This window comes from Bidens hawaiensis, unplaced genomic scaffold (assembly GCF_021521415.1).
Source record: "Bidens hawaiensis isolate Kalapana, Puna unplaced genomic scaffold, B.hawaiensis_p1.1 tig00021378_1, whole genome shotgun sequence".
Classification (NCBI taxonomy): domain Eukaryota; kingdom Viridiplantae; phylum Streptophyta; class Magnoliopsida; order Asterales; family Asteraceae; genus Bidens; species Bidens hawaiensis.
In genome coordinates this window covers 162,252-220,145 of record NW_027493320.1, presented here as the reverse complement: position 1 = coordinate 220,145, position 57,894 = coordinate 162,252, and the positions used below count along the sequence as shown (strand labels likewise).

General features: G+C 36.6%; 3 protein-coding genes across 5 annotated transcripts; 1 reads left to right on the top strand and 2 right to left on the bottom strand.

The window, feature by feature from the left end:
- The first annotated feature begins 18,909 nt into the window (after nt 1-18,909).
- On the top strand, nt 18,910-22,101 carry LOC143563407 (CBBY-like protein). Its single transcript, XM_077050952.1, has 7 exons — nt 18,910-19,254; nt 19,838-19,908; nt 20,009-20,167; nt 20,239-20,305; nt 20,720-20,934; nt 21,224-21,304; nt 21,856-22,101. Exons 1-7 carry the CDS (start codon nt 18,946-18,948, stop codon nt 21,974-21,976), a joined length of 1,023 nt encoding a protein of 340 aa, XP_076907067.1. The 5' UTR covers nt 18,910-18,945; the 3' UTR covers nt 21,977-22,101.
- LOC143563406 (MA3 DOMAIN-CONTAINING TRANSLATION REGULATORY FACTOR 1-like) lies at nt 21,842-27,458 on the bottom strand. Of its 2 annotated transcripts, none has more exons than XM_077050950.1 (5): nt 26,751-27,458; nt 25,217-25,454; nt 24,010-24,104; nt 22,113-23,899; nt 21,842-21,980 (listed from the first exon to the last, which is right to left on the bottom strand). In XM_077050950.1, the coding sequence occupies exons 2-4, from the start codon at nt 25,437-25,439 to the stop codon at nt 22,130-22,132; spliced, it is 2,088 nt and encodes a 695-aa protein (XP_076907065.1). In that variant the 5' UTR covers nt 25,440-25,454; nt 26,751-27,458; the 3' UTR covers nt 21,842-21,980; nt 22,113-22,129. The 2 variants fall into 2 exon arrangements, with proteins under 2 accessions (XP_076907065.1, XP_076907066.1); XM_077050951.1 differs by lacking the exon at nt 26,751-27,458 and adding an exon at nt 25,894-25,937.
- Nucleotides 27,459-30,337: 2,879 nt separating this feature from the next.
- On the bottom strand, nt 30,338-35,786 carry LOC143563405 (putative Ufm1-specific protease). Of its 2 annotated transcripts, none has more exons than XM_077050947.1 (13): nt 35,556-35,786; nt 34,234-34,575; nt 33,804-34,030; nt 33,558-33,645; nt 33,215-33,390; nt 33,051-33,141; nt 32,304-32,429; nt 32,159-32,206; nt 31,983-32,059; nt 31,818-31,906; nt 31,624-31,735; nt 31,406-31,508; nt 30,338-30,638 (listed from the first exon to the last, which is right to left on the bottom strand). In XM_077050947.1, exons 1-13 carry the CDS (start codon nt 35,737-35,739, stop codon nt 30,409-30,411), a joined length of 1,893 nt encoding a protein of 630 aa, XP_076907062.1. In that variant the 5' UTR covers nt 35,740-35,786; the 3' UTR covers nt 30,338-30,408. The 2 variants fall into 2 exon arrangements, with proteins under 2 accessions (XP_076907062.1, XP_076907063.1); XM_077050948.1 differs by having other exon boundaries at nt 33,215-33,384.
- Between the last annotated feature and the right edge of the window lie 22,108 nt (nt 35,787-57,894).

Genomic DNA, 57,894 nt, shown 5'->3' with positions numbered 1-57,894 from the left:
CGAAGGATTTAAACTCCCCGATGCAATAAGCTCAAAGCCTAAGGAAATGTATTCCATCAAGTTACAAAGATCCTTGTATGGACTGAAACAATCTGGAAGGATGTGGTACAATCGTTTGAGTGATTATTTGATAAGCAAAGGATACACAAATAATCTTATTTGTCCATGTGTCTTCATCAAGAAGACAACATCAGGATATGTGATCATAGCTGTGTATGTTGACGATCTAAATTTAATTGGGACACAAAAGGAAATTAATGAAGCAATTGCTCTTTTAAAGAAAGAATTCGAAATGAAAGATCTTGGAAAAACCAAATATTGTCTTGGTTTACAAATTGAGCATATGCATAATGGGATACTTGTGCATCAGTCAACTTATACTGAGAAACTCTTAAAACGTTTCAATATGGACAAAGCAAATCCTTTAAGCACACCGATGGTTGTTAGATCACTCAATGTTGAAAATGATCCATTTCGTCCTTGCGAAGATAATGAAGAGATTCTTGGTCCCGAAGTACCATACCTCAGTGCAATTGGAGCACTTATGTATCTTACTAACTGTACAAGACCTGACATTTCTTTTGCAGTTAACTTATTAGCAAGATTCAGTTCATCCCCTACTAAAAGACATTGGAATGGCATTAAACATATTTTTCGGTATCTAAAAGGAACTGCTGATTTAGGTTTATTTTATCCTAACAATTCAAAAGAAGGGTTAGTTGGTTATGCAGATGCAGGTTATTTATCTGATCCCCATAAAGCAAAATCTCAAACTGGATACATATTTAAGAATGGAGGAACTGCGATTTCATGGCGTTCTCAGAAACAAACACTTATTGCAACATCTTCAAATCATGCTGAAGTCATTGCATTGCATGAAGCTTCAAGAGAATGTGTATGGTTAAGATCTATGTCACGACACATATTGATTTCTTGTGGACTAGAGAAAGATTGAATTCCAACTCCTATCTATGAAGATAATGCAGCTTGTGTCTCGCAAATGAAGGAAGGGTATATCAAAAGTGACAGAACAAAGCATATACCACCAAGATACTTTGAGTATACTCGAGACCTTATTAAAGACAATCAGGTTGAAATGAGATATGTCCAGTCCAGCAACAACTCAGCTGATCTTTTCACAAAAGCACTTCCCACAGTAACATTCAGGAAACATGTTCATGATATTGGCATGCGCCATGTACGAACAATGTAACGACCTGCAATTTGAGGGGGAGCTATATACTGCACTCTTTTTCCCTTAGCTAAAGTTTTTTCTCATTGGGTTTTCCTTTAGCAAGGTTTTTAATGAGGCAGTACTTCAAGACCCCGAAGTTTTGAAAAGGTGTCATCCAAGGGGGAGTATTATGAATCCACCGACGTTTTTTTGGATGACCACTTTTTCAAAGGTGAATCCACCGACGATTTTTGATGACCATTTCTTTCAAAGCAATAATGCATGTTTGTCCCCCCTAAATAGTATTCACAAACAGTATTCTAACATTATAAATAGAGTGTATGTATAACGAGTACTGGCATCCCAAAAGATATTACATTCTCACTTTTCTTATCCCCTGTCTCTTTATCAATTAAATAATCTTGTTGTAATTAAGAGTAATATCATAACAGTTTTTACTTCTATTTCCATTTTTCTTTTCACTTCTTTTTCTTTCAATTTCCTTCAAATTCCTTTTAATTTAAACAAATCTCTCATTTTACCAGTGTTTTAAAAATCGGTTTAAACCGGCCGGTTAAACTGATTAAATCGGATTTCACACAGCATGTCGGTATTTTGAGTCCGGTATTTTTCACCGGTTTGCATGAACATCGTACCGGCAGTTTTTGTCTCAAATACCGGTTTTTACCGGCAAACCGGTTTTAAGTTTGAGAAATTTTTATTTTTGCGGCCCATATTTTTTCAAAATTACTTTTAACTCAACAATTAACATTTAAACGTGTAAACTTTATGACTATATTTTAAAAATTAAGTGCTTTTGCATAATTTTTTTAATATGGATTAACTTTTGAATTATCTTTTGTTATGGAATCATTTAGTTTTGGGTTATCTTTGGATTTGAGTTACATTTATAGAAAATTATAAGGTAAACTATTCAACTGGTTAAACCTCCCGGTATAACCCGGTTCAACCAGTTGTACTATTTTTTAGCCCAATCCGGTAAAAGTAAAATACCGGTTTTTAAAACATTGCATTTTACTCTTTAATTTCTCTCCGTTCTTTTTTATTTCCTTTAATAATACTCGTGAATTTTTTTTCTTCTTTCTTCAATGAAACTTGAGTACACAAAAGAACATGCTCATGAATACTTTTCTTTTTTATCTTTCTTTTCACTTCTTTCTTTTATTTCCTTAAATGAAACTCGGGGCACACAAGTATACATCAGAAGGACATTACATTAAATTCATACCTAATAACATCACATAATTGCAAACATCACATATTTTCTTTATTTCATGATTTGTCTTTGTTATGAGTTTTCAATTCTTTTGAAAGATCATACACAAAAAAGATCATAAAAATGGCTTCATGTGATGGAAGAGCACAAAGTGTAAGGCTTGTGAGAAGACTGTGTACTTGGTGGCTGAACTCACTGTTGATAATAAGGTTTATCACAGGGCTTGTTTCAGATGCCATCATTGCTTAAGGTTTTCTTTCATATCTTTTGTTTATTTTTGTTATGAACCATCTTTGAGTAGATTTATGCTTCTGGGTATATGTCAGATGTTGGTTTCTTGATATGATTCTTGATGCTTAAAAATTCTTTATGTTATGATGTTTTTAATCTGGGTTTTGTGTAATTGTTAATTTGAAGTCAGCATATTTCTTTTTGTTGTTTTTTTATTTAGTAATTAAATTTTTTCTTGGGTTTATCATATTTTTAGTAGGGTGTTGTTATTAAGTTGTTATTGTTAATATATTTTTATTATTATTAATCCTGTAAATTATATATCTACTTCTTTTGTTTTTAATAGTATCAGTATTAGTATTACACAAACACAATATAATAATGTATCAACACTGATAATAATAAATATTACTGTTATGACCAATAACACACAAAAAAGAGAAAAACAAAAAGTAAATAAAAATCAAACTTATAGTTTTTTATTTGATATTTTAAAAGAAGAACGTAAGTTGAAAAAATGTTAGATGGGGATGATATGTCAAAAAAAATTTTAAAGCGGTTAAAAATATAAGGAATGGATATCACAAGTAAGGGAGATTACATTTAGCCTAACTCTTTTGACTATTGTTGACCATGGTTATGTAACTATTGATTTGTTTGGTGTTGATGTGATTATAAAATACTATATTTTTACTACACTGAATTCATAAAATACTCCATCGAAGTACCAATTGATTTTTCATGATTAGTGGTTGTTAAAAAATTTAGACATTGAGATACTAATAATATTACGTCAATACAGGATTTAAGAAAATGAGGTGGAGCTCTGATGGAATTATCCTATTATGGGGAAATTAATGGTTGAAAGGGTCATCTTAAGATTATTATGGTAGGTGCTCTTTCTCGAGATGGTTGAAATATTCCCTCCTAATTGTTACCTATGTGGTAACTTTTTGAGAAATAGTACTACCATAATAATCTCAATATGGCCCTTTCAACCCTCCTAGCTCCTCACTACCAACTCGAGGAGCGGATATTTCAGCAAGTCCACCAGCATAGGCGGCAACAGGGTCCATGTTTTCGCTCTTTGTCGAGGAGACGTGGACACTAATCCCTGTAGAAGTTGTGTGCATCACGCTATTAGCAGTGTAACAAAGGTATGTCCCAACCAAAAGGGGCGATAATATACTATGATGACTATTGGTTGAGTTAGTTCAACAAATACATTCACATCAATCTTCATATGTTTCTCCTAGGGAGCGGAAGTGCACCAGATCCTTACAATTTTAAATTAATTATACCTATATAAAAATTAATTAGTAAATAATAAATGAGCCGAGCTCGAGCTTTAAAAATAGATATCGAAATAAGCCGAGCTTGAGCTCTGTGTAAGTTAAAGGAGTCGAGCTCGGGCTGGGCTATTTTGCTTTGTGCCTTTTCTTATAGGTGGATGGCCAAGAAGTTTGCATTGGGATCTTCGCTTGGGGGCACTAAGAAGATACACATTTACCATGTACTACATATTATTCAAAATGTCACTTTGACACTTATTTATGTCTTTAATTTGGTTAACTTACACTAGTATTTTTTTTATGCAGGGCGAAGTGACATTTTATTACAACTTTGAAGTTTAATTAGCTGTACTTTGGATTCGATCTTATTGTTGCTGACTGATGACGGGGGTAGCCCAAGGAAATAATAAAATGGCTGAAACACATTAACGCTAAAAGGGTTAAAAGGTTAAAGGCTTCATTTCCCGCCAAAACTTATGTAAACAAGTACACACGTGCTACAGTACGATGTCAAATCACTGTTCACATCCTTGTCCCCTCTGAGCAAAGGACATACTCAGATAAAGTATTATTATTTTAACTATGGACCAACGGTCCAAAGCTTCCCGCCCATAACGGTCAACCCTCTAAGCGAACTGGAGGTCAGTTAGTTTGTACACTGGATAAAGAGCTTGGTCTCTCCTTCTATAAAAGGAAGACTTAAGCCATAAGCATGGAACATCAGATCTGGAGTTAATACATACTCCCCGATATTCTCTTCTTCCTTGAGAAATATGCTCTTAGCTTATTTCTTTCTTACTTCAATAGCTTCATAGCTTCACCAAGAACATCATTCAAGAACCGATTCCAAACATCACGGTTCTTGATCCTCGGTGAACTATAGCAATCAACAACAAACTAGTGAACCTCCTTCTACGTTTTGCAAACGTAGAGGGACACCACGACCTGCGTTAGGTTAACCTGAACCCTTGAAGCTTGTTAGCCTAACCAGTCCATTCACTATCATTGGTCTTATCTTTGTTGTAGCAACAAGTTGGCGCCCACCGTGGGGCTATGCCGCTTACTTTATCTTAAAGACCAGTAGTGTAGCTCCATTCTCATCAGAATCTTCATGACAGAAGGTGAATCTCCCGATGAAGTCGACCAAGTGTCGAGAACACTGACACCAAGTGCCGGCCAAGAAACTCCGGCCGCCACCATATCTTTTTCCACCCCGGGAGGAACTCCAACGGAACCTTTGTTCCTCGAGTTTTCACCTTTCCGAACTCCAACCCCTTCACGATCCGGAGTTCCCTCTCCTCATGCAGGAGTCACGAACACTCCGGAGCGTGTTGACTTGACAATGGAAGGAGTGTCACGGCATTTCTTGCAACTAAGACACCTCCTTAATCAACACGTGAGCCAAGAAAGAGAAAAGGGGGTAAGAATAAGGCTGGAGTATGACGAATCAGAGCCCTCATTATCGCTTGGACGACCACCTTCCCCTCTGACCAGCTCACGACCGGCTGCTTCTCTTTTAGAAGCTGGTCCAAGTGTAACCTGCCAACCCTTTAACCCATCTCTTTATACCTATGCAAGGCCAAGCCCAACGGCTTTCCCTTTGTACACTTCACAACCCCTTGGGCACGAGACCACTCTCGACCATATATGGCAGTCACCAGCTTCAAGTGTTCCTCCTACAACCACTACATGGGAGCAGGCCATGTCGGTCTTGCCCTTGGCTCGAAGTGCAGCAATGAGCATTCCCATGGGAACAAACCAAACAGCAGCCATTCCTGAAAGCCTTCAAGGCTTTAACCTCATGCCTCAAATTATGGCACACCTCCCTTGGACCCAGCTCATCAACCAAGCACTGGGTACTCACCAAGGAACAACGAGTCATAATACAAGGGTAGATGAAGACCTTGCGAAACCTTACAAGCCCGACAACCTTTCTTGTTTCTCTCAACAAATTACCGATTATGACTCTCAAACAAAGATCAAAATGCCAACCCATATAAAAACATATGATGGGACCGAGGATCCCGAAGACCACCTCCAGGTATTTACCGGTGCTGCCAGAATTGAAAAGTGATCCCATGCTGAATGTTGTTTAATGTTCATGCAACACTTATCGGATCAGCCAGAATATGGTTCAACGACCTTCCTGCTCAAAGCGTTCGAAGCTTCGATGATCTGAGCAAGGAATTTTTGGCCCACTTTTCACAACAAAGGAGGTATGTCAAGGATGCCACGGTCATTTTCCAGATAAAGCAGAAAGATGATGAAAGCCTTCGAGACTTTATCGAAAGGTATAAAAAAGAAGGGTTATAATATGTGGGGGGTGACGAAAAAATGAGGGTGGCAGGCTTCATGAACGCCATCACCTCCAAGTACCTCACAAGGGATTTCAACAAGTGCCTACCTAAAATCCTTGAAGAAGCTCTCGAACGAGCTGAAGCTCATATCCGAGGCGAGGAGGCCGTTGATTTCAAAGAACAAAGGAAGAGAGCTCCTAGTTGGCGAGGCAACAGCCCCAGCCGAAAGAAAGGGAACTACAAACCCTATGACAAATACCCCAGGAGCTCAGATCAACGAAGGCCTGAAGGCCGGAACCCTCCAAGCAGGGAAAAGACCGTGAACTTCACAGCCTTAACCAAAACACCTCAGGAGATCCTTGCCACTGAAGAGGTGAAACACAACTTCCGACCTCCTCGACCTGTCACACCCTGACCAAAGGCGACGGAACATGCTGGGGTGCAACGATTGCTCATAAGCGCATGACACTATTTAAAGCGACAATATTTAACAAACTCATTTCATTTCACAACATCGAAATGTCACATAACCAAATATTCATAACTCAAATACAACAAAATATAACAAAATATAGCAAATCAAATATTGTTCATTTTTGCTAATATCCTAACGGTATTTGTGACGTTTTCTTCACCGAATTCCATAATCAACCTAGATGCAAACCTGTAACATTTCATAAAATAAAGTTTATCAACACAAAGGTTGGTGAGCAATTCATAAGTTTGAACAATAGATATATAGTATGAAAAGCCACAAAACTAGTATACAAAACCATAAATAATAGCTATAAACTTGGATAAATAGTTATCGCTAACAAGTTAGCGACACCCAACTATAAGGGGTTGCCAAATAGTTTAGGATTTTATAGTTATCGTTAATTGCATTACGTTAACGACACCTTGCCATGAGGGGTTGCCAAATGGTCTAGGATTTATAGTTCCACCATCCAAAAGCGATAAACACATAGTCAAATAAGCATAGAACACCAAATCGAGCAATTATTCAAGTAAGGTATACAACAACGTTTGTGGTTTAAGACCCAACTATAAAACATTTAGTTTAGATAAGTTGAAATGTCACCCCCAAAATAAAAGATATAAAACGGGGTATGAAGTTACTCACGTTCAAGTAATAAACTTGAAAGATTGATTATTTGGAGATTTGCCGGAACGACGAGTTTAACGTATGAAGCCTAAATAAAAGAAAGTCTTGGATTTAGAAAGGTTGTCTTGAAGATCTTTAAATAAAATAATTGTTGCAAAAACTAATCAATTAAAGTTCAAGGTTTAAAATGTAACTATTTAAGAATTTATAATTATAACCCTTTTAAAAAATGTAAGTTTGCTCAAAACCGGGTTAAAGTATCTAACCTTAATATTTACTTAACCAATGTTAAGTAATAAGGTGGGGAAAATGCTAAAATGCAAGTTCCATTAGGCTAAAGATACTAAAACGGGTTTTTAACGAGTGTTCGGGTTGTCGGTTCGGGTCTTCACAAATGGTCAAACCCAAAGTCAACTTTCCAAAATATTAATTGTTATGAGATAACTCATTAAAACATACTAACACTTAACCAAGTATGTAGATCTATTGTTTAGAACTAACAACGCACGTTAAGCGAGTGTTCGGTTTTGTCGGTCCAAACTATGTTATGAGATCAAGTTGGATCCAACTATTCCAAGTACTTAAGAAAATAATTAAAATCAGTTTGTAAACTATTTTTTAAAGAAATATACAAGTCTTGATAGCTAAAAACACACTTGTGTGTCTTAAGCGAGTAAAAGTCGGTATAGTTCGGTTTGGTTCGGTCTCCATCTCACAAATAGTTCATAGATGGTTTCTACATGCCCAAATATCATAGAACTTGTATATTGGTTTATAAATGAAGAAAACTTAAATTTTACAACAAAAAAAAGTTAACTACAAGTCTTTTAAGAAAAAGTTTCGGTTTAGTTCGGTTTCCATCTCCCAACGAGTTCATAGATGGATTCCATATGCTTAATATCAAAGAACTTGTAAAAATGATTTTTGAAACTCAAATCTAGCAACAAACATGTTTAAACAACTATTTTAACAAAACTAGTAAACAAAAGTTCGGTTTCCGGTTTGGACTAGTTTCGGTTAAACCGAGGTTAGTCTTATACAAACCCACACCATGGAACTTGTAAATAAGATGAACAAACTAAAGGGTTAGAAGTTAGTCATAAGTGATATGTATAATAAGTTATGTGTGTGTAAATATATATCAAGAACACGAAGTCCTCCATGAAGCCTTGCCTTATGACATTCGAAACTTAACCAACCAGAGTCGGTGAAGTAACAAATAAAGGAAACAAGGGGTGTGTATTATATATATGTTGTACCACCATATTCAAGAGTTAGTAATGTTAGATGAACAAGTTAGAATGAAAGACTATAGTTAGTTTGACTTGAGAAGTCAAAACTTCAAGAATACATAAGAAATAACAACCTTGAATCAATGGAGTTTTGAGAGAGTTTTTGGAGATGTAGCAAGAGTAAAATGAAGAAGATGGGTGTGTATATGTAGGGAAGGAGTGAAGGGTTGGGTATAAAGATTCTTTTATGGTTTGCATAAAAATGGGTATGTTTAAATGGTCAAACAATGCATAATATAAAAAAAACCAATATTTTATATATTTTAAATAACAAGATCCAATATTTTATATATTTTAAATGTTCGGGTTACAAACGGGTCGGGTTTACATAACAAAAGTGACCCGAAATTGACGAATGTCACACGACCCTTGCCCAAGAGCAAGAAAAACGAAAGCTCCGCCCAGTTCTGTGATTTTCACGAAGAAAAAGGTCACCACACCAACGATCGCTTTCAACTCAAGAGAAGAATTGAGGAAGCCGTTAAGTCCGGAGAATTTGCTCATTTGGTGAAAGGGGTCAAGGACAAGATGGCCGAAAGAAAAGGCAAAGAGGTGAATATGGTGAATATAGACGATGGTGTTTCCCACAAACGACAACGCTTGGAGGCTTGGAGCTTCAATGTGTCTGCTTCCCACCACCTCAAGGTGACTTACTCTCAAACCCTTTGGTGGTAGAAGCGAACATGGGAACACTCAAAACAAGCAAAGCCTACATCGACACAGGGGCGGCCACAGAGATTATGTATGAAAGGTTCTTCAATAAACTAAGCAAAGAAGAACGTTCAAGGCTTCAACCCTCCGGGTCTTCCATAAAAGGTATCACCGATGTACCCTTGAAGCCTTTTGGCCAACTAACCCTTGATGTCTGTTTTAGTGAAGGCAAGATGAAGAAAACCAAACCACTCACTTTTGTGGTTATCAACATACCTTCCAACTATGACGTGATCATAGGAAGGCCAGAGCAGTGCGCGTTCAACATGGCTGTCTCAGTTGGTCAAGGTGCTGTGAAGTTCCCAACTGACAGGGGAATTGCAACCCTTCAACCTACCCAAGAGGTTTACACGGTTGAAGGGGAAAGTCTAAAAAATGAAAACGAAGAACAAGGCCTGATCATAAACCCAAAATACCCTGAACAAAAGGTACGGGTAAACACAAGCCTTTCTAAAGAAACCCTCTCACACCTTGAGAAGCTGTTGATATGCTACAACGATGTCTTTTCTTGGTGCCCGGAAGACATGACCGGCATCCCTCGAAGCATTGCAGAGCATGAGCTAAAAATACCACCTGATGTCAAGCCTGTTGTCCAAAAGAAACGGAGCTTGGCTCCTGAACGAAGCTTGGAAGCCTGCCAAGAGGTTGAAAAGCTTGTCCTAGCAGGGATCCTACGTGAAGTTAAATATCAATCTTGGGTGGCTAATCCAGTCATGGTTCGAAATCCTGACAAGTCTTGGAGGATGTGCATCGACTTCAAGGACTTGAACAAAGCATGCCCAAAGGATTGCTACCCATTACCCGAGATGGACATCAAGGTTGACTCCTTAACAGGCCATCCATTCAAATGTTTTCTTGATGCCTACAAGGGTTACCATCAAATCCTCATGAAGGTGGAAGATGAAGAAAAAACCGCGTTTCACACAGACAAGGGCATTTTCTGTTATCAAAAGATGACTTTTGGCCTACGAAATGCCGGTGCAACCTACCAATGTCTGATCGACAAAGCATTCGCTAGCCAAATTAGCAGAAACCTGGAAGCTTATGTCGATGACCTGGTAATCAAAAGCAAAACCGAGCATCAAATGCTTGAAGACATAGAAGAAACCTTCCAAAATTGAGGAAGATCAATATGAAGCTCAACCCTGGAAAATGCTCATTTGGGTTCGAAGAAGGCAAGTTTTTGGGACATATTGTGGGGAAACAAAGCATAAGAGCCAATCCCAACAAAGTCAGGGCTGTTCTTGAAATTAAATCTCCACAAAGCAAAAATGAAGTAGAAAGCCTGAACGGAAGGCTTGCAGCCTTGAAGCGTTTTACCTCCAAGCCTGCTGAGAAATCCCTACCCTTTTTCAAAACGTTAAAGGGTTGCACCAACAAGAAAGATTTCAGGTGGACGGAAGAAGCAGAAGAAGCCTTCAACCAAATGAAGCAACACTTGGCTTCACTTCCAACAATTGCATTTCTGAAACAGGAGAACTGATCTCTGTCTATCTCTCAGTGGCTGAAGAAGCATTAAGCGCGGTTCTAACCATCGAACGAGACAAAGTTCAGGTACCCATTTATTTCTTTAGTAAAACGCTAAAACTGGCAGAGATCAAATATTCTCCATTGGAAAAACTTGCTCTGGCCTTAATTCAAACGGCCAGAAGGCTTCGAAGGTACTTCCAAGCACACCCTAACAAGTGGTCACTGACCAACCCATCAAGAGTGTGCTTGAAAAACCAGAAAATTCAGGCCGATTGGCCAAATGGGTTGTAGAACTAGGTGAACACAACATCACCTATGTACCAAGAAAAGCTATCAAAGCCCAAGTCTTGGCAGATTTCATTGTAGAAATCCCGAAGCAAGTCACTCCTGAAATACACACAACTGCCACTGAACCTTCTGACCCCGAAGCCTGGAAGCTTTTCACCGATGGAGCTTCCAGCATCGAAGGGTCAGGAGCTGGGCTCGTTTTAATCAACCCTGAAGGGTTAGAATTTACATATGCTCTGCGACTTGAATTTCAGACCACCAACAATGAAGCTGAGTACGAAGCATTGATCGTTGGTCTGAAGATTGCCAAAGAGATGAAAATCCAAAAGCTACAAGTCTTCACAGACTCGTTGCTTGTTTCAAGTCAAGTCAATGATAGCTACGTAGCAAAAGAGCCCAACATAAAGAAGTATCGTGAAAAGCCAAAAGGGTTGATAACCACATTACAAGAGTGCACTATCAAGCAAGTCCCAAGATCACAAAACAAGAGAGCCGATGCCCTGAGCAAGCTAGCATCCCTCACATTTGCACATCTCACCAAGAAAGTATTGGTGGAAGTGTTGAAAACTCCTTCAATTCAAGAATTGGAGGTTCAAGATGTAATCACTAAAGAAGGTCTCAATTGGATGACTCCCATAGAAAAGTTCCTCAAAAATGGTGAGTTACCTTTGGACCAGACAGAGGCTGAAAGGGTTCGAATCAAGTCCCGACAGTACGTGTTGCAAGGAGAAACCCTTTATAAAAAGGCTTACCTTGCACCGCTACTAAGATGTGTGGGCCCTGAACAAAGCTAATATCTTATCAAAGAGGTTCATGAGGGAATATGTGGAGCTCATTTTGGGCCAAGAACGGTGGTTGCAAAATTGATGAACCTCGGATACTTCTGGCCCACCATGCACCGAGATACAACGGAACAACTCAAAAAGTGTGAAGCCTGCCAAATTCATGCACCGGTTCCCAAAATCCCTAAACACGATCTAGTTTCCATATCTTCGGCTTGGCCATTCCACAAGTGGGGAATGGATATTGTTGGTCCATTCCCACAAGCCAAGTGTGGGGTAAAATTTTTATTAGTAGCCGTGGACTATTTCACCAAGTGGCCTGAAGTCAAACCACCTGCAAAAATAATGGGCAAACAAGTCATCGACTTTGTATGGGAAAGCATCATCTGCCGTTATGGGCTGCCAGGAGTATTGGTCACGGATAATGGGAAGCAATTTGCCGAGAAGCCTTTTAGCACATGGTGCAAAGAATTCAGAATCACCCAAGTGTTCAGCTCGGTTGCTTACCCACAATCCAACGGCCAAGTTGAAAGAACAAACAGAACCATTGTAGAAGGAATCAAAACAAGGCTGGGAAGGCACAACAACAATTGGCTTGAACAACTCCCAAACATTCTATGGGCAATAAGAACAACCGAAAAAACAAGCCACAAACGAACACCTTACAGCCTAGTGTTTGGATCAGAAGCTGTAATTCCAGCCGAAGTTGGAGTTGTGACTCAAAGAACACTCAACATGGATTTCGAATCAAACAACAATGAGACCATGTTGAATTTGCAACTCCTTGAAGAAGTTCGTGATCAAGCCACAATGCAAGAGGCTAAGTACAAGCAGAAAATGGAAGCTTATTACAATGCAAGAGTGAAACATGAACGTTTCAAGCATGTAGACCTTGTACTTCGAAACAATGAGGCCAGCAAGAAATAAAACCAAGGAAAGCTTGGCCCAAAGTGGTAAGGGCCATACACAATCCTTGAAGCTCACAAGGGTGGATCCTACAAGCTGGCCGACATAGAAGGCAAAAAGCTTCCAAGACACTAGAACGGCAAAACCCTTAAAAGGTTCCATGCCTAGTCAAAGTCTTACAATGTATTTCAAGAGATGTATAATTCCCCTTTTTGTGAACAACAACCTCTTGAATGAATGATAAAGTTTTTGTCATAACTTGTCTTTACTATCCTATAATCAGGTTGAGAACCTAGCAAGAAACTCCATGGCAAGGGCTATGCAAGGGGATGAGCTCCCAGGCCACATCGCTCAATAGGTTCAAGGGTTAAATGGACCTATATAAGGGGTGAGTTCCTATGTCAATACAACTCCATGAGACTTAGAAAAATTTTCAACTAAAAACTTGTCTCATAGACGGGTCTGAACAGCCTACATCAAATCGTTCCTTAAGCTTTGAAAAAGTTTACGAAACAAAAACATACACTAAGTAGTGATACAAAGGATAGTCAACATGTGCTTTTTACCTAATGAAGCCTTGAAGCTAAAAAGTGACTGCAGCACTAAAACTTCTTAAGGAAAGTTAGCTAAAAACATATCAAAATAACAAGACAAGCAACCAAAACACAGATACATAAACATCACAGTCCATAAACAAAGGCCATTGCAAGGCCATAACTAATAAGCATTCATAATATGCCAATTGAGGCTAAAAAAGGAAATCACAAGGATTTCCAAGAAAATGTTCAAAGGGCCAAAAGGCCAAACACAACCACAAGGCAGAAACTTTAAGAGTTTCATGCCAAACCTACATTGTTTAAGATTACATAACATTGTTTAACAATGCTAAGAAAGCTACAAATCACGTGTTTAAACATCAGAAACAGGCTTTGAAGTACTAGCCTTAACACTTTTACCCTTCTTGGACTTCTTGACTTGCGGGCCAACATCAGCAACAGTCGAGCCTTCGAGGCTTGCCACATGAGATCCGTCGCTTTCCCCAGATAAAGTCTCTTCACTATCGCTAGAGCGGGAGCGTTTCTTCGATAAGGACTCAAGCACCTCTTTAGCAACCTTCTCATCAAGGACGGCTGGTCTCAAACCCTGCAATACAGAAAGGGGCTTGCCAAAGCATGATGACACTTCACCCACATAGGGGTAGGTGAGCCTTTCCATTGAACGAACTGAATCCATGAAAAGCTTGTAAGGTTCACAGTTGAACAGGGGTGACTTCTCCATAGGCTGGCAGACTCATGATGACTAAAGCCTGCAACGAAGCCCAAATGCTTACCATGGGCCAACAACTTCGTATACACACCACCCAACACCGAGTTGAACTCACTGGAATGAAGCAAGTAAGTCACAACCTTTTGAAACCCATCCTCAATCAACCACTTGTTGTCACTAGAAGTCTGTACAACCGAAGCTTTCAAGCCTTCCTTCTCCATCTCGAAGGCTCTCCTCTGCACCTCAAAGGCTTCCCGGTCAGCATCCAATTTAACCCTGTCAGCTTCCATGGCTTTCTTCAAACCTGCCATCTCAATCTCATGGCCACGAGACAACTCGTCAATCCTCTTCACATACACCTTTTCCTTCTCTTCAACCTCCTTCTTCATGGCCGCCATAGAGGCCTTCATCTTTTCCTTCGTCTTCGTAAACTCCTCATACTCCTGCATCCCTTTGCGAAACCGAGTGACACCCTCTGCCAAAAAGGCAGAAACGTTAACAGAGTTCAAGATCAACCTTGATAGCAGAGAATCACCTTCCATCCCGGAGATAACATCACGAACTCCCGGAGGAGCAAAATTGGCTAACACATCAGCACAAACTTCGGGATCTTTGAAGCTATCCCCAATCTTGACACTCCACTCTGGCACATAAACAGCATCACCATCCAACCCTTGAACCACAGACATCACAGACTTCTTCCCAGCCGATTTCCTCTTCTTGGAAACCACCAAACCCTACTCCTTCTCACTCTCCACAGTTGGACCTTGGTCTTCGACAACTTGAATGTCATCACTAACCTCAACCGGTTCGTGAGAAGATGAGGGGCCAACCGACTTCAGTAAACGTCGTGTGGAACGACGAGTAGAAGACTTCGGAGCAGCGGTCTTGGTGAACCCTTTAACGTTTGCAACCCCAACATATTCAGAATCCTAAAATCGACCATCCTTACCCCGAGCCACCGAGTCTTCCCCAACAACAGCCGCAACATCAGAAAAACCAACAACAAAGGTATCATCGCTCTTTAAGAAGACCAATGCCAACATGACTACATATACAAAAGAAACCCATTAACAAACATATCAACAAGTTAAAGCAAATACGGGATAAACAAATGCATACCCTTATCATCCCTCGTAAGCACGGGATCCCGATTAGGCTTATCCCATAGTTTGCTAATTCCTAATAACACGAGAAGATGTTTGGGAAAAGGACGAAGACGCGATGGACATTTCCTAATTGATTTCAAAAAGGCTTCATTTAACTCGGATTTAGCCGGCTCCTGTTCATTTAAAACAGCCTCGGGTTGTCGCCAAACAGGTTTAAATGGAAGGATAGAGTCGGAAACAAATAAAAATCGGTCCTTCCAAGTACCGAGGGTTGTAACCGCCGAGGAAACCAAACACGTATCGACCTTAGTGTGTTCAAACGTGTACCAATCACCGTTTTTCGCTAAGCGAAAGAAACGGAGAAAACTCAACAATGAAGGGTTATAACCTAGGGCTTTACATAAAACTTCAAAATGTAAAACTCTAGCAAGCCCTAAAGGATGGATTTGACCGAACGATACACGGTAATACTCCAAAACATTCAAAACAAAAACCGAAAAAGGGTACCGGAGATTAGAAAATTCAAAATGACGGCAATATAGAGCAATGAAGCCTGCCGGACAATGATCAATCGAAGAATCGACCGGCGGAGCAATCGGCTTATACTTTAACCCTATTCCCCACTCAACACAAAACGATTCGACCTCTTCTTGGGTCAATCGAGAAAAACTGACCGAAAGATCCTTTTTGGCAACCATAATTTTGAAGGAAAGATGAAAAATTGAAACTAACCTGATAAGAAGATCGAAAGGAACTTGAATGTGTTTATGATAATAACTTTATAAGAAATCTGGAAGAAAGTGAATAGTTATCCCATTGATAACTATTAATGAAAAGACAGTTATTGGGAACTGCAATATGGTAGTTACCATCAAATCAACTGTCACATCAATAATTCAAAAAATAACAAAATCCGAACAAAGCCTAGAAGCTTACAAGCCTCGAAACCTTTAAGCAATAAACAAAATGTGTGAAAAAGTCAGAAGCCCTTGAGCTTACCTCTCAAACACCTCTGACTTGGGGGGCTGATGACGGGGGTAGCCCAAGGAAATAATAAAATGGCTGAAACAAATTAACGCTAAAAGGGTTAAAAGGTTAAAGGCTTCATTTCCCGCCCAAACTTATGTAAACAAGTACACACGTGCTACAGTACGATGTCAAATCACTGTTCACATCCTTGTCCCCTCTGAGCAAAGGACATACTCAGATAAAGTATTATTATTTTAACTATGGACCATCGGTCCAAAGCTTCCCGCCCATAACGGTCAACCCTCTAAGCGAACTGGAGGTCAATTAGTTTGTACACTGGATAAAGAGCTTGGTCTCTCATTCTATAAAAGGAAGACTTAAGCCATAAACATGGAACATCAGTTCTGGAGTTAATACATACTCCCTGATATTCTCTTCTTCCTTGAGAAATATGCTCTTAGCTTATTTCTTTCTTACTTCAATAGCTTCATAGCTTCACCAAGAACATCATTCAAGAACCGATTCCAAACATCACGGTTCTTGATCCTCGGTGAACTATAGCAATCAACAACGAACTAGTGAACCTCCTTCTACGTTTTGCAAACGTAGAGGGACACCACGACCTGCGTTAGGTTAACCTGAACCCTTGAAGCTTGTTAGCCTAACCAGACTATTCACTATCATTGGTCTTATCTTTGTTGTAGCAACACTGACTATAATTAAAGATTCAAGAAAGCGTATGAATTATGACTTATTGATTATGGTTAATGTTTCTAAAGTATGGACTAGGGTCAAAAGCCAAGGCAATTTGTACCGGGTTAAATTCATATCGTGTTCCAATTGTTGTCGCCGTAGCATCGGATACGGACCCACGGCTTCTAGTCTTAAGATCAACTTGTATTTCTGATCTTAAGTGTTCTTCGTATATTTGTTGCTGAATCTGTATAAACAATTGGGGGTTTAATATTATTTTATTATTATTATTATTTTTTTTTTAATATAACATTATATTGATATTAAAAATAAAAGGATCCAATTACAATAAAGAGGCAGGTAAGCGGACAACAAGCTGCGCCGCCACCCCCTTTTGAATCTGTATAAACAATGGTTTGGGTATGTCGTGTGCAAATCCATAGTTTCCGACAATGTTCATATGCATTAACAAGAACGTGAATGATAATGGCATCTAAGGATTTAAGAGTTCATCAGCTATGTGTCACACGAGATACTATTAACATCACTTGATCAAACCTTAGGCCAGTTTAACACGCGGGTTGGTTACTCACAAAGTGAAAACAATTTCTCGTTCATTCATTGTTAGTGATGTTCAAAATCCATTGAAATCAACTGAGCTAGATCAACAAGTTCATTCGTGTTTAGAGTTTCACCACTATATATACAGCTTAGAATTGTCCGGTCCGGGTAAACGAACCGGCCGAGATAATTACAAAAATAGTTTTTTTTAGTTACATAACTTCAACAAAATTAAAATAATATTAAAAATTAAATATTTTTTAACATATTATGATACCAATTTCGTTCTCAATTTTTTGCACTTTCTTTTTTTTAATAATCGCTATATACTAGAAAAGTAAAACATTATATACTTTTTATAATCATTTCACTCAAAATTTAAAGTTTTAGTAATACGATCTTGTTCTAAGGGAAACTTTCTAAAATAACTCATTTATAGAGTGTGATTCCAAATTTGTCCCTCTAATTCAAGTTTTCAACTTTGTCTTTTTGGTATCTCATTTCCAACGGCATGATAGTGAACACCGACAATGTGTTAGTAAACAAACCGGATAACGACACGTGGCCGGGAACAAGACTTATACCAAGACGCACTGTGACAACCTTATGATATTGAGTGAACGATGACTTAGGTTAGGATAGAATAATAAATATTCAATTTTTTTTGGGATATTGGTTTTTAATACTTTCAATTTTCATTCATTGGATAATAACACTCCCAACTAATGATTTGTCTCCCACCACTCCCAACTTGTAACTTGTTTTCTTTTGTTACTCCTGAATTTAATGGATCTTAACTCTGTTAGTTTTTTTGCTAGCGTGACATGTTATTGCTGATGTGACATGCCATATGAAAAGTACCTTATTAAAAAAAAAGAAAAACCTAATATATATACACCACCACATATGCCACCACCATTCCATCACCACCATCTCCACCACCACTATTGTAAGCAGCCACATCACCAGTCTAGGCCAAACCAAGTTATTTTGCTAAAATTCAATCTTCTTGCTTAGAGTCTGAGTACATTAGCATAAGGCTTTTGATCGGAATAAAGAAACAAGTAGAACACAATGAAGAGGTAGTTGTTGGAAAAAACGTGGTAGCGGAAACCTCATTTGAGTTTGAGATTTTATCTAACAACTACCTCTTCATTATTTTATTTTATATAATGCCTATTTTTAATATCCATATCTTGGGTATTGGATACTTCGGAGATGGGCCCGCCGATTCGGTTAAGTTTCTTGGAAACCGTGATCACCGGTTCCTTTCCATCAAAACTGACTAAAACCGAACCGCTCGACCCGGCCCATATAAAAACTATTTATATAAACTTAATAACCCGACCCGCTTCAATTGTGGTGTATTCGGCCCCACAGGATAACGACCATATGTAACAACCAGATGCATCGAGTATGTGTATGTGGTTGTTATACAAATGCAAATCATGAACTTGTGAGCCACAAATTCACAATAACGATAAAATCATCAACAAATACTAAAATTTAATCCATCAATAATAATAATAATAATAATAATAATAATAATAATAATAATAATAATGGCGTCAATTGTTATACCTTCATCATCATGTTCAACCTCCTCTGTTCTTCGTCCGAAGAACAACAGTAAGCAATCTGTTGTTCATCTTCTTCAATTTAGATCCTCATTGCTTCCAGGCACTTTGGTTCGGTCTTCGGGTTCGAAATGCTTCAGTCCGGTGAGTGGAAGAAGACTGAGGAGTGGCTTTAAATGCGCTGCTGGAGATGCTTCGGTTCTGCCGTCGGCTTTGTTGTTTGATTGTGATGGTGTGCTTGTTGATACCGAGAAGGACGGGCATCGCGTGTCGTTTAATGATACATTCACTGAAGTATGAGTTTGTTATGATTCTGTTTGATATTTAATATGTTCTAGTTGTAATATGTTGTATATTTGATCAATGCTTAACTTTTTTTTAAACTAAAACATTGAAATTATTAAACTGAAAAGTAATTATTACATCGAAACAGAAGACGAGAGTAACTATGAATTACTTTGATTTTAACTTCAGAAGTCAAACTGTTATACAATGTGATCTATGCTTTCATAGTGTATACTAGCAGTGGAGCTTGTTGCCTGTTTGCATTCTATTTCGATTTTTTTAAAAAATATATATATAGACATAAGTGAATGCCATAATATATAACTGTTGCAAAATTTCGTCACTGCTTTCGTACTATGAAGATTTTATGCTAATTTGTGCTATACAATTTCATTAGTGCTTCCAAATTTGATAATTTTATGCTAATTTACACTGTAAATTACTCTTATTTGAACCTTAAAAGTCAAAATGTTATACAATTTCATGAATACTTTCAAAATGTCCAAATTTCATGCCAATTTACACGGTTAATTACTCTGATTTGACCTCAAAAGTCAAATTAATTAGCGGATACTTGGTTTTGATTATACAGAAAGAATTGGGAGTGACATGGAATGTAGACTTGTATGGTGAATTACTTAAAATTGGTGGTGGAAAAGAAAGGTAAACATAATGTGACTGATATATTCTTTTAATTATTTTGTAAAATGTTTAACAAGGTCGTGCATCCTAACAACCGTGATGGTTTCTTTGTGATTAAAAGAATGACAGCATACTTCAACGAAACGGGTTGGCCTGAAAACGCTCCAAAAGGCGAACAAGAAAGGAAGGACTTTATAGCTTCCCTTCACAAGCGAAAAACGGAGTTGTTTATGGTTCTTATTGAGAAGAAGTTGTTGCCTTTACGTCCCGGAGTAGCAAAGTAAGCAACTTTATATAGTTTTTTTTATCAACAGATGACTCGAGTAAAATTATGTATTTTGGGTGTTACAGGTTGATAGATCAAGCTTTTGCCAAAGGTGTCAAGGTTGCAGTGTGCAGTACTTCTAATGAAAAGGCGGTAATGTATTATTTGACAAAAAGGCCAAAGTAACTTATACGCTAATTCGTTACATTTGTATAACATAATTAGTTTAAATATGATCGTTAAAGTTTAGATTTTATTGAACGTTAAAGAGATGAACACCACGCATTTAATACCCATGTCCCTAAACAAGACTTGAAACCAGAACTTCTTGGTTGTTAGGCCACAAAAAACTTGTCACAAGGTTTTATGCATTTTAAATAGTTTTAAGAATTTTGCACCTTTTTTTAACTAATAGTTTCTATTTACATGTATAGCAATTTAGTATCATTTTATCATTTAGATGACTTATGAGTTATGACATTTTATATTAGAATACGCTTTACATGAATTTCAGCTTGTGATCAAGTTTCCTTTAATACTAATTTCTTTTTTTAATCGTCAACACAGGTTTCTGCTATAGTCTCGTTTCTTTTGGGACCTGAACGAACGAAAATCCAAATATTTGCTGGAGATGTGGTTCCACGTAAAAAGCCTGATCCGGTAACCAAACCTTTACTAGATTTTTCGTTGCAAACTACATTATTCGGTTCCTGTATATTCATAAAGATAATACCTTTTTCAGGCAATCTACAACTTAGCACTTTGGGTGTCGAACCATCAAGGTATTCAATTATCTTATTTGTTTTCAGTCAGTACATGTTTCAACCTTACACCCTTCACTGACTAATTTATCACTTACAATGATGACCGATGGCCTGCCCCGTCTTTTCGAAGGGGCATTTTAGACACTTGGCTACATGTCTAGCCAAATGGCCCCGTGTTTTCGAAGGGGCATTTTAGACACTTGGCTACATGTCTAGCCAAATGTTCTGACATGATAGAAACAAAAAGTGAGCATTTTCCCTTGCAAGTAAGTTAAGGTCATACGTTTCGTCATTTTGGTGTATGCAGATGTGTGGTGGTAGAAGACAGTGGCATAGGCCTTGCCGCCGCAAAAGCAGCTGGAATGACATGCATCGTCACAAAGAGCGGGTAAGTTTCCATTTTCACTTCTTTTATCTATAATGCAATGACCTCTTGGAAGAATGTTCACCGTCCAATTCAGCGTGTTTTAAACCAAAAATTATCAACCCTAAATATTATCGACTGGACTGTTAGCCACAGTTTAAAATCAACCAAACCAACAAAGCTAGGTGGATCAGTAAGACCAACCAGTTTCAACAATTCGACTGTTTGAACCATTTTGCTTTTCAAAATCGCTTGATATTTAAAGTTCAAAATTGATAAAAAGAGGATTCATGAATATATGTAAAAAGGTTCTGAACCACCTGCCGGGCTGTAAAACCGCCAAAACCCAACCACACGAAATTCAAAGCGATGACTTGCCTTGATTTTGGAAGGTTCGATTGGTTTCGATTTTTAACGGTTTACAAATAAACCTAATTCAGTAAACCAAACCTAATTCTTATAAGTAAAAAATAAAACACAACCTGATTAAAACCCTGAATTCCTGCTGGTATAAATAAATCCCTTCAAGTTCAATTTACAAAGGTTTTTTAATAACTATTTTATTTGGAGTACAGTTACACTGCAGATGAAGACTTTGAGAACGCAGCCGCTGTTTTCGATTGCATTGGTGACCCCCCTGAAGAAAGGTTCGATCTCGACTTCTGCACCAAGCTTCTTCAAAAACAGTATGTCTAGCCGCCTACAAGTTTGTAACAATTTTCATCTCATTTTGTATCGTGTCATATGTAATTTAACAATAAACCGAAGAGAATGAATTCAATTGACAAATTGTAAAAACCGATGTTTGGATTTGGATTTCATTCATGTTTACCTTATGATGCACCGCAGTTAAACAGGAACCAGCCAGCCTCTAACCACAGCATGCTCATAGTAAACCTTGAACTTCTCAACAGCATCAGGAATATCGAGTGCCAGGTCATCAAGCGCGTCCTTAACCCTACCAAACCCTTTAGTCATCTGATTAGTAGTAATCAACCCTTCACTGAAAGACTCATTCAACAAATCCAGTATCCTGTCATTCTTCTTCTCCATAGCCATCACCAACGCCTTTTTAACCACCTCGTGGTTAAAAAAGGGCATCCCAAGATCACGAATACATTCACACGCCTCACCGACAACACCCCCGGTTTCATACTCTTCAAGTAATTTGGCAATCTTGTCCTTGGCATCCTCCACTGCCCACCCGGACCCACCGCCCCAGCACCTCAACAACCTCTCACCTGCGTGACGAGCATTAATAAGTGACTGAGCCACATGAACCGTCTCACTCCCACTGCAGTTTGGTGCTAACCGGTTCCCTATTTCCTCCAGATTTAACGGAACCAGGACGTCGTCAATAACCGCGCGTGCGAGGAAAAGTGCGAGCTCGTTTGATGCATCGAGTATGTCTAGAGCTGTGTCTTCTGCAGATTCTAGAAGAAGGGTAAAACCATCAACGATGTCTTGAGTTGAAAAGATTTCTATGTGAAGTGCAGAGAGTAAAACCGATGCCATTTCCTTCTCACGGTTTTTTCTATCCATAGCAAGAGTTATCAACTTTTTTAGAAAAATCGGGTTGTATTCAGGTAACCCGAGATCCTCAAGACTCCTAATAAGTTCAGGAATATCATCTGAAAGAAAATACTCGTGAATTATCGTCACGATTTCTTTTTTGTAACGCCTTAATTTCTCATCTTCAACCTCCGTAGCTGGCCCGTCTCCTTGTGAGTTCACAAATGACGGATCAAGCCAGCTGTCAGCAACTGCAAGCTGGACTAACGACTCAAACAATAACTTTGCAGATGGGATGTCAAGTGCCAGGTCATCAAGGCTATCGTGCAAACGTGCAAAGCCTTTGACCATTTGGCTCAAACTTATCAAACCTTCTTCTGATGCTTCTTTCAGTAGCTTTGATATAAGTGGTTCGGCAGCACGATTCTCCATGGCTAAAACCAAGGCCCGTTTGACAACTTCGTGATGAAAGAATGCAACGCCTAGCTGGCGGATACACCTACAAGCCTCAGAAGTATCACCACTTTCCACATATTCTCTCAACAGATCAGAAATTCTTTTCTTGACTTCCTCCACCGTGATGTGGGTGGTGCCACCCCATCGCCGCTCAACGAGCTCTGCATGATGTGGTGCTGAAAGATAACTCTTTTCTGCAGTCTGAAGAGCTTGAAACCCTTTTGATGACTCTGATAATGACTTTTTGGCTCGAGTGACAAATGATGGAGGAAGGATATCATCAACCACAGCACGAGCAATAAACAAAGCAAGAATCTCGACTGCATTGAGTATGTCAACAGCCAGGTCATCAGCAGACTCGAGAAGCATAAAAAACCCATGCTTAATGTGTGTAGAACTGATGACATCAGAATAAAGAGCCGAAAGGAGAACCGAAGCCATTTCTTTCTCCTTATCATGTCTATCCATAGCCATTGATACAAGCCTCTTGATGAAATAAGGGTGGTAATCAGATGACCCGAGTTCTCTGAGTTCAGATGCTGCTAAATCCACATCGTCATTTGTGAAGTATTCATCAATGATGGATGCTACTTTCTTTTTGTATTCATCTAGCGGGTCGGAAACAGTGGACCCCACAAGTTGATATGGCTCCTAGATTTTAATAACAAAGAGACAGCCACAATATCACATGAGTATGCTAAAAAGGTTTTAAATCTAACTATTAACCAAATATAGAAAACACGTTAATAAATAATGACTACCTCGCCACTATCGTAATTAGGGTCATTGCGGTCAATATGAGCTTCGCCATCAACGTCAAGCAGTTTTCCCCAAGTACCCTTACCACCAGCGCCATCTGATTTCAGAGTTGGTTAGCAAAACAGTATAATTCAAACATTTAAAAGCTAAACAAAATAAACAGAAAGCTTGAGTGCTCGTACATACATCAGCTCTAATTTATAAAGATAAATATAAAACGAAGCAAAGAAAGGGTAAAAGTCATAAAACAAGGCCAGGAAATGCGCCTACTAAAAGTACGGAGTGAATGAGCATCTTAAAACATCAGATAGTCAATATTTAATTATCTATCAATCCAGATCTAAATGCACAGGTTCTAAAAGTACCAATCGAGATCTAAACATTTAAAAGCTAAACAAAAATAAACAGATAACTCAAACTTATAAAGATGAATATGAAACGAATCAAGGAAAGAGCAAACTTTAGATACAGTCATATAATAAATCCAGAAACGCGTCTACTCAAAAGTGTGAATATCAGAGTTGGTTAGCAAAACAGCATAAATCAAACATTTAAAAGCTAAAAAAATAAACAGAAAGCTAGAACACTCGTGCATACATCAGCTCTAATTTATAAAGATGAATATAAAACGAAGCAAAGAGAGAGTAAAAGTCATAAAACAAGGCCGTGACACACACGTACTAAAAAGTAAAAAGTAAATGAGCATCTTATAGCATCAGAGTGTCGATATCTAATTATCTACCAAACCAGATCTAAATTCACAGGTTCTAAAAGTATCAATCGAGATCTAACATTTAAAAGCGAAATAAAATAAACAGATAACTCAAATTTATAATGAAACGAAGCAAAGAAAGAGTAAACTTTAAATATAGTCATAAAATAAGGCCGGAAACGCGTCAACTCAAAAGTGTGAATGAGCATCTTATAACATCAAATAGTCAATATCTAATTATCTACCAATTCAGATCTAATTGCACAAGATCTAACGCTAACAAACACTCTTATAGTCTTATCAGAGGTTCCATGTATATTTGTTCAGCTATGTTCGGTTGTCTATTCCATATTAACTCAAAATTACGAGACACGGCAGAGAAATTTGAAGCAAAATAATGACAGATTCCCTAAGTATGCAATACTTCATTTATAATATTTCGCAAAGCAGCAAAACCTAAAACATATACTTTTAATAATACACAAAATTGCACGCACCTTTCTTCACTCTGACAAACTTTCCAGAATGCGAACGACGCACATGCCTCACAGCAATCCCCACGTTTGGCGCCCTATCTCCAGCCGGAGCTTTAATTGGACGCTCAGCCATCAACCACGACGGAGATTTTGGCGATGACGACAACATCTCTGTACTCTGAGTTGCTACTTTCAACACTTCCCTCTGTTCATCAGTCAGAAAACCTTCACGAGGTGACGTCATCTCCTCTCGCAAATCCTACAGTAATAATTTAACAAAACCTAATCTCAGCATCAATGAAACTTCACTGACAACATAATATACAAATTCAAATCGGTTGATTGAATCATAAGTTCATAACACAATAGATCTATCGATTAGGACTGTTTATTCCAGAGAGGATATATATGATTCAACAGAGAATGCACTAAATTTAACCTAATCTCAGCATCAATGAAGCATAACTAAAAATACAATAACCTGTTCTAATATCAAATTCACGTTCAAATCAGTTGATTAAATCATAACACAACAGATCTGTAAACAACAACTCGTAACATACAGAGAGCATAGATGTGACTCAACAGCGAATGCGATTAAACTTAACTAAAAACACAATAACTTGTTTCAAATTCAACTTCAAATCCGTGATTAAATCATAATACGGCAGATCAGTAAATTACAACTCGTAACCTACAGAGAGGATAGATACTATCCAACAGCGAATGCGATTAAATTTAACCTAATCTCAACATCAATAAAACTCAACTTAAAAACACAATAACCTGATTTATATTCAAATTCAAATCCGTTAATTAAATCATAAGTTCATAACACAATAGATCTGTCGTTTACGAAGTTACGACTGTTTACTTACAGATAGTATATATATGATTCAACAGCGAATGCGATTAAATATAACCTAATCTCAGCATCAATAATACTTAACTAAAACCACAATAACTTGTTTCACATTCAACTTCAACATAAACTTCAAATCGATTGATTAAACAATAACACAACAGATTTACCAATTACAACTCGTAACTTAGAGTGAGAATATATATGATTCAACAGCAAATGCGTTTAAATTTAACCTAATCTTCAGCATCACCAAACAAAACTCAACTAAAAAAACAATAACCTGTTTCAACTTCAATTTCAAATCGATTAATTAAACTGTAACACAATTGATCTATCGAGTACCACTATTAGCTTACAGAGACAGCAAATGTAACTCAACAACGAATACGATTAAATTTAACCTAATATCAGCATCAATAAAACCTAACTAAAACCACAACAACTTATTTCAAATTCAAATTCAATTTCAATTTCAAATCGATTAAATAAACCATAACACAATAGATCTTTCAATTACAAACTCTTCATTTACAGAGACAGCAAATGTAACTCAATAGCGTATACGATTAAACTTAACCTAATTTCAGCATCAACAAAACTCAACTTCAAAACACAATAACTTCGGTTTAATAAATCATAATAAGTTCATAACACAATAACAGATCTATCAATTACAAACTCTTAACTTACAGAGAGGATAGATACGATTCAACAACGAGTATACGATTAACTTCACGAGCAGATTAATCCAGTACAAGTACTCTAAGCGACAGACGAAATCAATACGATTACGAATCCAAAGCCGTTACGAAAGCAGTAAACAATTGCAAATGAAATGGTGATATGAAACCCTAGGTGTGAGTTATATAATATAAGTGTGTTTGTTTTACAGTCGCAGTGTGTGTGTGCTGTATGAGAGAGAAAATAAAAAGACTGAAATGATATTGGATGAGGACGGAGAGTAGGTTATTATTATTATTATTATTACACGTCACGGTATTTACACGTGGCGGTTGTGCTACGGAGAGTTGTACTGTGTGTTTATGTGGGCTAACAGTCTAGGGTTTTTGGGGTTGAAAGGACGGAAATGACCTTGAATATATAAAGGTTTGTGAGTCACTAGAAGATTCTATGTTTTCCGGATGTATTGGTGTGTTTTGAAAATTGTTTGTAGTTATACTGGGTTGGGCTTAAAATTGTATAATCGGGTTTAACCGGGTTGATTAGTTAACTCTATAATTTCATAAAATTAAACCTTCAATTTAAAAATAATTCAAAAGTTGCTTGATGATAATATTGAGAGCAATTCGATTTGACAGATTATTGATCGAAGGTTGATGGTAGGTTGATTCTCACTAGGTTAAAACTTCCAATCAAAAGGTAATGGTTTATGGATGAGGCACTAAAAGTCTTTGGTCAAAATTTTAAACTCAAAATTTTACATTGAGCTTAAATTGATACAGCGGTAAATATAAATATTACAGGTAGTTGCAGAAGTTCAAACTATAAACAGTTCCCCCAATATAGCAGGCTAAAATGTATCGAGATAGTGGCAGCCGGTATAAATGGTTTTAAAACGTTGGGGCATCCTGATATTTAGTAACTGTATTGATCGTCTTAAAGCTACATTACGTAGTTAATAATTTATAAATTACATCTACATGTAGACATATTCGTCTCAAAGCTATCGTACATTTGCGTAATCAAAAGTAATGCTAGAGAGAAACATAGTTAATCATGAAGATGTCTTGTTTTGTGTATCATATTCGAAACATTAGGTTATGAGATAGTTGTTTTTCCTAATATATTATTGATTATGAAAGGAACGTTTTATGTATATATATATAGCCGATTTTCAATAAAATGTGAAGTATTAAATAAGTGAAAAGTGGGGCATGAAGTAATAAATGAGTGAGTAAATGCCATACTAAATAAAGAAATAAAAACAAAATAAAAAGTTAAAAACCCGGCCCTCAAGTAAAAGAGGTGCAAATAAACTCAACCGTGCTGGTTATATATTTTCTTGATCTAGCTGATCAATCAATTTTAGTTATAAAAACATAGTGTCAAAACTCAAAACATATGTGAAAAACAAAAAAGAGAGCAACACAAAACTGGTTAAAAGTTGTACATTGTCTTGTTTTATTCGAAAAATATCACTATTTTGATGAAACGGTTACAATTTGGTGCATGCGACCTAAAAACGACAAGATTTTTAACGACATCAATACGAGTCCGACTCAAATTGTTGAAAAGATAAACATACAAAGCTTTCTTTTGGTGGTTTCAAGATCGAAGAAAACGGGTATGAAACATGGTAGTTGGTGTAAATTTGAATTTTAAACATGTAAGCCAATCCTCTTGTACTTACTTGGTTCTAGTATTTGCTAGGTTGTTGTGAATAAAATGTCGCCTTTCAAATTTCTTTTGATAGTTACCGTTTAATATATATATATTTTTTAATTTATATTAACAAAACAGATAACGTTGTCCCATCAATATCATATGACCAACATGTTTCGAAAGGTTATCCAGTTAAATTGTCATGTGGCCACGTACTAGGGGCCCTAAGGATTTATTCCATCTCAAGATTAAAAAGCTAGGTTCATTTAGCTTTGAATATAAGGGGGAGGGGTGGTTCCATTTCCATCACTCACCACACTTAATAGTGGTGTGCCATCTCATCAAGTCCAAATCCATCATATGTGGAATTTGCTAAGGGTGGTGGTGTGATGTGATGAGTTTTAATATACATACATATACATATATATATATAGGTTTTTGTGTGAGTGTGATGAGTTTTAATATACATATATATATATCCAACGGCTCCCTCCTCGACATCTCCCCCTCACTTGCATGATAGCCATCACGCACACTCCCTCCATCACATGTGATGGGGGACCGGCGGCGGTGTGCGTGAGGCCATCACGCGTGATGGTTCCCTCACCACGCATCAGCCCGTCCTCCCTAAACTTATAGGCTACTGATTAACTAGGGGAATCAATCGTGACGGTCTAAAGGGTTAATTGATTAACGATCAGTGACGTGCTTATAAACTTTTTATTCTTGTACCATGTATAGATATTTAAATGTTCAAGACAGTAGCGGATCCAGAAAATTTAGCCAGTGGGTGCAAAAAAAGGTTCAACTTAGAACTCGTCAATTCAAGCTAAAACAAGTTAAACCAAAATGGGTCGGGTCAAACCGAAGCGGGTAGAGTAAAAAATTTGCATTAAACAAACTACGTATAGAAATGTAAACAATAAATTTCATTTAAGATAAACAAAATACATATTACAATTGACCTTTACGTGATTTCATCTTTTGAAAACGGTCAATAACAGCTTCATTTGTGACACTTAAAAGTGTTTTTTCAACACTACAAATTAAATAAGCATTTAAAAAATCTTTTGGATGGGTCACTAATTTTTTTTAGCCGGGTCACTTGGGTCTTTAGACCTAATATATTACATATTTATAAAATAAACTATGGACTTGAGTGGATGCAAACGCTCCCCAGACCGAACACTGGATCCGCCCCTGGTTCAAGATCTTTCTATAGATAGAGTCACTAACATCCTGATTGGTATCCTACTAAAAGCTAAACATTAACATTAACCTTAACTCGGACATAATAAAATAAAATACATATATTGTTTTAGATCCACCCTTGTTGACGTTCGTCGAATAATGACCCAAACACCAATGTCCAATCCTAATCTGAACTCACTAAAAATCATGCATGATATAACCCGAACACAATCCTTTAACTTACTTATCTAAACGAGTTAAACAGGTTGACAAGTTGTAATCATGTTATTTACTTGATAAAGGAGTTGGGGATTGTAACAACTGACTTCAACGGGTTGTATATAGGACCCAAAATAATACGTTTTAAATTGTCCTTTTCACCCGAACATGTTATATGACCCAAAATAATACTGAAGGTTAAGTGTCAGTTTGTTGAAAGTTAAAACTATTAGAGAGCTTATCAAATCTCAAATAAACCCAAAAAACAGATTCTTTGATTATAAAGTACAGGCTTAAAAGTTAAAACACGTGTTCTGTTAAATACTCATATCAAGTATCGTTCTCCAAAACACGACCCTCAACAAAAAGCGGAAAAAAAACGCATTACGTTGACCAAAACGATCCTCATCAAATGAAGCAAGTTTGTAAATGTCAAGAAACTGACTAGTTTGCACCCCCAATAGAGAAACAATAAATAACCAAACATTTGACCAAATTAGTACTCCAACAAAACAAGTAAAAATTTTTAGTACCGTTTGTGTTTTGGAAACTTTTAAGGTTACTAATGCCCTAACTATATCACTATCCTTAAAACTCAAACCATGTTTGGTCTTTGTGGGAGCAAGAGATTGTAAAACTTATTTGGCAGAAAAAACCGTTTCCCCTTGCTGTCAATCGCTTTCTTCCACCCACACCATCCACCGTTCACTATTTTCTTTAAATCCTCACCTCCCGTATAATGAGGATCAAGTATTAAAAATGCACAATCTCCCGTTGTATCATTGTAATCAACTCCCAAAAGGGTATATGCAAGAACCCCACCACCTGCGTTTGTATATCATCACAACATTAACATTAATGCAGTATAAACGAGCTGAGACTGAGCTTAAATTGAAGCTCATTTAATAAAAAAGCTGAGCCGACCGTGAGATACTCAAGATCGACTGCTAAAAACTCGAACGAGCCAAACTTAAACGAGCCCAAGCCTAAATTGAAGCTTGTTCAATAAACAAACAGAGCCGCTCATGAGCTACTCGAGATCGGCTTTTGAAAAACTCAAATGAAGCGAGCTTAAACGAGCTTGAGCCCGGGCCAGAGTTTCATATACCAAGCTTGACTAGACTTGTGAGTTTAAACGAGACTATTATTTATACAAGAAATATATATTGCATAATAAATATTATTATAATTGGATACATATGATAAAAACACCTAAATAATACATGTTATATTATATATAAATATCCAAATTAAAAATATATGCAAAAATACTTGAATATTTATATAAATATAACAAATAGAAAGTAAACGAGCCAAACCCGAGCTTTAGATATAGAGCTTGAAACGAGCTAAAAGCTCGAGCTCTGTTAAGTTAAATGATTGGCTTGGCTTGTTTACACTCCAATTTTATTTATGATCAACAAAGCAAGTATTATATTACAACAGTAATCATTTTTTTAATAAAACAAGTCATGAGGTTGTATGCACTAAAAACAGATTTGACATGTTCCCATTTAAGCTTATTTTTAATTTGATCTGTTTGAGATAAAACAAACTACCTGAATTGACTTGTTTAAAGTGAGTTCACTAACCGATCATGATGGGTGTTCCTTGGGTCTCAAAATGCATCATGAGTTCTCTACATTTTTCTGGTAATTCATCTCCAGATCTCACATTTATAACCTTGCAGCTTACCTGTTGCAAGCCAAGCAAGTTATGTTCATCATCTTACTATGAAAATTACATAATTTAGATTTAATAATAGTTGAATCTTGAAAATCTTGAACAATAAAAGAATGAGCAAACTTACACCAAGAAGTTTATCCAAAACAAAGCTTAGTTCAATGGCGCCAATCCACTCGCGTGACCCAATAAACGAAGGATCTTTATCTCCAATTTCCACAAGTGCCTGCTGTATTTCCCTGCCCCAATTTAGCATGTTTATTAAATACAACATTTAATATTATAGCTAAATAGCATGTTTCTTAAATATTTAAGTCTTACCGGTGTGAAGGAACACCAATAGATGTGTATTGTTGGATTTTAAACCATGAAACTATGGTCTGCAAAGATCGGTAGGCGCAGCCCCAGCCCTGAAATTAAATTTTATAACAGTAATCAGAAAAATGATTTCTACTTTTTTAATATAAATTAAAACATGAAATTTACCGAGTCATCGAAACCATCTTGAAGATAATGATAGTATTCATAAGAACCTTTAACCAGAGATACATCTCCACCATTAACTGCAATAGAGAAAATTAATCACTGAGATTGATGTAAAATTACATACTAGCCCTAACTTCAATTAACAGATGATTTGATTCTTGAAGTGACAATATTACCTCCACTACTTGGGATCCCAATATGCACGTCCTTGAGCAAAGAGATTCCTGATATTTAAGCCATATATTTGAAACAAAAAGGACTGAGTTTTGAATGTTAACAAGTAATTAGTTTATTACTACATATGATATAATATTCGGTTACCCTTTTTTAAAGTGTTGCCACTTGCACTATCTTTTGCATTTGACAAGTTCATAGCATTAGCAATTCTTAAAAGAGGTTGGTCTGAAGGTAATCCCAGCCTTGAGTGAAGAGACCTTCTAACTTCAACTGAAAAGGAGAAATGAGTAACTTACATCAGGGTTCAAGTCTTCAAGAATATATTTAATAATGAAGTACCAAAAAAACTGACAGGAAATGAATAACTTATTTAAAATTATTTGGCCCATTACTTAGTTAAGTTTTAATAACTTTTGAGGCCAATACATTGTTTTTCACATTACTTTTAGCTGGTTTTAGTCCAGATATGTTCATTCGTTTATGCTCACGAACCGTCGTTTATATTGTTAACAGAGAAGCATAAGTTCATTTTCTTAACAAACGAACATGAACAAGAAAACCCCATTAGTTTAATTGTCCGTGTTCGATCATTTGTTCGGTTTAAGTTAAATGTACAGAGTACAGACACAAACATGCTCTGTTTGATTCGTTTACAAGCCTGACTATTTCAAAGTAGTTTGTGTAAGCATACAAACTTAAATGGTTTATTAAAACTGATAAGAACAGTTAAAAAATGTTAGTGGGCTAACCCAACCCGACATGACGTTTTTTACCCAAACTGAGAATTGCACATTTTGGCACCTCTTAACTTTATAGTTCACATGTGAAACAAGGTAGCCTTATGTAAAAGCTGGCTTATTATGACCAATAAATAACAGAAATAAACTGTACCTTGCTTCATTTCTGTCTCACCATACAGTGAATCATAAATGGCAATTATTGGATGCAGAAACCTGGGAGGGTTAAAGTGATAAGGATGTAGCTGTAACACAATCAAGTTTAGAAATGTAAGAGATCTGAAGTAAAACCAAAAAAGAATCAAATGACATTTTTACCTTTGGGCGTTGTGATAAAAGATTGGGTAAGGTCATATTCTTCATAGTATGTAACTGGTCAACTAACCCAGGAATTATCAATTTTGAAACTGCATCTGTTAACCGAATATCCTTTGTTGCAAAACAGATAACTTTTAGTTTATAGTCAACAACCAGAAGCTTGGCTTCACCTGCAGCTCCAAACACAGCTTATACTTCAGTAATTAAGCAAAAACAAAAAAAATAGAAGATTTTATGGTGTATATAATAGAGAGAGCCATTTTGATATAAAAATTATATTTCAGTAATAAATCTAAGAAAATTAATTCTTGAAGTTTTAATGGTATGTTAATACAAGCAATACCAGGAATATATTCAGCAACAGGGGCAGCAGGTTTTAGAGTAGCTCCTGAAGTAGCAAGCAAGAAGCTTACTTGGATTTTATCTGCATTCTAAGTAAAAAATCTATCACATAAAAAGGAAATTAAGGCATATCATTGAAACAATCTGGCAATTACAAGTATGAGATCTTCATAAGAACTGAAAAAACCCACAAAGCAAGTGAGATGAACACAAATATCTGCATTTTAGTGTGAAATTGTCAAATTACCTCTGCTGAATAAGATTTGTGGTTATTATCTTCAGAGCAAAAGTGAGAGCACAATAAAGAGCTTGCATTCGTCTCGGTTGAAAGATCCAAATCCCTGTTACGAATAACAACTGCATGTGGTGCTTCGGCTGTGGAACCATCTGGTGTTTCTAGAACATATGTTGTCTTAGAGTCTCTAAATTTAGCAATAACAGCCTCGGTTGCATGTGTTAGCATGCTTTCTGCCCCTGAAAAACAATATCAAGATATTCATATGTTGTAATAATTTAAGATTTAAGAACATGTGCATTTTGACTCATTGATGCACATTAAGTATATTCATAGCTCTAGGTTTCATGCAGCCAATGACATAGATCCTTTTATGATAATCTAAGATGAATGTTTCTCAAAATATAACAAAATGTACGATATATAATAAAATGTGATGTACCTTTTAGCTCCTTCGCAGGATAAATAACAGGCAGCTTGATTGGAAGCTCACAGTACAATATGCAACCTCTCTCCCAAACATACTTATCAGGCTGTTCTTCATACACAACTGTAGTAACCAACTCAATAACAGAGTTCGATACAAAAAAACTAAGTCCTCCAGAACTTGGATCCACAACGGCTCCAACTAAACTTTGATTCTCTGAATGTGAAAGAGCTTTCCTCAATCGACTTGAAGCATCTATGGCATCTTTAGCAGCCCGTTCAACACTAGAGCTGGCTGTACCGACAATCAAAGCCCCAATCACCTCAAATCCCCTTGGTAACAATACCCTAATATCATCTGCCACAAATAATCCAAATCGAATCAAACACACATGCAAATTAAGAACCTTAATTTTACAATCCCCTTCCAAAATTCTAGACAGGGGTGTGCATGAAACCGAAAAAACCAAATCAAAACAAAAACAGACAGTTTGGTTTTATCTTTTGTAAAAACCAAACTTACGATTTTGTTTTGCTTGTAAAAAAACGAAACGAATTTTTATAGATTTTTATTTTTTTTTACTTTTAAGTATAACAATTTAACAGATGTGTAACTTAAATGTTTTAGCCCAAATGTACAATAATCAGTTAGCTAATAACAAAATTATTAAGGGTCAAATTCATTAATTTAGACCATTTTTTTGGGCCCAAAATTTTCAAACTCAAAAGGGCTAAACCGAAACTGTGCTGAACCCAAACCAGAAACCAAAAAACTGAATAGACAGAAACTGAACGGTTTCACAAATTCAATAACCTAAGTTTCAGTTTTAGCCCAAAACGGAACCAACCCGAACCGTGCACACCCCAATCAAATCACAGAAATTAAGAACTGCTTCTCATTAATCAATCTTCATTTCTATAAAAATTCAGTGTCATACAACATCAATCATGTAAGTAATAAATCACATTACACTAATATTAACTCGAATCACAGAAATTAAAAATTGTAACTCTTAGATACTAGCAAGTACACGTTCAATAACAACAACTATAATAATATCATATCAATTTCATACACAGAGTTAGTTACAATAATCGAAACAAAATTGGAGAATAACCTAGAGTTTATTCAAATTCCGTGTCATACAACATCAATTACGTAAGCAATCAGATAATAAATCACATTACACTAACACTAACTCGAATCACATAAATTAAAAACTGTAACTCTTCGATACTAACAACCACAACAACAACAACAACAATAATAATAATAATATCATATCAATTTCATAAACAGAGTTAGTTACAACAACTGAAACGAAATTAGGGTTTTACCAGCTTCTTTATTAATATCGGGTGAAAGAGGATCCGATTGGAGAGTATGAATGCATCTGAGCGATGAAAGGATTGTGTAATTCGGTAGAAACGGTGAACCGATTAACCATTGTATGCCTGAATCGGATTGAAGCTTGCGAGTCAGGATTCGTATGGTTTTCGCGTTTGAGTTATCATCGGCCATGGTGGTTGACCGCGTTGACTGACTCTGGCGTTATGATTTATGCCAAGGTTTTGGTTGTTCGTATATGTTTTTTTTTCTTTTATTTAAAAAAAAAAAACAATCAAAGAAATATATTAACGGAACAAAGCCGAACTAGCAAGTTGCTAGAACGAAAGTAGGCCACCATAGATAGTTCAATCAACCAACCGACCTCCCAAGTCTGCCCCATATACCTCTATCGAAATCAAACGCCATCCACATTTCCAAGTAATGTCTAAATTTTTTGGATATGTTATAGACTCATAGAAAACTCAATGCTTTGATTCACCCGAAACACTACCAACATGCGCAGGTTTCCTATCGTAAACCACCTCATTTCTTGTCTTTCAAATACAACATAAAACTGTTAGCACACCAAGTTTTTTGTTTTTTAGTTTAATTACTTTTGCACTCTTTTTATATTATCATGTTCAATTTAAGTGATACCAGGGTTATTAATCTAGAGGCGTTGACGATTTGGTTACATGGTTTGTTAGTATGGTTAACATGGTCAATTTCAAGTTGCATGTCACACTGGATCTTTAAATGTACAAAACTTAATTACGAATCAAACTGTCTAGGTCTCAACCTGATCAAACCGGTTGATTTGTTTCAGTTTGATTGGTTCTCGGTTTTAATGATTAACACCCTTGATTATTTATTTTTTCTTAAATGTAAAACACTACATGAAATTTTGAAGATTTTAATTTATTTTTTTCGTTTTATATTGTCTCATTTTGTTTTTAAAGGGTGTCAAGGTTGGAAGTATGTTAAGTATTGAAGATATGCATTATCTATCCCATTTCATATTATGGAGTTTTTTTAACGACCAATGAATAATTAAATGGGTTACTGATTAAATTTATCACATCAGGATGCACTCGTCTTTCGATCCGGGAAAAACTCTATCATAAGGCTAACACCCGTAAACACTTGCTTGAAGGCACGACAGTGCGGTTTAATAAAACTCGTTCACTTCAAAGATCCGACTAGTAAAAACCATCTGCTCGCCTAGTCTCCCATCATCACCCTGGTGTCTTTGAAACTATATGCCGGGGGCAGGAATCAAACGTTGATTACATAAAAAATCAAGTATCTCATTTACCACTTCACCACTAACTCATTTTACCATCTATCAATTGAACAATTGAATCTTGATGTCTTCAAACGTTTTTTTCAAAATGAATTCTCGCCTTTTTAAAAAAAATCTAATCATTCGAACTTTTGATAGAAACTATGTAGTAGTATAGGTTATCCCCACACATTGATTTTCTCCACTTGGTTACATGGCTAGAATGAAGCTATGTAGATGTTCCTAACGGTTTATTATTTTAAGATTAATGGTTTAAAATATCAAAGAAATCTATTAATATATAACTAACAACATAATCACATCACATGATCGATTAGAACTATCTATACTATATATAATACATCAAATAAGGACAAATTAAGACACTCATTTTTAAGTAATTTACAACACTTAAAGCATGAAGTACATGTGTTATTAAGGGTAAATTTGTCTTTTAAACACAATTAACTCAACTTACAAGCTTGCCCTCTCATCTTTAATCATATCATGTTTTTAGTTTCAACTTTAAACCAACTTCTCACCTACGATTTTTAAACGACAAAAGGTTTTCATACGTTAATATTTTTGTTGAAATATTGCACCATAAAAACGAGTATTTTATTCTCTTTAATTTGTATATAATATTATTATAACTTTTTCAATTGAAAAAATTAATATGTTACGTAGGGGTGTTCAATGCCGGCTTTGATTGTTTTTAAACTACAACTAAACCATTAAAAATTGAAACCAAACTGTTATTAACGGTCTGGTTCTGGTTTGGTTAAGAGTTTAAGCTTTGATAATAAAATTTGCTTAAAATGATTATTAATATAATCGTATCATCAATTCTAACTAAGTCAAAATATGATACTTGAAAGGATAAAGGAAGTAAAAAAAAACGACTGAAAGTAAACAACCCAGCCGAGAAACCAAACTGATGACCAGTTTAAACGGTTTCAAGGTTTTAAACCGAACAATGAACACTCATAAGTGTTACATGATTAATAGAGTCCGCGTTCAAAGACCCGCTGCATCGCGCGGGCACTCGTCTAGTATTAATATATACCTGCACACACATAACCACCATTTACACAATCACACTCAAACTCAATTTGCACTTAAAGAACCTCTTTCTTATATCTCTTTCCAGTTAACTCGGACACAACCCAAACCAAACCCAAGCTCTTCGAAAAAAACCTAACCAGAAAAAGATCAAGTTTCACATATGCCTCACGGTGGTTCAAAGTCAAGGCACATGACCGATCAAACACTTTATTATTGCAAGAGAAAACTTGATCAACTTGTCAACTTACCATAACATTACCATAATAATCATATTACAATTAGAAAACTAAACCAACTTGTCAACTTAGGTCCTTCCATATTCACCAACTTGTGAACACGCTACGAAATTACCAACACAAAGCAATGACAGCAGCAGCGGTTAGTCTCCACCTCTAGCATAAAAGGGCGGCTATTGATGATCGAAACTAGCGGTGGAGTTGGCGTGTACGGAAAACGGGTTGTGACATCCCCTTTTTTGGTTTCCAGTGGTGTGTGGTGACTGCTTTTACACAAGCGCAGCGCTGATTGGTATAAAATAACAATGGTTGAAATTGATCTGTCTTTTTATGGCATTTGATGATAGTAATTTATAAACATTTAAATTACGAATAGGTTAAATGGATAATCTCATAAAAAAAATAGGGAAATATGTAATTGATGTTTATAGGTTGGGTAAATATGTAATAAAGGCTCTTAGTAATGAGATATATGTAAAAATCCATTTTATGAAGGATAGAAATTAGGTTTTGCACCAAGCGTCATATGAACCTGGATATAGCAAGTGTGAGCAGTAAATGACTCAGGATTTATTAATAAGTAAACCCTTGAACCTGGATAGGATCTCTGGCAAAAAATCTCGGGAGGGGATAATTATCCCTTGTCTTAGATTTAATAATAAATGAAAAGTGCTACAACTTGAGAGTTAGTGATGAACAAATCTAGAGTACAAGAGGGTGCATGTAGTGTGGTGCTAGTAAGCAAGTGTCCTATGTTGTTCATCATAGCATCATTTATACTGTAATCGAATATTTTAACATAAAATGTCATTAACTAATTCTTCAAAGGAGCCATTGGACTTAGTCATATTTGTTTCCACGAACTTCTTGATCAAGTCTTAACCTGCTAGCCGTTGGCAGTCATTTGCATGCTGATTTAGTAGAGACATGCTTCACAAATGTAACCGACACCGAGGATCTCGCTTGGTTAATGAGTCTTTAATGTGATTATTACTACTCATTCTAGATGTTTGGCCCATGCATTTAATGAACGCTTAATATTAATTAAGTCATTAATGATTACCTACAAAATATATTCGTTAGTGAAATAAATAAATAAATAAAGGGTTCAGGATACCGAACCTATCTAAGATCCCGACTGGCAAGATAATGAGGATCGGGATCCTAAGCGAGATTTTGACCCACAACACACACACACACTGTAAGGCCCCGTTACCGGCTCACTCTTGACGTTGGATTTACTCATAAACGCAGTTCTACAAATCAGAGTTTATTTAAACTTTCGCGGAAACGTTAAATTTAATCATTCAATACAAAAATTCAATCTTTTATTCAAAACATAATATACGGCATCATAATTAAAACACCATTTCTCTACTATCATCTTGTGTCAGCCATTCAATCCATGCCATGTGCCCTCCTCGTGCTAGCTCATCAGTCATACTCACCTGCGCGCATACTAAAAGTCAGCTACGCTGAGTGAGTTCTAGTTAATCAGGCAACATACCATACATTTCTTCCCGTATCCGAAGACACGTATTACTAACTTAACCTTGTATTGGTATCCATAAGAGGAACTTCACGTAATATCTATTAAAAAACTACTACTATTACTATTACTCATACTATATATATATTCTCCATAGAAGGAACACTCTATGTACTTTCCATAGAAGGAACACTCTATATATTATTCATAGAAGGAACATTATACTATCCATAGAAGGAACACTACACTATCTATAGAAGGAATACTATGCTATCCATAGAAAGAACATTATACTATCCATAGAAGGAACACTACACTATCCATAGAAGGAACACTATGCTATCCATAGAAGGAACATTATACATTATCCATAGAAGGAACACTATGCTATCCATAGAAGGAACATTATACATTATCCATAGAAGGAACTCTATATATCATCCATAGAAGGAACACTATATAATTTATTATTTAATATCCATGTAGGGAGCTAATCACTTCCCTTGGCAATACGTGCAATATCCGAAGATCGTTCACGTACCGAAAAGCTTTCTTTCGTAATGTTCATACATCATCCTTGCATTACATACAATATTCATATCTTTATTTATAACCTGACAGTACATGCAATATTCGAAGATCGTTCACGTACCGACAAGCAATCATTCGTATCTATCACATATAACATACATGGCATACGCTTACCATTTAAGGTAAGTGTATTAACTATCACATCGAGTATGCACACAGCCCCGAAACATAACAAGGAAAGGGGCTAGAAACTCACATGGATCCTGTTTCTTTCTCTATTTATCGTAATTCCATTCTTTAACTGCGCCCTTCTAACTGTATATAGGGTACGCGTATTAATATTCATTTTATTTGCATTCCCGTTGGAAATGACTAAGTCTGGTATGATCGGTCGGCCTTGTTTAGATTTCATTTACTTATAATATTTCTTACGGGCCCTAATGTAAGGTTTTTAATTATTAATTTCTCTTTCCTAAAATATTTTATTATTATCTTAAAACTCGATTATTTAAATATTCTTTTAATATTCTTTTCTTTATCGAGCTCACGTCCCTCCTTGTAAACCGTCAAGTATGTTCGTATTTAGACGTATATGTGTATGTATAGGACACACGGGTTATCCCATTCTTGTGGACCTCCAAGTGTAATCTTAGGTGTGGATTTAAGCGAGTATTTCTTTCACATATACTTACTCTCGGGTTCTCAACGATATCGATTACAAAGTAATCAAATCACTTCGTAAAGTAATCGAATTATAAGTGATCTGGTGTAGGGGGTGTATTAGGATTTGGGTTTGTAGTTGGGCTTGGGCTAGTGTTTGGGCTGAGTATTAATAAAAGCCCAACTCCTCCTTGTCAAAAACAAACATCAGGCCGTCCTTCATCCTTCTTCATTTTTTTTTGTTCTTCATACCGCCGCTCCCCGTAATCGAGTTTTCTTGTGATCGATCCTCCATGTAATCGACCATTCAAACATGTAATCGATTCCCTGCTTGTAATCGCCCCCCCTCTTTTCGTGTTCGTTTATTGTCGTTTGGCTTAGTTATGGACTTTAATCTTGGATCTATCTTGTATATGGATGATCTAGTAATATTTAGCGTTCGATCTTGCTTCTTATTTCTTTCTTTCTCTTGGCCGTTTATTGTGTATGTGTGTGTTCTTGAGTGTGTGTAGAGATTATGGAAGATGGAAATGAGGATAAGGGTTTTAGGATGGTTTTAAGGAGATATTTATACTCCTCAAAGCCCATGGACCTAAGGCCCATTCCACCATCTTGATCCATTCTAATTACTTAAGTCCATAATTTCCATATTTAATATTAATTAACTATTAACACTCGATTATAATTTCATGGACTTTCTTTTATCTATTATTTTATTAATTTATTAGGTCTCTATTTATCCGAGTAACTATTATGCCATAAATAAATTATATATTTAAATATTATTCTTTGAGACTTCGGGATGTTACACACACACACACATATATATATATATATATATAATACAATTACAAGTTGGTATTAACAATTTAGCTTAATGGTGTTGTACCTTATGTTTTACATGTCATCTGTGTTTAATAGTGTTGCGCGTTATGCTTTAATAATAATTTTTAACATTTTTTACCATTCACTCTCATATTTTTACATCTTTAATAATTTAACCTCAACACTTTGACATTTATATATTTCATCTTTTACAAATTTTCCGTTTTGGTCTATAACTTACAAGTTAACACACTATAATGTGCGTGTGGTTCAACATTTTTATGCCTATGTTATCCCGTTTAACAACATCGTCGCATCACTCTGGTCCTAGGTCAACTTAGCTATTGTTTTCTTTTTTTATGTTTTACGTGCGTGGTTCAACGTTTTTACATCTACTTTTCGTACATTTTAATTTAATTTTTGTTTATTATTTTTTTAAATGATATTTTCCGATGTTAGTGGTGGTACGACATTGGTGCTACTTGGTATGGTTTAGGCGGCCGCTGCAAAAAGAAGGCATACTAAACGGTTTAGTCATTAGGCATGGAAGAGAGGATGTTGACTAAAGGTGATGGTGATGACGACTTCATATTCTCAAGTGAAACGGATAGGTGTTTCAATATTAGTTATATGTAAGATAATGGTATGCGCAATGGGGCGAGGAGTTGGAGGTTTTGGGACTACAAATTTGGTTACACTATTACACCCAGGCGACAAAGGGGTGAAATGGGGGGGGGGGAGTAATTCTTGTCGTCCTTCATCACTTTTGTTTTATTATCATTATTATTATTATTATTATTATTATTATTATTATTATTATCATCATAATTGTTTGTGTGTGATATATATACACACACATTGATTTAATTCTATATTAGAAATTCGAAAATATATCATCAGGTTAAAAAAATGATATTCGAATTACATAATAAAAAGACAATTTGGATATAATCATACAATGATAGGATATTAGATGGAAAAAAATTATTTGTAACTTGAAATATTAGAAAATACATCTTTTACTATAATGGCCCTATCATTAAATAAATGATAAAACAAAAGAAATTTTGTGATTGGATGAATTTATTTTTCAAATTTCTCACACTAAAACCATTTCTCAATAGAACTCAAGCCTATATATATTTGTATATGTGGGGCTACAACACCATTACACATCTAAAACAAAAAATCACCATTTTTTGATTGGGCGCTACATGGCGCAAGTCGTCCCATTTTATAACACATCCACTGCACATAATCTTGCATCGTTAAAAAAGAAAGGGTCCACCGGTCACCGTCACCACTTGCAAGGTGATTACATCGTTCAAAAGAAAAGTGTCCACCCACGTTAATAATTCTTTCACTACTTTAATTTACTTTAGCTTTAATACTAAAAGACAATGTTTTTAGACGCGGCCCGGACATCGACCTGGACACGGTTAAAGGTCAGACCAACACGGGAGGGCGGACCGGTGTTTGACCTAAGGGTGTTCAAGAAATCCGAAATCTGAAAAAAACTGAAATTCGAACCGAAACCGAAACTAAAACCCAAACACAAATAACCGATTCGAATTCTTGTTCGGATATTCGGATCGGATCAATCTGAATAGCCGAATAACTAATTCGGATTCGGATATCCGTTTAATCCGAATAAAAACATGTTTTTAGTGGTATTTTCTGGTTTGGTATATTTATTAGACTATTATTTGAAGTTTTTACTTTAAATTTGTGTTAAAAGTAATTCGTATTTTCCGGTTTTATGTTTATTGTGATTTTAAACTATTAAATGTTAGGACAAAAATTAGGAAATTTTTTTAGGTTTATTTCGGATAATTTCGGATTATTCGGATATTATCCAAATCCGATCCGAATTGAGTTCGGATAGATTCGGATCGGATCAGATCGGATTTCGGATAAGGTCCAAAAATTTTCAAATCCGAATAACCTGAACTGAATAATCCGTTATTCGATCCGATGAACACCCCTAGTTTGACCCGGAAACATCATAAATAATTTAAATATCTTTATATATATACATCCTATTTATATAGAGATATATCTACGATTATAATAAACAAAAACCATTGTTGTGCCACATGTCATCTAATTGTCCTATTTTTGTGCCAAGTGACATCATTATTGTTTAACATTGAAAGTCAAAACTATCTAATTTAAACTATTAATAAATATTCTAAACATTCCATATTAATGATTTATTTATGATTTTATAATAGTAAATAAAGTAAAAATAATAGAATAAAAGAATGTACGTAGAACTTTTGAAACTCATTATTCGTGTTGTATGTGTTTAGTTTATTAGTGACCGGTTAAAAAAGTGTCACCATTTGTCTTTACTCTGAGCAATACGAAAATGGTTAATCTCACTTGATTACTTTTGTACTTTTAATTCTATATAATAAACTTTTTTATATGTATTGATAACTTTTGCTAAAGTGACATCAACACTCAATGAGAATAGTTGATTGATAATGGTGCATACCATTACTTTTTCTTTTATATCTAATAATTATGTGAATTTTTTATGTTACAGTGTTCATTGTGTTGTTATACTTCATTAGCAGGTCAAGGTATTATACAAACTTGCATCAATTAGAACTTCGGGCCAAGCTAATATAAAAATAGAGTTGTTTTGATCCCGTAATACAGTGGTACTGTAGTGAGTTTTTGTTTATATTAATATATTCATGAAGCAAAATTCATATATTCTTGGATGACTATCATTGTGTTGTCTATTACAGGAACAACACTCATTTATTTTGTTTTTTTTTATTTCAAATCTTGTAAGTTGAGACCGTAAAGTATAAGTGACTACTAGAAATGATAGGGAAATGGTTGTAGTTATGGGTGTTGCAAACTGATTCTATACAAAATCAATGTAAGATCATGAGCAGAGCGTTTGAAATAATAATTTGTTTATTTTAAGTTGGTTGTTTAATATTATGATTTATTTGCGTTGTATCTTTTATATAAGAATCTCTAAATTGTTTGATATAAGGGAGGGATGATTGTTTGGTTTTCAGTGAGATACTTAGTTGTTGTGAATAAAACCTTTGCAACAGTTTTTTTACTCCGATTTACGAATTGGGTCACAACAAGTTCCACTTGAAACAGACCCACATTTGGTATGACTTGGAACATGTTGGGCAAGTTCAACTTGTATTCGAACCTTTTAGTAAACGTGTCAAATTTGCTACTTGTGTTCTCTTATAGTTGGCAAATTGGATGAGTCGTGTCAATCGGCGCAACGCATAAGAATCGGTTTGGCCAGTACACATTTTTTTTACTTTTACAAACAAATATAAAACTCACTATAACTATTAAGTTTCTTGTATATTATTGGAGTTGAGTAAAATGGTAAAGATCATCTAAAATTATAAGTTTAGTAAGACGATATGTTTGACATTGAAAAGAATTGTTATAAAATGCCTATAACTTTATTTGTATTACACTTTTTCTTTGCCGATATTACCAAATATGCAGTTGTCTTTGCTTATAATTTTATAACATAAGACATGGATTAGAAAAAGACATGAAGTAATCCACATATGTTTATTTGTTAGTAGTTATGAATGGTTAATAATTAATATCATTAAATCCCCAATTTAAATAATTTGGTAATTTTTTTACGAATAGAAATTATTGTAGTTGTTAGTTTAGTAGAAAAATATGTTGAGACTAAATGTACCACCCCCTCATCTACTTGTCATATCTTCTCCCCCTAAACTTTTAATTCTTTTGATAATTTTATTTGACATATTACTCTACTGTAACATTTTTTACATTCTATAGTTTTCTTTTAAAATATCAAACCAAAAACTATTAAGTTTTTATTTCTATATTTATTTATTTTTGTATGTCACTATTTTTGTGCTTATTTTTCTTGATCATAATAATAATATTTTACTATTATTAGTGTCCATGTATGTATATATATATTGATTTATGTTTGGCCATATTCATATACATTAAATAGCTACATTAGAAAACTTTCATAATATGAAATTTGCTTTAAAAAAAATGCATACTAACTTTATAAACTATTAAAAAACAACTACCTCGATGTGCCATGAGCGCGAAGAGGGTTCAAGAATAAGTTTTTTTTATAAAGAAATAAAACAATTATATATGAAAAAAAATATATTTTTAAATAATAAAAATGTTTATTATAAATATGAAAAAGTGATATTTTGTTATATAAAAAAAATCATTTACTAAAATATTAAAAACAACAATAATAAAAAATAAAAAATGACAACAAAGAAAAACAAAAGGGTTTGAGTTGTATTAATGAAAAATTTGAGGAAGAGGTATATTTAGTAAAAATGAGGAGGTGGGGTTTGTTCAGCAACACCCTAATTGCAATACAAGGAACATAATTATATAATAAGATAATGAATGAAATTTAATTTTTCAAACCCGTGTATCACACGGGTTTCTAACCTAGTAATCTATATAAATAGAAAAAATAATATTAAGCAACGTGCATGTCCATTTATGATGTATATAAAAATATACATCTTTTCGGCATCAAATAATCTCTAAAAACTACAATTTCTGTCAAATAACATAGCATAAAAGACTATTTATCATAATAAAACATAATTTCAGGTGAAACCAAGCCCCAAACGAAGAAACAAGCAAAAAGACGAAGAAAAACAGAAGAAAACACAAGAAAACAAAGAAACACGCCCCCATGCCTCAAGAAACACGCCCCCATGCTTCTAACATAAGAAAAGACAAAATCTGGAAGCAAAGGCACGGGGCCGTGCTCATCACGCACGGGGCCGTGGACGAGAATACAGAAAAGACAAAGAAGAATTGAGCACATGTCACTAAAAAGCACAGGACCGTGCCTACCAACCACGGGGCCGTTGCCACCTCACAGAAAAGACAAAACAAATCTGGCACATGTCATAAAAATGCACGGGGGTGTGCTCATCAAGCACGGGGCCGTGCCTCACTATCCAGATTGCCTATTAATAGTGGCTCATGTTGCACTCATTTGGTGTGCCTTGAAAAGATTTCTATCCGATTTTCTCTTATAAAAACACACACTAACACTCACTTTAGAGATTTAGTGAAGAGATTGAAGGCTTGGAGATCATCACCATCAATCATCATCATAAACAATCATTACCATCATTAAGAAGAAGTATTCATCTACATTTGTTTAGATTGTTCCAAGTTTAATCATGTATTTGTTACTATCAATCATCTTAATGTTTATCATCATGCTCATTATGAGCTAAACTCCTTTTACCATCTAAAATCTATGAAGAAGCTTTGTTATACTTGATACTTAATCAAGATATGTGATGTAGTGTCACACCCCTATCTTAGGCCTAGGAGTATGATCAATAGTTGGTACCACAAGTGTAAATAAATCAGAGTTACGTTAATTTAGCGGAAGTCTTATAAAACTTGTGGGTTTAACTTGTAAATATTTACATTAAACAAAAGTTGGGATTTTAAAATATTCCCAAACTTAAGTACAAAAGGTTACTTGTTTATGTTATACAAACCACCATTTTACTCTTATACAAAAAGAATCTGAGCCATCGGATATTAGTACTTCATTATTTCCAAGCTCTAGCTTTGTTCACCTGCAAAATGTAATAAAATACGTCAGCAAGGAATGCTGGTGAACACACTGACGCAAAAATATTTCTTTTACTTTATTACCCCTCGAGACTACGCCTGCCTCGGCCCAACGTGGCTTAGGAATAACAAATTCAAATAACACATTATAAATATGAGTCTATACTCTAGGTCACCTCAGCAAACACCGCAGCGTTCGACTTAGTTAAGTACCCGTAAATATAAACATAAGGTCGTACTCCCTGCAGGAGAGCGTCCTACGACCAAGGGTGGTGCGATCATGCCCATACATCGCATAATACCACCTATGTAAGGATCCAGACATACGTATACCATAGCCTGAGGGCTAGGTTTATACCCTTATTCATAACGGTTTTAGGAACACATAGTTCCTTGTAAACAATTTCAAATAACAAGTTTGACTCATTTTAAATAAGTAAAAGTTTGGGGACGTATTCACCTTGTCTCTTTAGGATCGGCTTCACTCACCGTCCAAGGGTCTTTCCCTTTCTTTATCTCGCACCTATAGTACGAGTATAAATATTTGTTAGTCGGATACACGATCCGGCTTAAGACCTTTAGTCTTATATCTCAATCCTCGATTGAACCTTTAGTTCAATTCTTTGTTTACTTAAAAACCTTTAGTTTAAAAGTAAATTATAAACCTTTAGTTTATATAGAAACCCGACGTTTCTTCTTCTCCAAGAAACATATTCTTTTTCTTTTATTATTTAAGAATACTCTTTATTCATTAAATAATATTTCATAACAAAGAATATTTACGTATATACTTACACACATATATACGTATTCAACAATATTCATAATCAATCTTTTAATCATTTCTTTGTTATGTTTTCTTTTCTTTTCTTTTATCGAGGTATCGAGTATATCTTCGACTTAAGGCTTAAGCCTTGAATATAATATTAAATCATATTGAATTTGATATTACGCCTAACCTTAAGTGACGTATATAAACCCTAGAGAATTGAGCAGCACTCCGACGCCGCTTTACTTTTCTCGATCAACTTTGATATGCCAACTTCAACACACGTCGGCACGTCTTTCGGGACTCATTGCCATAACAACGCCTTCTTGATGATTGAGGGTGGAGGGTGGCACAAACTTCGAGGAAACGGTGTACACAAACAAAGGATCGGGGCACGCTTATCGAGGCAAATCGTTTATATGATTGTCGGGTTTTTAGAGAGAGACTAGAGAGAAGTGAAAACTGAGTTTGGGATGATGAAAATGAGCAGCCCTTGGCCGCTATTTATTGGAAAAATATTGGCTCCTATCGCGCTACGCGATAGGTCCTTGAGCAGGCCTATCGCGTATCGCGATATAGGCTTGATGACGCAGAGGGTAGGTCTGCCACGTGTCGACACGTGGCAGTCACCGCTCCACATGGCAACATGTGGCGACACGTGGCGGCAGTGTTGCCACTGGTGACACGTGGCAGCACATAGTGCCACCGCGTGCCACGTGGCACACGTGTCACACTGTGTCAGACTCCCCATCGCGATACGCGATGGGCGTCTCCTCTGACTCATCGCGTAGCGCGATGGGTCAGGAAAACAGAATTTTCAAATTAAACCCTCAACTTTGGAATTTGGCAATTTTAGTCCCTAGACTTTGGAAAGTTGATATTTTGAACTCGAAATTTTCACGTTGTTACATCCTCCCCACCTTGAAACAAATCTCGTCCTCGAGATTGCTTTACTCGAACAAGTGGGGGTATTTCTTTCTCATTTCCGATTCGAGTTCCCAAGTATATTCGGGCCCTCTACGCGAGTCCCATTTAACTTTCACAATTTTCAAAGTTCTTTTCTTTAACTTCTTTGTTTTCGAATCTTCAATTTGTATTGGACGTTCTACGAATTTTAAGTTCTCATTTATTTCAACGTCTTTTAATGGCATAGCCAACGATTCATCGGTCAAACATTTACGCAGATTCGAAACATGGAATACGTCATGTATTCCTTGCATTTCCTCAGGCAGTCGCAATCGGTATGCAACAGTGTCGATTCGTTCGAGTACCTCAAAAGGTCCAACGAATCGAGGACTCCATTTTCCTTTCTTACCGAAGCGAACAACGCCTTTCCTAGGCGAGACTTTCAATAACACTTTGTCACCGACATTGAATTCTAACGGCTTACGACGAACATCGGCGTAACTCTTTTGGCGATCACGTGCCGTCTTAAGTCGTTCTCGGATTTGGATAACCTTGTCGGTAGTTTCTTGGATAATCTCGGGTCCAGACAATTGATTGTCTTCTATTTCAGACCAACAGACGGGCGTTCTACATTTTCTTCCATATAACGCCTCGAACGGTGCGGTTTGAATACTCGCGTGATAACTATTATTGTACAAAAATTCCACTAGGGGTAAGTGGTCATCCCAACTTCCACCTAGATCAATCACACAAGCGCGGAGCATATCTTCCAACGTTTGAATTGTCCTTTCGATTTGCCCATCAGTTTGTGGATGATAAGCTGTACTAAGGTTCAACTTTGTACCGAGAGCTTGTTGGAAACTTTTCCAGAAATGAGACGTAAAACGACTGTCTCGATCAGATATTATAGACAACGGTACTCCATGCAAAGCGACAATGGTGTTTACATAGATTCGCGCTAATCTACCATAGAATACGACTCATTGATGGGTATGAAGTGTGCGGATTTTGTTAAACGATCCACAATCACCCAAATAGCATTATGTTGTCGAGTCTTCTTCGGGAGTTTTGTAATAAAGTCCATGGTAATTAACTCCCACTTCCATACGGGAAGCTCGGATTGCTGAAGCAATCCCGAAGGCCTATGGTGTTCAGCCTTGACTTTCAAACAAGTCAAACATTTCGCAACATGCGAAGCGACATCTTTTTTCATCCCATTCAACCAATAGTTTGCCTTTAGGTTGTGGTACATTTTATCACTTCCGGGATGCATCATGTATTTCGACTGGTGAGCTTCGTTCAAAAGTTTCTCACGCAAACCTCCAACGATCGGTACCCAAATCCTATTTCCGAGTCTTAGGATACCGTCGTCACCTTTGACTAACGAGTCAATGGTGCCATTGCGTTTTTCATCGGAGATTTGGTTTTCTTTTATCGCTTGAGTTTGAGCAGATTTGATTTGTTCAAAAAGATCAATTTGAAGTTCTAGGCGCAAAGCTCGTACTCTTTTGGGTTTTTCATGCTCTTTACGACTTAAGGCATCGACCACGACGTTAGCCTTGCCTTCATGATACACAATCTCGCAATCATAATCGTTTAGAGTCTCCATCCATCGCCGTTGGCGCATGTTGAGCTCTTTTTGATCGAAAATATGTTTCAAGCTTTTGTGATCAGTGTACACGGTAAATCGTACTCCATAGAGATAGTGCCTCCAAATCTTAAGTGCAAAGATTATGGCGCCTAACTCTAGATCGTGAGTCGTGTAATTCTTTTCGTGTACTTTGAGTTGTCGAGAGGCGTAGGCGATTACTTTCTTTCGTTGCATTAGTACACATCCCAAACCGGAGTGGGATGTATCACTAAATACCCCAAAATCTTCAGTACCTTCTGGCAGAGCCAGTATCGGTGCTTGGGTAAGTTTTTGCTTGAGTATGTCGAACGCCTCTTGTTGCTTCGTTACCCATTCATACTTGATGTTTTTACGGGTTAAGGAAGTTAAGGGAACGGCGATACGAGAGAAGTTTTCGATGAACCTACGGTAATAGCCGGCCAAACCTAAGAAGCTTTGGATCTCGGTTGGCGACTTCGGGACCTCCCACTTAGAAATAGCTTCAATATTGGCGGGGTCCACTTGAATACCGTTTACGTTAATAATGTGACCAAGAAATTGCACTTCGTGCAACCAGAACTCGCACTTCGAGAACTTGGAGTACAACTTCTCGGTTCTTAGAATTTCCAGTAATGTTCGAAGATGAATTTCATGATCGGCCTTTGGCTTTGAATAAATGAGTATGTCGTCGATGAATACGATAACGAATTTATCCAAGTAAGGCTTGCAGATACGGTTCATCATATCCATGAACGCGGCCGGAGCATTAGTACGTCCAAACGGCATAACCGTGAACTCATAATGTCCATACCTTGTTCGGAAAGCAGTCTTTGGGATATCTTCGGATTGGACTTTAAGTTGGTGGTAGCCGGAACGAAGATCGATTTTTGAAAAGAAGCTAGCACCTTGAAGTTGGTCGAAAAGATCGTTAATACGAGGGAGTGGATATCGGTTTTTGATGTAACTTTGTTTAACGCACGATAGTCGATACACATCCTCATGGAACCGTCTTTCTTTTTAACGAATAGAATTGGCGCTCCCCAAGGCGACGAACTCGGTCGAATGAAACCCTTCTCCAAAAGCTCATCGAGTTGTTTCTTTAACTCCTTCATTTCGGTCGGCGCTAAGCGATATTGAGCTTTGGCGATCGGAGCAGTACCGGGAATCAGATCGATTCTAAATTCCACCTCGCGATCGGGAGGAATACCAGGGAGTTCATCAGGAAAGACGTCAGAAAATTCGGAAACGATAGGAATGTTTTTGATTTCTTTTGGCTTAGACTCTTTAGTGACGTAGGCCATGAATACGAGGCATCCTTGATTTAAATATTTGTTAGCCCTAATCATGGAGATTATGCTAATTTGGCTAGCGTCTTTATCCCATTCAATTCGAATTGTTCGTTTATCAGGGGCTTGAAGTTCAACAGTTTTGCTATTGCAGATGATACGGGCATGGTTATTGGATAACCAATCCATACCAAGTACAATATCAAAACCAGCCAGACTCATGGGTAATAAACAAATAGGCAACAAATAACCAGCTAGAAGGATTTTTCCGTTTTCAAGAGCTTCGGAGATCTTAACGACTTCACCGCTAGCAGTCTCGACGCTTAGAGTTTTATCTAATTTTATTAATGGTTCGTTTAATAGACTACAGAAATCATAATCTATAAAACTCAAATTGGCACCAGAATCAAATAAAACTCTAGCATAGGTGTCGTTGACTAGAAACGTACCAGTGATGGTCTCTGGCACATCAGCGGCCCTTTTTGTGTCGAGTACGAAGACTCGAGCGTTTCCCTTTTTATCCTTGCCACTACCACCCGCACCAACAGCAGCAAGCTTGTTCTTTGGGCATTCAAAACTTAGATGGCCCATCTCCTTGAAATTAAAGCAAGTCATCCTCTTCTTCCAGCAATCCGCGACATCATGACAAGTGCGATTACAAGATTCACAAACTTTAGGAGGCGGGGCGAAGTTGCAACGGCCCTTGTGATACTTTCTACAAGTCTTGCATTGTGGCGTGTTTGAATTAAATCGGATTTGGTTCACTCCTTTACCCTTGAATCGGTTGTTTCCTCCACTCGTCCTTCCTTGAGTTGTTGATGTCGTAACCTTCTTGTCTTCTTCTTTGTTACGAATCATGCCGACCATCAGGTAACCGGCCAACTCCATCGTAGAGTCGGCGGTTTGTGGTAGGTGAGACCTTACCATGTCGCGGATTTCCCACGGAAGTCCCCAAATATATCTTGTGACTTTGCTGGACTATGGGTTAACCAGCTGGGGAACAAGGCGACAATACTCATGGAATTTAGTATTGTATTCGCGGAGGTTTGTCCCAACGACCTTGAGATTCAAAAGTTTCGATTGAATCTGATTGGTCTCATGCATAGGACAGAACTTAGCCATCAACAAGGCTTGAAAATCTTCCCAACTGATACCGTACATTACATCTCTTCCTTTGCTCATTAACAGAGCATTCTGCCACTCCAACACTTCACCCTTAAACATAAGGGCTGAATACTGAATCTTCTCAACCTCGGAACACTTACTTGTGATTACGATTGTTTCCATCTCCTCGAGCCACCTCACGGTTGAAATGGCTCCCTTATCACCATGGAACTCTTTGGGTCCATACTATTTAAAATCTTTAAACGAACAACCGCTTATCTTAAGTTTCATGAACTCATGTCTAACTCCGCCGTCGGCGTTAGACTCATATACACTCTCTTCAACTCGAGAGGGATTAGGACGGGATTTAACGGGTTTAGAAGGATTAACAGATTGAGAATTTCGAGATTGCCTAGAATGAGATCTATTCATAAATTCTTCCCTCACGGCATCTTTTATTATTTTTTGGATTTTATTCATATATTTCTCGGGAATTTCTTCCTCTCGCTCGTTTTCAGGGCCTTTCCCCTTGTCTTTCATTTCTTTTTCTTTTCGAGCGTTTTCGTTATTATTGCTTTGTTCATACATCTTTTTCTTTTTATCTTTCTCAATTAAGTCTGAAATTTTAATAACATTTCTTTTTAAACACACATTTTATTTATTATACATTGATATATATATCACAAGGATATATATATATATATATCATAATTCACTTACATATATATCGTCTCAACGATATATATATATCATCCTATCATTATATAAGAACGTTTCAGACGTTCTTTTATTCATATATCATACAATACTAGTTTACACATAAGAGTCTTCATCACACAGCACCGTCTTCAGTCCTTCAAGAACTTTTTCACAACCTTCGTTAGTTTGTTGCATTTACGAATGAGTGCTTTTCCAACTTTCTTCTTTTCCATCTCTTTCTCATCTACCTTCTTCCTCCAGTCGTCGGTCTCATGCAATGCACGATCCAGATGTTCTTTGTATGACTGCGGGACTATGTTAGGATATCCGTAATGCGGAGGTGGGTCGCGATAACCCAGTGTTACCATCTCGTAATGGTTCCGCGGTTCAGGATATGGCACATAAGTCTGATCAGATGCAAGGTAGAGGTATGTCTTAGCAGCTTGGTTCTGCTCACGAATTTCATCAGCTTGTTCTTGAATCGAGGGAATCCTCCCTTGAAATGGTGGGAAGCTTGACGAAGCTTGGTTCCTTAGTTGTTCCAAATATTGCACATACGGATCAACAGAACCGTGGCTTGGATTTCTGGAAGTGAGTGATCCGTTCATTGAACTTGATATTTCGTTAGGGTTCTCAAGATGCTCTTCTTCCATTTCTTCCTCGGATTCTTCCACCGGGTCCTCATCATCTTCCTCTTCCTCGGGATCGGAATTCTCCTATTCTATTGGTTCTTCCTCCTCCATGGGTTCCTCTTCCTCTTCAGGTTCGTCTTCCTCCATAGGTTGTGGAGTTTCTATGTTCATGGAGGGCATCTTGAAACTTTCGAAAGGCATCATGATCCTCATCTTGGGCTTTCGGGATGGCCTTTCTCCATTGTTGGGTTTTGAACTGACTTCATTAAAGGTAGAACTTCCGGTAAACCATCAGCATGGGTCGGAATGACACTGCATCCAATCAGAGGATGGGCTTCGTGGTTCTTTCTTTATGGGTCGGTTTGAAAGGAAGTTATAGGATGGGTGTGCATTTGGGAAATATCCAGTGGGATAGTTTTGTGGTTCTTGTGATGGTTGATACATCGGCATGGTTGGTGGGTGATAGCTGGAGTGTCTCGGTGGCTCAACACTTGGCTTGGGTGGACTATTGAGGATTTCAATCGGGTAGTGCCTACTTCTGGGTTAATACAAAGGTTTGGACAAGTCTCGTTCCACGTCTTGATCAAAGAATGCTTCGTAATATCCATCGCTCATGTTGTCTTCAGGGTAGGGTTCAGCTATACCGGCTTCCTTGGCCTTGCGAACAAAATTTTCCATCATAGCTTTGAAGGACATCTATTAATTCGGGTGGTTTAGAATTTAGAGAGGGATAGAAAGGTTACCAGCCTATCTTATCCTTAAAACAAATAATCAACTAATTTCCTATACTTGGATCGAAGCTTGGGTATTATTTTATGATACCCAATTCGCTAAGATCGATGGCTCTGATACCAACCTGTCACACCCCTATCTTAGGCCTAGGAGTATGATCAATAGTTGGTACCACAAGTGTAAATATATCAGAGTTACGTTAATTTAGCGGAAGTCTTATAAAACTTGTGGGTTTAATTTGTAAATATTTACATTAAACAAAAGTTGGGATTTTAAAAGATTCCCAAACTTAAGTACAAAAGATTACTTGTTTATGTTTTACAAACCACCATTTTACTCTTATACAAAAAGAATCTGAGCCATCGGATATTAGTACTTCATTATTTCCAAGCTCTGGCTTTGTTCACCTGCAAAATGTAATAAAATACGTCAGCAACGAATGCTGGTGAACACGCTGACACAAAATATTTCTTTTACTTTATTACCCCTCGAGACTGCGTCTGCCTCGGCCCAACGTGGCTTAGGATTAACAAAGTCAAATAACACATTATAAATATGAGTCTCTACTCTAGGTCACCTCAGCAAACACCGCAGCGTTCGACTTAGTTAAGTACCCGTAAATATACACATAAGGTCGTACTCCCTGCAGGAGAGCGTCCTACGACCAAGGGTGGTGCGATCATGCCCATACATCGCATAGTACCACCTATGTAAGGATCCAGACATACGTATACCACAGCCTGAGGGCTAGGTTTATACCCTTATTCATAACGGTTTTAGGAACACATAGTTCCTTGTAAACAATTTCAAATAACAAGTTTGACTCATTTTAAATAAGTAAAAGTTTGGGGGCGTATTCACCTTGTCCCTTTAGGATCGGCTTCACTCACCGTCCAAGGGTCTTTCCCTTTCTTTATCTCACACCTATAGTACGAGTATAAATATTTGTTAGTCGGATACACGATCCGGCTTAAGACCTTTAGTCTTATATCTCAATCCTCGATTGAACCTTTAGTTCAATTCTTTGTTTACTTAAAAACCTTTTGTTTAAAAGTAAATTATAAACCTTTAGTTTATATAGAAACCCGACGTTTCTTCTTCTCCAAGAAACATATTCTTTTTCTTTTATTATTTAAGAATACTCTTTATTCATTAAATAATATTTCATAACAAAGAATATTTACGTATATACTTACACACATATATACGTATTCAACAATATTCATAATCAATCTTTTAATCATTTCTTTGTTATGTTTTCTTTTCTTTTCTTTTATCGAGGTATCGAGTATATCTTCGACTTAAGGCTTAAGCCTTGAATATAATATTAAATCATATTGAATTTGATATTACGCCTAACCTTAAGTGTCGTATATAAACCCTAGAGAATTGAGCAGCACTCCGACGCCGCTTTACTTTTCTCGATCAACTTTGATATGCCAACTTCAACACACGTCGGCACGTCTTTCGGGAATCATTGCCATAACAACGCCTTCTTGATGATTGAGGGTGGAGGGTGGCACAAACTTCGAGGAAACGGTGAACACAAACAAAGGATCGGGGCACGCTTATCGAGGCAAATCGTTTATATGATTGTCGGGTTTTTAGAGAGAGACTAGAGAGAAGTGAAAACTGAGTTTGGGATGATGAAAATGAGCAGCCCTTGGCCGCTATTTATAGGCAAAATATTGGCTCCCATCGCGCTACGCGATAGGTCCTTGAGCAGGCCTATCGCGTATCGCGATATAGGCTTGATGACGCAGAGGGTAGGTCTGCCACGTGTCGACACGTGGCAGTCACTGCTCCACATGGCAACACGTGGCGGCAGTGTTGCCACATGGTGACACGTGGCAGCACATAGTGCCACCGCGTGCCATGTGTCACACTGTGTCAGACTCCCCATCGCGATACGCGATGGGTGTCTCCTCTGACTCATCGCGTAGCGCGATGGGTCAGGAAAACAGAATTTTCAAATTAAACTCTCAACTTTGTAATTTGGCAATTTTAGTCCCTAGACTCTGGAAAGTTGATATTTTGAACTCGAAATTTTTCACGTTGTTACATGTAGTCTAGTAAAGTACATGGTTATATTACAATTATCTTTTGATGAGAAATGTTTCACTATCTTAAATCACTAATTCAAAGTTGGTGATTGTCAATTCCATTGGCAATCGTTCATGATCGATTCATGTTCTTGAAAGATAGAAATACTTTGATACATTATCGAAACATGGATCATTATATTGTACTTAGAAATGATGAGATATAAGTTATGATGTATTTTTCTAAACCTTGGTAATCCGAAAATAGCTTTGATTAGGATATCAAATTAGTTAAAGAAATCATATGTTAACGGAATGTGTAATTATAACTTACATAAATCAACCAAGGGGAGGTTGTGTGATGAACTACAATCACCCGAAGTTGTTAGAATTGGTATTTGAGAAATCGAAGTCAATCCTAATCTTTCTACTTTACGAAACTACTTGCCAACTTAAATTGACATCATTGAGATGGTATGACATTAGGAAATGGTGGACTTTAAAATGCGCATGCTATCTCCTTAGTGCCAAAGATGCTCACTTAAGGTTTAAGGAGCCATCTATCATATATTGCTATGAAAAGTTTATCACATGTCCAAATATTAATTATCAATGTTAAAATGGAGTGGATTCTTGATCTTAGATGGTAACCTTCGCATAATTGAAAAACGCGTTTAGAATTTCTTATCTTGGTCACCAATATATTATATATAAGTATTTATATTTTATAAGAAGTTTGAAGAAAATTAACCCCAAAATGATTAAAACCTCCGATTAAAGTAAAACAACGATTTATTAATAGAAACATTTGTGTCCACTGATCGATACTTGGTTGTTACCAATACTATTCTACATATACGA

Coding starts and splice junctions, on each gene's coding strand:
- LOC143563407 (XM_077050952.1), top strand. CDS start 18,946: ATGGCGTCAATTGTTATACCTTCATCATCATGTTCAACCTCCTCTGTT. Junction 20,168..20,238: donor TTACGTCCCGGAGTAGCAAA/GTAAGCAACTTT, acceptor TGGGTGTTACAG/GTTGATAGATCAAGCTTTTG. Junction 20,935..21,223: donor TTGGGTGTCGAACCATCAAG/GTATTCAATTAT, acceptor TGGTGTATGCAG/ATGTGTGGTGGTAGAAGACA.
- LOC143563406 (XM_077050950.1), bottom strand. CDS start 25,439: ATGACGTCACCTCGTGAAGGTTTTCTGACTGATGAACAGAGGGAAGTG. Junction 24,105..25,216: donor GTTTGTCAGAGTGAAGAAAG/GTGCGTGCAATT, acceptor CTCTGAAATCAG/ATGGCGCTGGTGGTAAGGGT. Junction 23,900..24,009: donor CTAATTACGATAGTGGCGAG/GTAGTCATTATT, acceptor ATTAAAATCTAG/GAGCCATATCAACTTGTGGG.
- LOC143563405 (XM_077050947.1), bottom strand. CDS start 35,739: ATGGCCGATGATAACTCAAACGCGAAAACCATACGAATCCTGACTCGC. Junction 34,031..34,233: donor TCCTGCGAAGGAGCTAAAAG/GTACATCACATT, acceptor ATTGTTTTTCAG/GGGCAGAAAGCATGCTAACA. Junction 31,736..31,817: donor ATTGGTGTTCCTTCACACCG/GTAAGACTTAAA, acceptor AAATTGGGGCAG/GGAAATACAGCAGGCACTTG.